The sequence below is a fragment of the Cornus florida genome, unplaced genomic scaffold (genome assembly GCF_030987335.1).
Source record: "Cornus florida cultivar Cherokee Brave unplaced genomic scaffold, ASM3098733v1 CherokeeBrave_3.0.0_Hap2_Chr03, whole genome shotgun sequence".
Taxonomy (NCBI): Eukaryota; Viridiplantae; Streptophyta; class Magnoliopsida; order Cornales; family Cornaceae; genus Cornus; species Cornus florida.
In genome coordinates this window covers 69,085,862-69,157,950 of record NW_026775573.1, presented here as the reverse complement: position 1 = coordinate 69,157,950, position 72,089 = coordinate 69,085,862, and the positions used below count along the sequence as shown (strand labels likewise).

Genomic DNA, 72,089 nt, shown 5'->3' with positions numbered 1-72,089 from the left:
TTTTTTTTTAAAAAGTTATATTATTATTTCCATTTCGTCAATCAAATCCTAGTATTTTCGATTTCCTTTTCTTCTTCTTTTTCCCTCTAAATAAAACTATCTTTGTCATGTTGAGTAATGTCAGCTTCTAAAATCTCACGTATAAATGTGATTTTATTTTTTCCGATTTTGGTTGACTAGTGGTTCTTCAAAACCAGGCCAGCCGTTGATCCCGTCCAGATAAGAACATTGCTCCATTCGCTTCCCATGCTTTATATACACATTCCACAGCTGTCTTGCTTTTCTAAGTTTCCAATGTGGAATCATAAAAAGCATTTCACAACCCTTGAGCTTCAAAAGAAGTGAACCAAAAACATCAAAGCCTCACTTGCTTCTCTCTCTCTATTGCTGCTGGCTATGGGTGAGAGACTATGAGTAGCAAAAGGTTAATTTAAAGTTCAATACTTTTCAGCCAAAATACTCCCAAACTTAACCCCCCTCTTTCTGGCGACTAGAACGACGAGATGCTATGATGAAGATTGAATAAGAGGATGAGAAAATAGTAGGACAAGAGCCGCTTTTTAGGCCACTAGATTGACAAATCCATTCATATAAATTCCCACAAGACTAAACGCTTTATCTCTCCATCTAATCAATAGGTATGTTTGATCTAATACAATTGGTAGTGAAAAATAACTTAACCAGCCGCCAAATCTCTTCGACATATTTTGTTATCAGAGATAAAGATTTTCCTCTGATAAGAATGATGACATTTCTTATCCAGGATAATGAATGACAACGTGGTTCAATATGGTGAGGATAACCTTGGCACAATTTGAGGAAGTCAAAGGAGTAAATCTTATCTCCGATAAATCTGGCAACAATCGATCTCCTCTGATCTCGCACAAGCCGATCTCCCGCGGGATTAATCTGATTCCAATCGATAGCCATAAATAGGGTACCAAGCCGTTAAAGAAGGTACGAGGAAAAAAACCCCTAAAGAGAATATACATAATTATTATGTGATACGATTACAAGAACTAACTTGATCATTGGAGGGTCCTCGGCTGGCACCACACCGGTGCCATTCAAAGTGACATCCCTTTGTTTTGCAGGTAAACGCCATCATTCTGAGTCGTGAGGATTTCCGCATCAACAGCTGGCGCCGTCTGTGGGAACGATTAGTTCTTTGAAGAAATAATAATCCTGACGCGACTTGGCTCGGACGGCAAGACGAAAGTTTCCTATCATGGAAACCATCCTAAAGTCATCAGTTGACAATGGGTTTCCATATAAGGACAGGTCTCTACATCATTATTACCCTTCCATCATACTGGGGGCAAAACAGTGGGTTACGTGATGCCACCCAGTGTACGATGATAATAATCAAAATTTGGCACATCGACCCAGTGTAATACCCCTAGTTTTCAAAAGGATAAAATGGGAATGGGAATTTAATTTTCAATTTTGATTTGTATTTCATTTTTTTTTATTTAATAATTGGACTTATTTGTTATTTGTTTAGCTTAATTGTTTTATTTGCTTAATTGGTAATTGTGTTTGTTTAAATTGATTGTAATTGTTTTAATTTAATTTTTGGTTAATTTAAATATTTTATTATTGTTTTAATTTAATTTTGGGTAGCTTATAAAATTATGTGTGTTGTATTTATAGTTTAGGGTTAGGGTTTTATTTCATATAGTAGCCGACATATCATTAGGCTGCATCTAGGATTAGGGCTTCATAGAAGGCTATATATATATAAAGTTATAAGCAGACTTAGGATTGGGGATGGCAATATATATATATATATTCTTATATGTCTGCAACCCTTTTCTCGTAATATCTTGAAAAGGGAAAAACAGAGGCTCTGGAATGTGAAGAGAGATACACAGTGAGAGTCTTGAGAGGTGAATTAAGGGGATTGTGTGTGGGTTGAACCAAGACATAACAAAGGTAGAGAACAGTGATGAGAGGAGGGAACAATCTTGGAGAATTTAGCAACGGCGTTGAAAGGTTTCGAACCGAAACCTAAAGGCAAGTTTCAGTCTATCTCTCTCCTATAAACTTGTGTTCTGTGCATCTTATATAGACTCCAGGAACTTAATTAAACTTTTAAAAATGGACTTTATGCGTGCTAGATTATTTCTGTAATCAGTTCTGCGTTTTTAAAAGTTTAAACTTATTGTTGCATAAACTGTTCTGTTGTGAGTTTAGTTTCTATCGATTGATTTACACTGGAGTATAAGGGGTTCTAGGACTGTAAGAAACTTAAATAGAATCCTAAAGATGCTACAAAGGTTTGGGGATACGATAGGAAGCTTCGCCGGAAGCACAGACATCAACCGTACGAGCAGAGGTGAAGCAGAAAAGTGGAGAAGGCTCAAAGTTGGGAAAGAGAAAGCTCCAGATTTATGGGAGCCGTCTCCCCCTTCAAAGAGCCGGCTCCAAGGGGATAGGGAGCCGGCTCTAAGTGGCAAAGAGCCTGCTCTTTGATTTTAGAGCAGGCTCCCTTGGTTGGGTTATGTTTGGACGTGGTTTGGACACTGTTTGGACACTTTTGGGCATTGTTTAGGATTTTAAAATGGTTTCAGGGACTGGAATGAGAATTCTAAAAGTAATTATAATGGATGTTAATCCCTTTAAATGTATAATTTGGTCCATAAGGTAATTGGAAGAAATAGGGTAAGAATAAGCAACTTTGTATGCTGCCAACGGATAGGACGGACTAAATTGCTAAATCTTCTTTTAAAAAAATAACGGATTGTAGCATGGAATTTAAATATGTTATTATGCTAGGTTAGAGCCACATTAAATAAATTAATGTCTTTCTGCTCATAGATTTAACCATAATAAAGTATACAGCGGTGCAAGCTGTTAACGGACGGAAGGAGTTTAAATGCCTAGTTTAATTTTAACAATTTAACGGAATATATATATTTGATTTCAAATCTTATTATGGTTGTATGCTAGGGTCAGTTATATATCATGTTTGATCTATGCGTACCTCGGATGGTAACTGTGAAAATACTAAATTCTTTTCTACAACACATGGATTTGGGCTTAGGTTTTAATTGCTGTAATATTACGCACTACCCTGAAATTATTGAATTTTGCTTTGGACTTAAATTGCTGAACTAAAACTTAAGTTCTGTCGATCTAATTGGATGTTGGCCTGGAATTAAATGCAGAATAAATTATATATTTTCTGTTGAATTATCCAGATGAATGCTGGACTTAAATTTGATGAACTATTAAACTTTGTCTCATTAGTTACATGGATGGATTCTGGATTTTTAGTTGATGACTTGTTTAAAATCTGTGTTTATCAACTATATGGATTATGTGGACTTTATTTGATGTACTGCTCATAATGTTGCATCATTCAAGGATCATTTGCATTATATGTACTGGTATGGGACGGTGACATATCAGGGATGGATTAGATCAAAAAGCTAAGTCCTACCCCTTCATACATGAGGAATGGATTAACTAAAACAGTTAAATCCTACATGGATGCATGTCCTGTCAACTAAAATAGTTGAACGACATAATGGATATTTGTTTTATCTTTCTGCACTAGGAAGGAATTTATATATATATTTATGGTACCGTGATACGAGCTTGAGTCTCCTGATCACGGTTAGGGTGCGTATATCGCAAAGGTTGAGTAGCTAGATATAGCAAATGTTCCCTGGTAGGTCTAGGTACTTGGCCGCTGAAAAGCGTGTTTTATAGGTCACCTTCTACTCAGGCTGAACTATGTTATAGGCTAGTGAGCATCCTATAGTGTGTATATATATATATGGACTATTGTAGATATTGTCGAGCTATCTAGGATGTATCTGCGTATCGGGTTTATGTACGGATTGTAGTAGATTGGAACTTGCATGTGGGCCTGACCCACTCCTATTTTTCAGGTGTTCGTGAGTACTAGGCTTAGGGTTTGATCGTGGTGATGCAGATACAGTCACTCACTCTTCCGACTACATAGGATATTCTTTTTTATTTTGGTTTTGGATTTTGATTCTGTAAATGTTTTACCAGTTGGAATTATTAGGGGTCCACTAGATGGATTCCCGAGTTGTACAGATTTGACGAATTTAAACGTTATTAATTTATTATTTAAGGTTCGAGCATTTTCATTTTAGTTTCTTTCAGCGCATTATTATTTTATTCTTAATTCAGTTTTATTCCTGCTTGTCTACATATTAATTGTCTAATATCCCTCGGATCTGTGCTCGGACTTGATCACCCGTGGCTCTAGAATCGAAGGGTATCTCACCCAGGCAGTCCAATGTGGTGTTTTCCATCTAATGATGCTTGGTCCCCTTACTACTGAGGTTTGGTCATCTAAGACCAAACTCTATCTCATATCTGGCAGCTGCCAACTACCAAGGCCTGATCGTTGAAGACTAAGGCCTGGTTTTTCTACGCCTACATAAATGAGTAGGTCTCCACCCATCAAGAAGATCACTACCAACAAAGGGGTTTCTACCTACTAGTAAAGCCTCCACCTACCAGATGACAGTCGTCACCTCTCTTCCTTTGTAGGAATTGCCTATCGACTTCAGATTATGCAGAATTTTGGATTGATAGTCCATGGCAAGTTAATTTTCAGTAATCATTTCTAACACAATCTAATTTTTTTACAACTGTAAATTGTTGTAGCACCCGGCACCCCGTCCGCTGTATAAACATTTATAGAATGGGTTATCACCCAAGATCCCACCATCGGGGGCAGAATAGTGGATCACACGATATCAATCGTCAATCTACATATGATGACAAGGTTTAGAAGATCGACGTACCAACCTTTGTACATCGAGCTAGTCGGGTTTTTAGCTTCTCTCCTTCAACGACCCCTCGGGGGAACTAATCATCCAAGACCAGTGCCCGGTCCTCTGAAACTATAACCTGGTAAGTCTCTACACACCGGGAAGGACTCTAAGTCCAGTAAAGTTTCTACAATCAATGAGTCCACCATATCCAAGGTGGTCCCATGAGGTTTTTAACCATCAAGCACCAGTAATGGTCTTTTCAACCTGGAACCAAGCTTAGTCATATGAACTTTAAATTTGACGGATCACTACTACCATAGTCACAAAGCAAGGCAAGCATAAAGGACAAGTCCACGAAAGTGAAAAAATTTGACACCCTTATTAAAGGGCAAGCATAAAAAGCTTGGGCAAAATATCCCCTTATTAAAGGGGCGAGCTGGGTAAGGCTCGTAAAAAATAACCCTTTTATTAAAGTTGCAATATCCCCGTATTACAAGGGATGATAATGAGTGTCCTGTATTATAAGGACCCGGGCCGAAAGAATCCCGTAATCAATATCCCCGTATTACAAGGGATGATAACAAGTATCCTGTATTATTATTTCCCTTATCAATAGGCCATGCTGAGTGAAGCTTGAACATATTACAAACTCCTTACCAAAGGAGTAACAAAAAAACCTAATTCCCTTACTAAAGGGACGAGTTGAGTGAAGCTCGTAAAACCTAATTCCCTTACTAAAGGGACGAGCTGAGTGAAGCTCGTAAAACATGATTCTTTTACTAAAGGGACGGGCTGAGTGAAGCTCGTAAAACCTATGTCCCTTATTAAAGGGACAGGCTGAGTAAAGCTCATAAAATTTAATTCCCTTATTAAAAAGTGACGAGCTGAGTGAAGCTCGTACAATTTATTCCCTTACCAAGGGAAGATTACCAAGGGGTACTAAAAATAGTACCCAAGGATAGAGCACCCAAGGGGAAGATTGCCCAAGGATACTAAAAATAGTACCCAGGGGCAGAGTACCCAAGGGTACCAAAAATAATACGCAGGGGTAGAGTACCCAAGGGAAGATTACCCAAGGGTACCAATAATAGTACCCAGGGGCAAAGTACCCAAGGGTACTTCAAATAGTACCTAGGGGCAAAGTACCCAAGGGTACCAAAAATAGTACCCCCGGGGACCATTACCCAAGGGAAGAGTACCCAGAAAAAAATAAAATAAAATAAAATAAAATAAAATTGACATTCCCAAAGTGTGATACCCCCGAATCCTAACCAACGAGTCTGAGAATCAAGCCCATCTCGTGATACCACAAAAATATATTTAAAATCCATTCATATCCATCCATAGGAACTCCAATAAATCGTTCAGCTTATTCAACTGCACAGACTTATATAAGAGATCCAATAAGTTGTTCAGCTTATTCAACTGCACAGACTTAAATATAAGGAGAATTATGTTTTTATAATTCGTACCCTTCATCCAAAATAGGTAGGACTGAGTATTTTGAATCAGTCTGTCCCTAGTATGTCACCATCCTATACCGGTGCATACAATCCACAAAATCCATATAATTGATTGAATAGGTAAAATTGCTCACCAATTAAAATCCATAAGGTAAGAATTAGCGTTTTGACCTAAACCATACCTAATATGTCACCATCCCATACCGATGCATACTATCCTCCATATTCATGTAAATTACAACATATAAATAATAAGCAAGTAATTTACAGTCCAAAACCAAATATCCAAATAATTGCAGAAAGAGGATTAACAATCTCGCAATTAAAATCCAGTATTAATCCATGTAATTACATCAAAGAATTTAATATTCTATCAATTAACATCCAAATCATGCATAGTTCCAATCTAAAACAAAAACCTTATCATGCATTTAAAACAAGTTTTATTAACATACTGGATCCCATTAAATTGCTAAAAATTTAATTAAGCAATTAATCCGTCTTCCATCCGTTAACAACATAGAAAATTTATCAATTTTATACTGTTTGTCCCATTGATTTAGAAATCAACTTTAATAAATTCAAGGATTTAATCACACCCAAAATTAACTATTTAATCCCTCTGTGAAGTCCAATTAAATTTCTAAAATTTAAACAAGCCACTCAGTTCCTTTCTTCTGTTAATAGCATGCACAGTTATATATTTTTACACTGCTTCATCCTTTATCATAGAGACTTAAACTATGCAATAATAAGTTTAATAATACTTAGAATTAACCATTTAGACCCTCTGTAAAACCCCAGAGTCAACAGAACAGTTCCCATGCTCCAACAGTAAACAAACTGTTCGTAAATTTTTTTTCAGAAAACACTATTGAGAAGAGCCTGCTCTAAATTCCAAGAGCAGGCTCTTTTTGAGCCTCGAGCCGGCTCTAAACATCTTAGAGCTGGCTCAATGAGTGTGGGAGCCGGCTCCCACATCCATGGAGCCGGCTCTCACCTCCTTTGAGAGCCTCTGTCCCCGTTCTACTCCATTTCAGTTCGTCTGCTCCATCTCTGATCAATTCCTACCACTCTGTTGGTTTCCAAAACAAATCTTAAGCATCTTATTAACACCCAAGAGCATCCCAAAAGTTTGATAACAACCATTAGAATCAATTACAGAGATGAAATTTGCTACAGAACTAACATGCGTTAGGAACAAATCTGAAACTATTTTGCAATAACAGTTCTATTCCAACCCCTCTGTTCCTCTTCACTACTGAACTTAGGAGTCTTATAACCCCCATTAACATCCCCAAGGTTTGTTACAGTAGATAAAAGCAAGTATGGTAACAAAACTTACAACATAATTTACATGCTTTAAGAAAAAATGAAACTGAAAACAGACATGCATATGTTGTACGGATTTGATTTCAACATAAATTGATGATCAGTATAGCATATATTACACATGTAAATTCCAGTTACTACTTAATTAAACCCTAGACACTATCTAGGTGCACAGAACACAAGCCAAAGGGAAGGAGAAAGAAAAGAACTTGCCTTTCAGTTTTGGTTTGAAACCTTGCAACGTCGTCTTCTTCCTAGACTTTCCGGTGATCGTGACCGCCATCACGGATTCCTCTTCTCCGGTTCTAACCCTCAAACCACGGCCAAAATCTTCTTTGAAGTTGCTCTATTTTTCCCTCACAACCTCTCTCTGTTTTCACTCTAAACTCTCTGTATTATACTGTGCCGTGAATAGGGTTTGTGCTTACAACCCTAAGCAGACCTATCACCATATATATATATAGGCATATGAAAACCTACATATTACTTATATTTAGAGATGGAATCCCAACTAAACCCTAGTGGCCCAAAAACACGATCCATAAACTAAATATCCTAATAATTTAACCTAATTAACTCCTTTAAACAATCTAAACTAATTTAATTAAATAAAATAAAATAAATCCAATTAACCAATTAATTAAAACCATACTTAAATACATAGAATAATTAACCAACAAAACAATTTAAAAACCCAAATAACAATTAAACCAAATAAAGACTAAACAAGTAACTCAAATAAAGAACAAAACAAATAATTTAAGTAATTAAACATAAACACATATCCACATAATCACATAAAACACTTAAAATAAATAGTAAAATCTCAATTATATCCTTTTTAATTTTAGGGGTATTACATTCTTCCCCCCTAACAAACGGAATTCCGTCCTCGGAATTCACGAAACCCTGAATTATCTTCATAAAATTCATTAACGTTCCATTGTGGACGCTGCCTTTGAGTAGGAGCTCCACTGAATTCCAAAACTTCCAAGAACAATTTATGGGTCTGATATAAAGGAAACACAAAAATTATTCAACATATAAGTTGGATTTAGCAACTACTCATTCTTATCCAAATTGGTTTATACAGGGTAAAGATCAACATACCTCCAAATTCCATAGCATAGATTTGCAAAACGTCTATGCATCCATCCTAGTGTTTTAATAACACTAGTTATAAAAAAAAACAATTAAATACATAACAACTGACCTTCCCCGACAACACACCTTGCTTCCCATACAAACCTCCTAGTGCCATCAAGATAAGAAAATGAAGTAAACACTTCCAACTTTCCATAAAACCTAGGATATCTATCCTAAGTATCTCCTCCATGATCAAATGTACATTCTCGATCCAATCCTCCGTCGAGAGATATGAAGCACAGCTATACCTCCGTTATTAGTGCAATTTAGAACTAATGCGAAGTCCAAAAGTAAATATTACGAGAATTTGGTCGAGCAACAAACTTGCTCAATCCACCACTCTTAATCTGTATAGACTTAAAATTCCAATAAATGTTGATAATCTCGACCAACCATCCACTTCTGACTAGTCTTACTCCCTTTTCCTAATAGGTGTTACTCGTATAGGCGTTTATATACACGTCTTTTCCCAAACCTGTTCACTAGAACTGAAATTTGATGTCTTGATGTTCCTTATAACCGTCCGAGTGCATCGAGAAAATTTCTACAAATTTTACATCTCAGTCACTCCGACAACATTCACCGAATCAACGAATCCTCCTCTAATACCGTATACTGTTTCTGAGTAAGGTAACACCGCCTTTAGGGTCAGCTCCGATATTTGAGGTTGACCCCCCTTAATTTCCTTAGTAAAAGCAAGTGTTATTAGTACATAAACTAAGACTTCAACAACTAACCGAAAACTCCTATCGGTTGTTGAGAGCATCCACCTCCACATTCCATTCCGCCAGACAAAACTTCAAGCGAAGCGTAAATCACCACTTTGATGCATCTAAGTTGTCATGTAATCCACTCTATCCATATGAACTGATGTCCTACCAGTTCAAAATAAACTAAAAATTGAGCTAATTTTATTAGAAATCAACCAGTATCCTATCCAGAATCCTAACCCTCTAATAAAGTTAGCAATCCCTCAACTAAACCCGTGAAAATGCTCTATCATTTCCACTTTTGTATAGAAAATGACTGCAAAGATCTAGCGATCTCTGCTGGTCCATCTCGACCATCTAATTTTTATTAGACTGGAAGAAAACCATTTTGTCCCTCCTCTTGACCCTTAAAAACTGCTCTAGACCGTGAGTGCATCATATTATCCGCCAGAATGAAGAAAGAACTAAGTGTTGTGACCCTCAGTCCCAGCATCCTCCTCCCAAATCTATCTACCAAAAGTACCATTAGTCTGGTACCACCAATTTCCATCTGCACCCAATACTTAATTTGGAGCATCGTCAAAAGCTAACCCCGCAACTGAATCGATGCAGTACCAATTAGTAATAAACTTACCGATCATAAATCAACCGGAGATTCCAGCCATCGAAAAATCAACTTAGTATGACTTTTGCACACACACCGTGCACCGCTTCCTTATATAGGTGTTCGGTCTCACCTTCCTGTCCTTAACACACCCTATTTCTCTATTATAGGTAAGTGTCAAGTTAACTCCTTGTCTCGCTTCTAAAACTTATGAAACTTTTTCCATCCTCCATATAGTCATCAATGTTCTAGTAACAACTAATTGTTGCAAATTATGACCCTAACAAAAAATTTTCCCACATTTTATATAGTGTAGAAATTTTGGTTCCTCCTCCAGGTGCAACACCAGCAACCCCTCCAAATGACACCCTCGTAAAATAATGTTTGAATTACGAATAGACTGATACAGCTTAAATCAGTCCACTATCCTCAGTCGGCATCATTCCAATAAGTACCTACCAGCCAGAAATCCTCCGTCCGAACCATAGTGGCATTACAATGACATTTACCTACCACAACCTCACAAATCCCCCAAGACATTAACAACCACCATTCTTATAGCATTGTAAAAATAAATCCCTACCTAGCATAGACCATATCCAACTAATCATTGTAAATTATTGGACTCGTATTGGTAGTTTAACTATCCCTTCCCAAGTAGCACACTATATTGATGCATATCCAGGTCCAATAGGTTGGCTAGAAGTTTGTATCTCTACCCAATCCTATGACCCTATATCCCCAAATCCTAGCGCATATAGCGCTATTACTCCATGTTATTACAATAATAGTTAGCTAACATACTTGTGCCCCAACTAAACCTTATTCCAAATCCTAAACCAATTAACAAAAATGAAACACGTAACAACAAAATGCAATATAAAATAACAAAAAAAACAAACACATAGATACACACAATACAATAAAACAACCAAAATATAATTTCTACTTAAAACATCCTCCATTCCAGAGAAGAAAACCTCCTTTGAACTCAAGTTCCCAAATTATGTCACAAAAGTTCATTTCGTAGTTTCGTTGGTAATCATCCAACCTTGAAACCTATCTGCAACCATAGCTTAAAAGCAACATTCTTTTACCTAAGCAAATACCAAAGGCTTACCCCTTATCCTCCTTATACGTGGAATGCAAACCGTCTATCGCGGCTTTGCAAAGCAACTTATAATGTCACAGCCTAATCCCCATACTCTCCTGAATGTGAGATAAAATCACATCCTTGTTCTGATAAGAACTCCATCTGATTCCCAAACTCCTAAAAAAAAAATACTTCTCAATTAACTCTTGAAGACATGATACGAAAATTCATCCATCTGTAGATTGGTGATAAGCGCCGAATAATGCATATTCAAGCGCCCTTATTTGCATTAGTTAAGTCCATTATTTGATTATTTTATATAGATTATCTTCATCGCATGGTTTTATATATTTTTAGGTTTATTTCCCAAAAAGGAATAAAATGATGTTTTGATGAGTTTTAGAATATCAAAGTCAGCAATGCTGAAGTTTACAGCTTGGCAGCAGTGGAGTTTGACTTTGCTCTTCAGTTTTGACCCAACAAACTTGAGAACTAGACTTCTATTAAAACATGGCATACTTAAAGCTTTGAATTAGATTTCCAAATCATTAAACGGTTCTTCATTTGGAGTTCAGAACAGAGAGTTATGGCCTTTGAACCAAAGGTGCGTAGAACTGCCTGGCAGCAGTGAAGTTCGACTTTGCTTTTCATTTTAGACCCACCAAACTTGAGCACTGGACTTCTATCAAAACATGATATACCTAGAGCTTTAAGTTAGCTTTCTAAATCATCAAACGGTTCATCATTTGGAGTTCGGATCAAGGAGTTATGGCCTTTTTACCAAAAGTACGAAGAGCTGAGGATGATCTGCGGGCACCCGCGAGAAACCCGCGGGCGACCGCCAAAAGGGCCAGTAGCTTCGTGCATCCGCGGGCGCCCGCCGTTCTGCGGACCAGCAAGTATACCCTCCATTTTCTTCACCAAATGTTATCCCCTTTTTTAGGGGATTGCTCTAATCTTGTCTAGCGCTTTTAGGACCACAAATTTGGAGTAGATAGAAGGCTAAGGTTGATATAATAGAGGGTGGTTACATTGTAAAAAGGATCTCACATTTTTGTAAAGTTTCTAGAGAGAGAAAGATTGTAAGCTTGGGTTTGGAGTCTTTGAGCCCTTAAGAACGAAAATGGAAGGGGAGATCTCTCCTTCTCCTTCATCCATTGCTCCTATGGGTAACTAACTCCCTTTTTAGGGAGGTGATGAAGCCCTACATTGTAAGCATGCTCTAGCTTTTGGTTTATTTTGGGGAAAATGATGTATATATGTGACTACTTCACAATCTAGAGGTTACATTTAATGTAATAAATCTAATTTCTTATAAATGATTATGATGAATGTATTATCTTGTCTTAGATCTTATTTTCTCATGTTTGTATGTCTTGCATTTTCATAGTGACATTGGAAATGAGATTGTGAAATGGGTTTCTTGGCATGTTGTATGAGAATCTTGATATTCTATAGCTTAGGACCTCCTTTGATGGACTATTCTTGACTCTTGACTTCATGTGGTCTTACCATGTGATTAAAGGCTTAATAATCTCTAGCTTAGCAAGCATGTTCAAGACTACACCCTAGTTTAGGTAGTTCAAGCATGTGTAACTTTGATAAGTTATTCTTGCCATTAATTTCATGAATTTCTTGAAGGAATGTAGCAATTTTGTGTTGTAGCATTTCATAGTCACATATTTGTGTTGTTTCCCCTAAGTTTACCTCAATTAGCATACTTATAGGGTAGGTAGTGGATTCACTTCCCTAATCTCCTCTACTTATATCTCTTTCGTCTAAGTTCTTGCAAATTATTGCTTTAAGCACATTTTAATTTCAAGTGACAAACCCAACAACACTCTATACTTCTTTCATCATTCTAAAAGTGATTTTAAAACATTGGTCGCCATAAACTAGCAATCCCAGTGGTTCTACTTACCCGACCAATAACCCTATTTTATAATGATTTGTGCTATTGCAAAAGGATTGATTTATAATTGAAATCGATCCGTCGATCAATTGGTTCACACCAACGCTACCAGTATCTTTCACTATACTGCGGGTGAATGAGAGCACCCTCGTGCGATCCTTCATCTTCAAGCTTCAATATCCCCTTTCTTGGAGACACTGATATCTCCTCCCTTAGATCCTCTTCAGAATCCTACTCTTCGCTTGTCTCTTTTTTTTTTAGATCATCTGAAGTTGTGTTGGTCCCGTTATGCGGTGACCTAACACCTACACCTTAATCCGTTCTTGGCGTATACTTCCTAAGTAATGCCAACCTCAAAACTACCTTCGATCCTAAGTTCTGCTTCTGGCAAAGAACTCGACAATGTACTCCTTTACACCATTGGGTCCGTATCGCTTTCGCCGTAAACCCCATCCTCCTCCTAGTGTCAACCATTTTGTTTCTACAGAATTCAATTGACATCAACTCCTCTTAACGAACCACAAATAAAGTACAACGAATCCTAATATGGCTCTAATTTTTTAAGAGACGCAACGCGGAAGTCTTATAACGAAAACACTCCTAAGGACACTAGAACCTAGAGTGCTCTGATACCAACTGTGATACTCCCGGATCTCCAGATGCGGGTTGGCCAGGCCCACGACTGATTACCCGAAGATATCAAACCAATTAGCAATAATCGAACACAGAATACAATTAAAACCAAAAGAGATAAATAAAATTTGCTGAAATGAAAACTAAAATGACAATCCAATAATAAAAACCTCATAATATTTATTTCCATTGATAAACAAAACTATTATGATATAACTGATCCTCCACAAACATAAATCCTTCTCCAAATTATACAACTCAGGAATCCATTTAGTGGACCCCTAAAATCCCAACTGAAAATTAAAACCCAAGGCTACTACATGAAATAAAATCCTAGTCATTGGTGGAGTGAATGACTGTATCTGCTCAGCACGATCCAGCTCTAAAACTGGAACAAACGAACACCTGTAAAAATAAGAGTGGGTCAGGCCCACATGCAAATTCTTTTCTAACTACAATCCAAACAGTGACCCGATACACAGATACACCCTAGATACCTCAACAATATCTATATAGTCTGTAATAGATAACTATATATCCACACTACATGACTCTCACTAAACTATGCTAAGGGTTTCAACCTGAATAGAAGGCAACATGCAATACGCACCTAAGTGGGCATGACTACCTAAGCCTAATAGGGTATACCTCAACTAACATAGCTAGCTACGCATCCTACTGCATATACGCACCCTAACCAACGAGTCTGAGACTCAAGCTCATCTCGTGGTACCATAAAAATATATTTAAAATCCATTCATATCCATCCATAGGAACTCCAATAAATCATTCAGCTTATTCAACCGCACACACTTATATAAGAGATCCAATAAGTCGTTCAGCTTATTTAACCACACAGACTTAAATATAAGGAGAATTATGTTTTTATAATTCGAACCCTTAATCCAAAACAGGTAGGACTGAGTATTTTGAATCAGTCTGTCCCTAGTATGCCACCGTCCCATACTGGTGCATACAATCCATAAAATCCATATAATTGATTGAACAGGTAAAACTGTTCACCAATTAAAATCCATAAGGTAGGAATTAGCGTTTTGAGCTAAACCATACCTAGTATGTCACCGTCCCATACCGGTGCATACAATCCTCCATATCCATGTAAATTACAACATAAAAATAATAAGCAAGTAATTTACAGTCCAAAACCAAATATCCAAATAATTACAGAAAAAGGATTAACAATCTCGCAATTAAAATCCAGTATTAATCCATGTAATTGCATCAAAGAATTTTGTATTCTATCAATTAACATCCAAAGCATGCATAGTTCCAATCTAAAATAAAAACCTTATTATGTATTTAAAACAAGTTTTATTAACATATTGGATCCCATTAAATTGCTAAAAATTTAATTAAGCAATTAATCCGTCTTCCATCCGTTAACAGCGTAGAAAATTTATCAATTTTATACTGTTTGTCCCATTGATTTAGAAATCAACTTTAATCAATTCAAGGTTTTAATCACACCCAAAATTAACTATTTAATCCCTCTGTGACATCCCATTAAATTTCTGAAATTTAAACAAGCCACTCAGTTCCTTTCTTCTGTTAATAGCATGTACAGTTGTATATTTTTACACTGCTTCATCCTTTATCATAGAGACTTAAACCATGCAATAATAAGTTTAATAACAGTTAGAATTAACCATTTAGACCATTTAGACCCTCTGTAAAACCCAAGAGTCAACAGAACAGTTCCCATGCTCCAACAGTAAACAAACTGTTCATAAAAAAAATTTCAAAAAACACTATTGAGAAGAGCCTGCTCTAAATTCCAAGAGCAGGCTCTAAACATCTTAGAGCCGGCTCAATGAGTGTGGGAACCGGCTCCTACATCCATGGAGCCGGCTCTTACCTCCTTTGAGAGCCTCTGTCCCCGTTCTGCTCCGTTTCAGTCCGTCTGCTCCCTCTCTGATCAATTCCTACCACTCTGTTGGTTTCTAAAACAAATCTTAAGCATCTTATTAACACCCAAGAGCATCCCAAAGGTTGATAACAACCATTAGAATCAATTACAGAGATTAAATTTGCTACCGAACTAACATGCGTTAGGAACAAATCTGAAACTATTTTGCAATAACAGTTCTATTCCAACCGTTCTGTTCCTCTTCACTACTGAACTTAGGAGTCTTATAACCCCCATTAACATCTCCAAGGTTTGTTATAGTAGATAAAAGCAAGTATAGTAACAAAACTTACAACATAATTTATATGCTTTAAGAAAAAAATGAAACTGAAAACAGACATGCACATGTTGTACAGATTTGATTTCAACACAAATTGATGATCAGTATAGCATATATTACACATGTAAATTCCAATTACTACTTAATTAAACCCTAGACACTATCTAGGTGCACAGAACACAAGCCAAAGCGAAGGAGAAAGAAAAGAACTTGCCTTTCGGTTTCGGTTTGAAACCTTGTAACGTCGTCTTCTTCTTAGACTTTTCGGCGATCGTGACCGCCATCACGGATTCCTCTTCTCTGGTTCTAACCCTCAAACCATGGCCAAAATCCTCTCTGAAGTTGCTCCATTTTTCCCTCACAACCTCTTTTTGTTTTCACTCTAAACTCTCTGTATTATACTGTGCCGTGAATAGGGTTTGTGCTTACAACCCTAAGCAGACCTATCACCATATATATATATAGGCATATGAAAACCTACGTATTACTTATATTTAGATATGGAATCCCAACTAAACCCTAGTGGCCTAAAAACACGATCCATAAACTAAATACCCTAATAATTTAACCTAATTAACTCCTTTAAACAATCCAAACTAATTTAATTAAATAAAATTAAAAAAATTAACCAATTAATTAAAACCATACTTAAATACATAGAATAATTAACCAACAAAATAATTTAAAAACCCAAATAACAATTAAACCAAATAAAGAGTAAACAAATAACTCAAACAAAGAACAAAACAAATAATTTAAGCAATTAAACATAAACACATATCCGCATAATCACATAAAACACTTAAAATAAATAGTAAAATCCCAATTATATCCTTTTTAATTTTAGGGGTATTACACAAAGTTAGACGAGCAAGCTTGGGAATGGGGGGCAACTAGTAAAGAAAAATAACCTACTTTGACCAGCTGCCAGACCTCTTCGACATATTTCATTATCAGAAATAAAAATTTTCCTCAGATAAGAATGATGACATTTCTTATCCAGGATAATGAATGACAACGTGGTTCAACAGGCTAAGGATAACCTTGGCACAATTTGAGGAAGTCAAAGGAGTAAATCTTATCCCCGACAAATCTAGCAACAATCGATCTCCTCTGATCTCGCACAAGCCGATCTCCCGCGGGATCAATCTGATTCCAATCGACAGCCATAAATAGGGCACCAAGTCGTTAAAGAAGGTACGAGATAAAACCCCTAAAGAGAATATACATAATTATTATGTGATACGATTACAAGTACTAACTTGATCGTCGAAGGGTCCTCAGCTGGCACCACACCGGTGCTATTCGAGGTGACGTCCCTTTGTTTTGCAGGTAAACACCGTCGTTCTAAGTCGTGAGGATTTCTGCATCAACAACAATGATTTTGAAGGAACAATCAGATTTGAAGAAGTTAGCCTAGCTTTCAATGTCCGAAAACTTAGTTCACTATGATATATTATTGCCTGACATAACCAAACATGCTTATGCTCCTTTTGATATTTTGGCACAAGAAATGCTACATTTAGGGAGGTGACTCAAAAGCATTGCCAAACCATGTGGGGATATATATATATATATATCTACTAGTAAAAGGTACGTGCGATGCACGTGGTGAATGTTTTGTAACTTATAAAATTTTTGTTTTCATATATTTTTTTCTAATTGTTGATTTGAAACTTATAACAATAAACCTTACAAAAAATTGCTCTTTTTATATTAATTAATAAACATTTTTTTTGTATTAATAAATAAATATAGAAATATTTTGAGTTTTGTAAAGTAATAAATTCTTTTAGTTTTTAAATTAATACTAAAATATTTTTACTTTATTTTTTTATTAATTAATAATTTTATCAAGTAATTTGAAATTTAGTATAATTTTAAATTTACAATAGAAATTCAATTATATTAATTTTTAATTTAAATTAAAAATAGAAATTCAATTATACTAATCATACTTTAGATTGAAATTGATATAAAAATTTATTAAATTGAGTTTGTGGTTTTTTTGGAAGACCCTATGTTATATTTTATTTTATTTAAATATATCCTTGTCTAATGTAATAGAATTTTATAGAAAATAAAATAGGTAATTTGTGGTATAATTTTATAGAAATTATTTTATTTTATTTAAATATATCCTTGTAAATTTATATTTTCTTTTATTAAAAAACTCATAATAAATAGATAAATACGTGATACAGTTCTCTTTTTATATTAATTAGTAAATATTTTTTATATTAAAAAATAAATACTAGAATGTTAAAATTATTTACACTTTTATATTTTATTTATATGTATTATTATATTATTATATATTTTCTTTAAATATATCATTGTCTAATGTGATAGAGTTTTAAAGAAAATAAAATAGGTAATTTGTGGTAGAGTTTTATAGAAATTATTTTATTTTCTTTAAATATATCCTTGTCTAATTAGATTTTTTTTTATTAATAAACTCTTAATTAATAGATAAATACAGATTATATATGATAGAATTTTAAATAAAATAAATGAGTTAGTTTGTGGTAGAGTTTAGGTAATTTGCGTTAGAGTTTTATAAAAATTCTTTAAATATATCCTTATCTAATGTGTTAGAGTTTCATTGAAAATAAAATAGGTAATTTGTGGTACAAATTTATGTAAATTATTTATTTTCTTTAAATATATATAATCCTTGTCTAATTAGATTTTCTTCTAATAAAAAACTCATAATAAAAGGTAATTTGTGGTAGAGTTTTCGAAAAATTATTGTATTTTTATATCAATTATTAAATATTTTTTATATTAATAATTCTTGTCTAGTTAAATTTTCTTTTATTAAAAAAACTCATAATAAATAGATAAATAGGTAATTCGTGTTAGAGTTTTATATAAACTATTAAATTTTTTTTTTCTTTACGTATATCGTTTTCTAAAAATATTCATAATAAATAGATAAATACATGTTATATGTGATAAAGTTTTATAGAAAATAAAATAGCTAATTTATGATAGATTTTAAAAAAAAAATTATTTTATTTTGTTTAAATATATTCTTATCTAATTAGATTTTATTTTATTAAAAAATTTATAATAAATATAGATAATGTGATAGAGTTTTACAAAGTGGTCTATTTTTAAAGTTTAGTTTTTACTTTGATCGAATTAGGCAAAATAATTACAAATGCATTAAATATTCATGTCCAACATGCCCTTCAAATTAAATAATTCATTAATAGGTTTGCTGGGACTTTATTTGGACTCAACTTTTCAAAGTCAATGACTATGCTGTTGCTGGGAACTTTACTTAATTATTAAGAAATTTTCATTGGCATTTTTATTTATCAATTGTGCTTGTCTTTCACTCTCAAGAAATTAATCCTCTATTGTGAAATAACAAATAAAAGTAATGTAAATAAAAAATATATTTACTAATTAATCTACCCTTTAAAACAATTATAGCATGAGCACAATTATCTGTGTCTATAGACTAAATCCTTCTATTGTCTTTTCCAGTGTTCTTCCTTTGCCGCCACAGTGTGAATGGGTGTACGAATTATATGGACCAGTGAAATTGAAGGCTGTTTAACCATGAAACAAGAATTGACTTCTGACATTATTTATAGCTAACTGTAACTGTACATCTGTTTCTTTTCTGGTCTATGATAATTAATAAATATTTTTATATATTAATAATTCTTTTCTAATTAAATTATCTTTTATTTAAAAAGCTCATAATAAAAGATAATTTGTAGTAGAATTTTATAAAAATTATTTTATTTTTTATATCAATAAAAAAAATTATATTAATTATTCTTGTCAAATTAGATTTTCTTTTATTAAAAAACTCATAATAAATAAATAAATAGATATTTTGTGTTAGAGTTTAATAGAAGCTCTTTTAAAAACCCTTTTTATATCAATTAATAAATCTTTTTTATATTAATAATTCTAGTCTAATTAGTTTTTTTTTTATTAAAAAACACATAATAAATAGATAAATAGGTAATTTGTGTTAGAGTTTAAACTCTATTAAAACCTCTCTTTATATCAATTAATAAATAATTTTTTATATTAATACTTGTCTAATTAAATTTCATTTTATTAAAAAACTTATAATAAATAAATAATAGATAAATAGGTAATTTGTGTTAGAGTTTTATAGAAACTCTTTAAATATATCCTTGCCTCATGTGATAGAGTTTTATTGAGAATAAAATAGGTAATTTGCGATAGGGTTCTATAAAAAATATTTCATTTTCTTTAAATATATAATTGTTTAATTAGATTTAATTTTATTAAGAAACTCATAATAAAAGCAAATTTGTGGTAGAGTTTTAGAAAAATTATTTTATTTTATATAAAAATTAATAAATAATTTTTATATTAATAATTCTTGTCTAATTAGATTTTCTTTTATTCAAAAATTCATAATAATAAATAGATAAATAGGTTAATTTGAATTTTATTAGGTAGATTTTAGAGCATTATATAGTTTTATTTTTTACTTATAAAACTATTTTTATATGAATTAATAAATATTTTTATATATTAATAATTCTTGTCTAATTAGATTACCTTTTATTAGAAAAGCTCGTGAAAAATGAAATTTGGGGTAGAGTTTTAAAAAAATTATTTTATTTTTTATATCATTAAAAAAATATTTTTTATATTAATAATTCTTATTTAATTAGATTTTCTTTTATTAAAAAATTCATAATAAATAAATAAATAGGTAATTTGGGTTAGAGTTTAATAGAAATCTTTTAAAAACTGTTTTTATATCAATTAATAAATATTTTTTATATTAATAATTCTTGTCTAATTAGATATCCTTTTTATTAAAAAAAACTCATAATGAATAGATAAATAGGTAATTCGTGTTATTATAGAAACTCTTTTAAATCCTCTTTTCATATCCATTAATAAATAATTTTTTATACTAATAATATTTGTCTAATTAGATATCTTTTTATTAAAAAAACTCATAATAAATAGATAAATAGGTAATTTGTGTTAGAGTTTTATAGAAACTCTTTAAATATATCTTTGTCTGATGTGATAGAGTTTTATTGAAAATAAAATAGGTAATTTGTGATAGAGTTTTGTAAAAATTATTTTATTTTCCTTAAATATATCATTGTCTAATTAGGTTTAATTTTATTAAGAAATTCATAATAAAAGCTAATTTGGGGTAGAGTTTTAGAAAAAATATTTTATTTTATATATCACTTAATAAATATTTTTATATTAATAATTCTTGTCTTATTAGATTTTCTTTTATTAGAAAATTCTTAATAACAAATACATAAATAGGTTAAATTGAATTTTATTAAGTAGATTTTAGAGTTTTATATAGTTTTTATTTTTATTTTTTTTATTTATATATATATAAAAACTCTTTTCATATCAATTAATAAAAAAAATTTATATAAATAAATAAATTCTAAAATATTGAAACTCTTTGCACATTTAATATAGATAAAAACTCTTTTTACATCAATTAATAAATATTTATTTATATATTTATAGATAAAAACTTTTTTTATATCAATTAATAAATATTTTTTTATATAAATAAAAAAATACTAAAACTCTTTCGCATAACTGTTGTATTTTACTCTAAAATTTTGAATTTTTAGAATTCTCAATTTTTGTACCCCTTCCTACTTCCTCTATGCCTCTATTTATAGGCTTCTTGATTTAATAGGATGATGACATGTGTGCCTCCCGATAATAACATAATCATAACTGGACCGGTCTGGTTAAATTGTGATAATTATTCATAAAAAATAACTATTCTTTTTATTTCAATTAATAAATATTTTATTATGATTTATTTTATTAGGTAATTATTAGAGTTTTATAGAAACTATTTTTATAAAAACTATTTTTATTTAAATTAATAAATATTTTTTTGCATAAATAATTCTTGTCTAATTAGATTTCATTTTATTAAAAAAAACTCATAATAAATAGATAAATAGGTAATTCATAATAAAAAGGTAATTTGTGGTAGAGTTTTAGAAAAATTATTTTATTTTTTATATCAATTAAAAAATATTTTTATATTAATAATTCTTGTCTAATAAGATTTTCTTTTATTAAAAAACTTATAATAAATAAATAAATATGTAATTTGTGTTAGAGTTTAATAGAAACTCTTTTAAAAACTCTTTTTATATTAATTAATAAATATTTTTTATATTAATAATTCTTGTCTAATTAGATTTCTTTTATTAAAAAACCTCATAATAAATAGATAAATAGGTAATTTGTGTTAGAGTTTTATAGAAACTCTTTTAATAAATAAGTTTTTATATTAATAATAGTTGTCCAATTAGATTTTCTTTTATTAAAAAAACTTAAAATAATAAATAGGTAAATGGGTAAGTTGTGTTAGAGTTTTATAGAAACTCTTAAAATATATATTTGGCTAGTGTGATAGAGTTTTATTGAAAATAAAATAGGTAATTTGTGATAGAATTTTGTAGAAATTCTTTTATTTTCTTTAAATATATTTTTATCTAATTAGATTTAATTTTATTAAGAAACTCATAATAAAAGCTAATTTGTGGTAGAGTTTTAGAAAAAAATATTTTATTTTATATATCAATTGATAAATAATTTTATGTTAATAATTCTTATCTAAATAGATTTTCTTTTATTTAAAAATTCATAATTACTAATAGATAAATAGGTTAATTTAAATTTTATTAGGTAGAGTTTAGAGTTTTATAAAACATTTTCATATCAATTAATAAATATATTTTTTAGATAAATAAATAAATATTTAAACTCTTTGCACATTTAATAATAGTATAGATAAAAACTCTTTTTATATCAATTAATAAATATTTTTTTATATAAATAAATAAATACTGAAAGTCTTCAATCGACTTTCAATATTAACTTATGTGAGAGAGCCAATGAATTAAGGAAATCTTTTTGGTAAAATATATTACCTTTTTCTAAAAATTTCTATACTATTATTAAAAGAGTTTGTGTAAAACTTTAACACAAAATATAAAAATATATATATTTATTAATTGATATAAAAAGAATTTCTATAAAACTCTAACACAAATTACATATTTATCTATTTGTTTCTAATTTTTTTTATTAATTGATATAAAAAGAGTTTAATTCAAATTATAAATTACCCAATAAAATTAAACTCAAACTCAATCAACACTTTCAAATTACCTAATAAAATTCAAATTACAAATTATCACAATATTCAAATTTAATAAAAAAAAAAATTCTAATTAAATTTAATCAATCAAAAGTCATCGACAATGATGGTTAATGTGATGTTTCCAATTTTTGCCATTTTTCAGGGCACGGCAATGTAGTGATGGACGATAATCCACCACCAGTGTAGACGGGTTGAAGGATTTGGATTCCTTAGTGTTTGGTGATTATTTTATTCCTTTTTGTTGTAAATGATATTAGAGGACATTTGGTATCTCCTACATGTTTAGAAATGGTTTTGAAACCATTCAGTTGTAATTTGTGGTCTCATTATGAATTTAACACCCTTGTAAGGCCTTAAGGCCATATTTACGATGTATGGCGGATTTGATTGATTTAAATGATGTACCGAACTCATGTATGGCTTTATTTGATTTTAGTACTACTTAGTTGTGTTAGTTTTGTCATCAAATGGATGAATTAGGATAGGTTTGGGCCTTGTGTTAGGTTACCAAGGGACCAAGGTTGAGCCAAGGGGCAAATAATCACAATTTTAGGCTGTTTGGGGCGAATTTCAGGTTCTGGGCATCTTGAACCGGTTCAGCCCCATTGAACCCGTTTAAGAGGGGTTCTTTGGTTCGAGAATGGGCATACTGCCCATCTTGAACCGGTTCAAGTCCCCCAGTGTGTTGTTTTGCCTTCTTCAGTTGACAGCTTGGAATACCTGACTTCGGATGGTCATAACTTCTTCGTTCGGAACCCAAATAGGGTCATTCTTGAGCTAATTTTCAAGGATTTTAAGTTAGCTTTCCAATGAGACCAACCTCATCCTCAAATTCCACTAATACAGAGAATTATGGTCATTTTAGTGAGATAGTGTTGGGAATTGCCTTGAACCGGGTAAGGGTACATTTGGGAATTCATAACTAATGGCCATAGAACTTTACCGAGTGTTATGAAATGATTAAGAATGACTATTTTAAATCTTACTTGATTATTTTAAGGATGGATTACCCACTCACATTGTAAAATGACTATTTTACCCCTGGTGTGTCCTCGGGTTTGGTTAAGGACCCGGTTAGCAATCCGGACCCCTGGTTTGGGTCGTTACAATTAAGCAAAAAGCTTGTTGGTTGTGATTATAAAACTATGAAAATGACAGTTAATGGCAACATGAGGGCAGATCCATTGGCAGTGCTTATTGATAGTAATGGTTGTGACTGGATGTCAATTAAATTTATGCGTTAATTACAACGACACCCCCTGAGGTTTGCCGTATTGACAGGCATATATAAATTTGCCCTTTTTTGGACAATGAGACCCCTTGTCAGTTTTGTAATCCAAACAAGGCCTTATTGGTTGCGAAAAGACAATATTTCCCCTGAATATTTAAATCACTTTTATCCTAAAATATTATGCATGGCAAAATGTCTAATATACCCCTCAGTTAATATCAGCCACACAAAATGGAGCCATTTGGTGCTAGCTACTACCCACCCACCTACCCCATTTATTTCACCTTTGTCTGTCTCGCTAAACTTCTCAATTTCTCTATCACGATCACAATCTCTCTCAGTACTGTCTGAAAGAAAACCAAAGGCTTTACCCTTTTTTCCTTTCATTTCTCTATCACGATCTCTCTCACTGTTTATCTGCTCCAAAAATGTAACATTTATTTCTGGAACGCTAAAGTCAGTTGCTTGGTGTGATCAATAGTTCGGATTCTTGGTGGTTTGTGTCGTGTTGTTCATTTTTCTATTCTTTACATTCGATGTAAGTGATCTAATCTTTCCTCTGCGGCATATATGATGACTTTGTGCTTCGTTGTTATATAACTTTAGATATTGAGGGATTTCTAATGATTTTTTTTATTTTTTATTTTTATATAAATTTCTTATTTCATGAACAATGAAGATGGTTGGTGGTGTATGTAATACCCTGATAATTTTAAAAGATTTATTAATTAGGATTAATTATTTTATTTTATTTTTCAATGATTTATTTTATTTTATTGAGTGCTAGATTAATTATCTTATTTTAATTAAGTTATATTTCGTGATTATGTATGATGATTGATTGTTTGTGTGGTTGATTATTGATTGAATTATTGGTGTGTTGATTTTATTGGTATTATATGATTTAGTTGTAAATTCTTGTTTGTTTATTTGCTTCATGTAATTAGTTATTTTAATTTCTGTATTTAATTAATTATCTTATTTATTTAAATTAATTGGATTGGGCTTAAGGAAAGTTGGACCAAAAGATGTGGTCTTGGGCTTGTATGAAACCTTATTGGGTTAATTAATGAAGGTCCGTGGTTATTTAATTATTTAAATGATCACTTTTGTATCAATTATATATATATATATATATAATTATATATAAATATAATTAATTAATAATTGTTATGGAAAGATATATATATAGATATATATTTATTGATATTTATAAGTATATATAATTTAATTAACTAATGAGTTAATTATGGAAGGAATATATATTTATATATATATATGTTTATAGATATAAATTATTTAAAGATTATTATTTTAATTCATAATACTAGTTGGAATAGGATTTGGAATTTAAGGTGTATAAAAATACACATAAGGCTTTAGGGTTAAAGGTTTTACACGTTAGAAAAATAAAACAGACAGAGAGAGAGGAAGAAGAAGGGCTGACAAGGAGGAGGTCGGATCTGAAAAGGAGGACGTCGGAATTGGAAGAGATAATTAAAGCTTAAAGCGTCGGTTTCGTTTCGAAACCTTCAGGCGAGTTTTCTCTAACTTTCCTCTTAGAACTCATAAGGATTTCACCTTGAGTATCAAGGCTTTAATTAAATTTATTTGTTTAAAAATTATGGTTAGATCGGAATAATTAAAAAGTATAAACTATTATATTTGATTTTTAGATTATTGGATTTTAATTGATATATATAGGTGTTATGTATATTTTAAAATCAATCTATAGGTGGATTTGTGACCCAAGAGAGTTAATTGTGGTTTCTTTATTTTCTAGAATTGTTCTGTAATTTTCTGGAATTTTTCTGATATTTTTAGGAATTTATTAGAATTTATTTTCCTATTATTTGTTAGGAAAATAATTATATATATATATATATATATATATATATATATATATATATATACTAGGTAACTGGCGCATGTGAATTGATCCAGTGCGGCGCGGTGTAGGATAATAGGGTGTATACGTCAATTAGGGCCATTTGATTAATTAAACTTATGTGAATTGATATGGTGCATCGCGGCGCATAAAACTTTGGTGCGCATGTGTATCTGGACCATAGAAGTGGTCTGGTCAACTATGGGATTATTTGGTGTATTGCAGACCATGAGAAGATGGTGCACTCGCTGATCTGGACCTTAGATCTATTATAGTTAATAGAAAATAATCTAGTGTGAGCGTGTTCATTTGCGCACTCATTTATGACCATTGGATGCGGCATAAAGGAAGTGATGGATTCAGTGTGGTGAGCTCACGGTAGCTGAAAGAGCTTAGCCAATACCAGCACACAAGGAGGCTTGAATCCAGCGCGTGCAAGTGCATAGTAAGCACGTGGGCGCGCGTGGGTAACTATGTAATTCGACACTAGAAATTAAAACGGTCATAACTTAGTCATTTTAAATCGAAATTGGGTCATTCTTGAGCTCAAATTCAAGGATTTTTCGTCTTCTTTCCAATGGTACCAATTTCATTATCAGATTCCCATCCTACTAGGAGATATTTATGTTTTAGTGAGAAAGTGTCGGAAAACTATTTAAACCAATATGGAGTATTTAAAGGAAACTATTTCTGACATATTTAGTTGCACTAATTTGTGTAAATATAATAAATTAATAATTTGTTATGGAAGGAAGTGTGTGTGTATATATATATATATAATTATTTATATATGTGTATATATAGTTTAATTTGTCTATGAGTTGTATGGAAGGATGAATATATATATATATATGTATGTATGTATGTATATTGATTTTAAATAATCAAGGATTATTAAAGAATGTGTTAAACACACATATACATTAAATAACATATGTGTAGGTATATATATATATAAATCATTTAAGATGATTAATATTATCATTCTTATTTGGCATATCTTAATAGGCTGGTTGTTAAATTAATGATATGCGTATAATATGCATGTGATGGCTATGTATGATTTAGCGTATTGTTAATTTTAAAGTTAATTCATGGTTAAAGTGTGGGCATGGATGAATTGTCAAATGATTAAATATATTACCTAAATATTTGTATGAATAGAATACATATATGGAAAGTATGGATGAATTGTTAATTAAATGTATGAATAAATATACCTGTGGAGGCATGGTTGAATTGCCAATGTATAAATATACATACATGGAGGCATGGTTGAATTGCCAATGTATAAATAAATATACTTATGGAGGCATGGTTGAATTGCCAATAGATAAATAAAAATATTTACAATGGCATGGTTGATTTGCCAAAGCATAATTACGTTGTTATGTGTTAGATGATTAAAATATCATCTATGGTTGTTGTATGTATGGATTGGATTAGGGTTAGATATTCTTAAATGAGAATAGTTTAGTACTTACTGGTTAGTGTATTATTTTACATTAATAAAATAATATTGGGGAAGACGTGGATGATTTGTCAAAACTTGGATTTTGGATATGTGATTTAAACAATTAAAATCATTATCGGGTTGGGATTAAATAGAGTATTTCTTTTATTATAATTTGTTGTTTAAATGATTAAACAACTGACTAGGATGGGATTAAGGTCAAAGGAGTTTTTATAAAATGAAATGGTAGATTGGTCTAGGTATGAATATTATTTTAATAATTATTTAATAGGTATGGAAATTTAATAAACCTATTAATGGATGTGATTAATATAGTATATAAAATTATATATAGACATGTATATCGTGCTTTATTAAAGTTAAAACTTTATTAGGTTTGGTTTTGATCAGAGATGATCTGCTTATTGGTTTTCAGAGGCCTGGTAGAGTGAACTTGCTCGTAGGGTTTAACCCACGATTTATTTTTCAGGTTATTAGAGGTTCCAGTCTCGAGGTTGAGGATCCGCAGCTGGGAGACTGTCATTCGTCTATTCATCTTGTGTACTTTTAAATAGTATTAGATTATTGGATAATGTTTTAAGGGGTCCTTGAGTTATGGGATTTCCGAATTGTAATTGTTGGAAAATCATTAAGTAATATTTATTTATTAGTTTTCTTCAGCGGTTTATTTATTCTTTATTATTCTTCTTTGTATTCTGTGCTTGTTAAATACTTAAACTGTTTTGATATCCCTTGATTTTGTGCGCGGACTTGATCAATCCGTGTTCCAAAATTAGGGGGTATCACAGTGTAATCAACTGTTTGGATTTTGGGGGGTTTGTGTTGTGATTTTTTTTTTTTTTTTTTTTTTTTCATGAACGCCAAGGTTGGTTGGTTGGTGTAATTAATTGTTCGAATTTTGGGGGGTTTGTGTTGTGATTGAGGGTTTTCTGATGGGTTTTTTTATTATTAATTTGTTGTTAATTCATGAAATTAGTTGCATATATGGTTTTTTTATAAGCATTTTTTTTTATATTATTAATTTATTATTTTTAAATTTTTTTTGGTTACATTTAGGGTTTTTGATTGAGAGTTTTATGTTCAATTTGTTATTAATTTATGTTTGAGGGTTTTATTATAAAATCGTTGTTATTATTTGGGGGTTATGCTGATATACTTGTACAAATTAATAAGATTATGTGGTATAAGTTTGCATGTTAGTGACTTCTGCAACACTAGTGATTGGTCTGTTTGTGTTAATTGTATAACCGACCATGGGTCCCGCTCTGGTTAACATGAACTGATTCAATCCTATCTTATGCATGTTGCATTACAATTTCTTTACCTATTTTGTATTAATGTTTTTTCTCAGTTGCAGATGGGTAATGGATCTCCTACTTAATTTTGATGGTCACATACATGTGTTGAATGGGATAAATCCAAATGGATATAGTTTCTTGGACTTGTATTCATCTGCTTATGCATTTATGCTTAGAAATGTTAATCAGACTGGTATGGCAGTGAATATATTTTACAAATTTCCTGGGAATTATGGTAGACTTCTATTAAATGGGGATGATGATATGATCATTATGTTTGAAATGAACTCAAATGTTAGAGAGATAGATATAATTGTTGAATTTGTTGACAAGGGTGTTCCAATTGATTTAGACAGTCAATGTCCACTATAAAATTCTGAGGGGGAAGATGAAGACGGTGAGGGGGAAGATGAAGAAAGTGATGATTCTTAGAAATCTAATTACAGTTTCTCAAACAGTGATGATGATTAGGATTGGAATGAGGGAAATGAGGCACATGATTGGGATAATATTGAATTAGAAAGTGAGAGTTCTGATAATAGTTGTGGAGATTTATCAGATTATAGTGATAATGCTGAATTTAATGGAGAAAGTGGTGATGAAAGGAAAGGTTCTGTGCATCAACACATCAAGGGGATAGTGTTCAAGTATGGTGCTAATGAAAAGATTAAATTTGTAAAGGATCATTTGTTTGATGACATGAATCACTTCAGGACCGTGTTGAAGGAGTATTCAGTTCAAAAGGGCTTCAAATTGGTGATGAAGAAGAATGAAAGAATTAGAGTGACTAGTCATTGTGGGAACCTAGGTTGTCATTGGAGAATCCATGCAACAGTATTGGAAAACCAAGTTACCTATAAGGTTAAGACAATTGGTCCAGAACACACTTGCATTAGAACCACTAAGAACAAGGTGGTCACTTCTACTTTTATAGCAAACAAACTTGTTAACAAATTTAGAAATCAACCTGACATCAATTTAGAGAAGTTGGAACAAGAAGTTAGAAATCACTTTAAGGTGGAAGTAAGTGAGGCATGTTTGAGGGGGGCTAGAAAGAAAGCTTTAGAAAAGAATGAAGGAACCCATGCTGATTCATTTTCCAAACTGTGGAAATATGCAACTGAGATTCAAAAAACCAATCCTGGGAGTTTGGTTTTTATAAAGCATTCACAAGAAGAGGAACCAAGGTTTATAAGAATGTTTTTATCATTTGCAGCAGTATTAAATGGCTTTAGGGATGGCTGTAGACCATTTATTGGTCTGGATGGTTGTTTTTTGAAAGGTCCATTTAGTACTATTTTAATTAGTGCAGTGGGGCTTGATGGGAATAATGGGTTATACCCATTTGCATTTGCAGTAGTGAAGTTTGAAAGCAAAGAAAGTTGGACGTGGTTTTTGGAACACCTACACAAAATCACTGGTGACATATGTGGGAATTTGGCTTGGGTAATAATGACTGATGGTCAAAAAGGAATACTTCCAGCTGTGGATAAGGTATATCCTCATGCTATTAATAGAAGGTGTTGCAGGCATATTTATGCTAACTTTAGAACATTATATCCTGGTGTTAAGTATAGAAAATTATTTTTGGTGGCAGCTAGGGCTCATAGAGAGTTGGAATTCAACAATGCTATGGCAAAGATATAAAATAATTGTCCAGAAGCATGGCAGTGGTTGATGGACCATCCACTTGAAACATGGGCAAGGCATAGGTTTGATGAGAGACAGAAGTGTGATTTTTTGACAAATAATGCAGTTGAGTCATTAAACTCATGGCTTAAGAAGGTGAGGGCAAAACCTATAACTGCTATTTTTTAGGGTATAAGAACTAAGCTTATGAGCAAATTCTCTAAAAGGTTTCAGAAATCTACTACTTGGGATAATTTTGCAGTCCGAAAAATTAGAAACAAGTTGAATTTAGTTATTGAAAAGGCAGGAACATGTCAATTGATTTGGCTAGGTGGTGACTTCTATGAGGTAACAGAGGAAAATACCTTCAAATGTATTGTCAATCTTCAAAGCAGAACTTACTGTTGCAGGGAATGGCAACTCACTGGTGTGCCATGTAAGCATGCAGCAATATGTATTACATGGAGAAGAGAGAATATTGAGGAGTATTGTCACGAATTCTTTAGTAGGTACGCTTATGTGAAAGCTTACAAAAATATTATATATCCCATGCACCATGAGACTTTATGGGATGAAGTACCTAAGAAGGATTTGTTTCCTTTAATTCTAAAAAGGCCTGCAGGAAGACCTAGAGTGCAAAGAAAGAGGGAAGCTGATGAACCACGGGCTAGTAAGAGGTCTACTATTATTCATTGTAGCATATGCATGGGTACTGGACACAACAAAAGGGGCTGTCAAAGGGCTCCAGTTCAAAGCAAAGGATCAAGGAAAAGAAAACAAGGGTCAGTATCAACTTCAACAACAACTTCAAGAAAAGGAAGGAGAGGAAAGAAAAGTGAAGGAGCAAGGACAAGGAGTCAAGCCGCAGCAGCAACAGCAGCACAGGTAATCCTTGCTTATTTTAAATTCGTTTTTCCTTTAAAAAAGTCAAATTTTTTAAAAATCAAATCCAATTTTTTTTTTTTTTTCCCAGGTAATCCTTTTTATTTTAAATTCATTTAATTTCCTTTAAAAAAAGTCAATTTTTTAAAAAATTAAATCCAATTTTTTTTTTTCCAGATAATCCTTGGTTATTTTAAATTCATTTAATTTCCTTTAAAAAGAGTCAAATTTTTTTTTTTAAAATCAAATCCAATTTTTTTTCCTTTTCAAAATTCTCTCATTTTTCTTTCCTTTTTAAATTTTTTGTTAACTATTTTTCTTTCTTAAATTACTCATTGGTTGACATATTATTTTGAGTAATTTCTCTTCTTTTGTCTCTTGTTTGATAGAATCTTTATTTATTGTCGTGATTATTAATTTGCATTTGTTTGATTTGCCATATTATTTTGAGTAATTTTTCTTCTTTTGCATTTGTTTGATATGCCATAGTTATTTTTTAATGTACACTTGCAATTGTAGATCAGTGGTTATGCACAACTCACTCAGTCTAGTAGAGTTGCAGGAACATCAGCACCACCACAAGCCAGCCAGTCTACCCAGTCCAATGTAAGCACTTATTTGATTTGCATTTGTTTTTCTCACTGTAAATATCTTACTTCAGTTCAGATGTTATTTCTAAATGGATGGATTTTTTTGTTCTATTTTTGTAGGTTACAAATTATGCACAACCCATACAGCCAAGCATATCAGCATTAACTACACCACCCACTCAGTCCAATAGAACCTCAACAAGTGATGGAGTATTTGGTCCATCCTGGTACTAGGATTTGGCAATCAACAACATGTTTTTTGGGAGTTAGGTAACGTTTATGTTTTTGTAAATGCCACAAATGACACATAGAAGAACATGAGTTGGGTTGCTTTTTTGTTAATTAGGTAACACTGGAAAGTTAGTTTTTGTTTGCACAATTGTTTTATTGCACATGCATTTGTTGCTAATTGCATAACATAGTTGCTAACTGCACCTCAAAGTTGGTTAATTTTTGGTGTCAAATGATGACTATGTAATGACTGTAATGCTACTTTATTCAAGTTAAGATTTTATTAATGTTAAATGATGGTTATGTGATGGGTTACTGAATTACTTGCAATTTTTTTTTTTTTCCTGGTGCAAAACTTTTGTTGTTACAATGTTATAAAGGACAATAGAAGTACTTTCCAATTTTATTTTATTTTATTTTTTGTTGCAAAGCTTAAATTCCATTGTAATTGCAAAGCTTCAATTTTATTTTGGTGCAATGCTTCAGTTCCATGTAATTTTTTTTTTTTGGTGCAAAACTTCGTACTTAAAATGAAACAAATCTTCCACTTGCCATTTTCTGTATTATTTCTCTTTTATTTCACTTTTTTGTTTTGACATGTATATATATATGGCAAGATTCATTACAAGTACCATTAATATTAAATATAGGTTATATATAGCAAGTTACATTATATATAGCAAAATCCGTTGTAATTAACCTTGTCAATATGGTGGTTATGCTTGTGAGAATTTTTGGCACCAAATCAGCAGTTTTGGCAGTTATGCACTTTTTTTTTTCCCATTAAATGGTAATAAGGGTAGTTTGGTCCAATTAATTCAAATGGAAAGTAATAAAGGTCCACAAACAAGTCAAATGGCAAATTGGTCCATTTTTCGTCTGTTAGGCGTGCTAGATGGTGTCAGGGGTGTTTTGTCAACTTTTTCAAATTTTAAGGGGTCTCATTGTTCAAAAAAGGGCAAACTTATATATGTCTATTAATACGGCAAACCTCAGGGGGTGTTGTTGTAATTAACCCTAAATTTATTATATTGAGAGAACAATAACAATAACAATATTCAAATTTAATTCAAAAAAAAATTATAATTACAACCCATATATATATATATATATATATATATATATATATATATATATATATATTATAATAAATTAATGAATTACTCTACAATAGGGAGTGGGGATGACACGTACCGTGCAAAAAAAGGCTTCGATCTTGGCAAAATTTGGACTAAAAAGAAGAAGAGAGAAACAATTGATTAGGTTTTTTTTTTTTTTTTTTTTTGTATACATTAAAATATATATATATATATATATATATATATATATATATAAAACAATGCATGATCAAAACATAAGATTAATAATAAAACAATGCATGAGACATGTACCTTGGAAAAAACAGAAAATTGATGTGATTAGATCAAGGCAAAAAAAAGACATATATATATAGAAAGAGTATAGATTTCAAAACCTAATAATTAAAATTCACGGAAGGGCTAAACACAAAATATAAAATATAAAAACAATTCATTACCTAATTAAATTCAAAACCTAATAATTAAAAGTCACGATTAATAAAAACAGTCCTCCTCATAATTAAATTTATTATATTGAGAGAACAATTACAATATTGAAATTTAATTAATTTTTTTTATATTAATTAATAAATACAATCCTCCTCATAATTAAATTTATTATATTGAGAGAACAATAACAATATTGAAATATAATAAAAAAAAAATTATAATGCAAAAATAATGAATTACTTTAACCAATAGGGGTGGGGGTGACACGTACCTTGGAAAAAAAGGTTTCGATCTTGGCAAAACTTGGATTAATAAGAAGAAGAGAAAGACAATTGATTAGGTTTTTTATTTTTATTTTTTTACACATTAAATGTAGCAATATATATAATAAAACAATGCATAATCAAAATATAAGATTAATAATAAGAAGAAAAGAAAGACAATTGATTAGGTTTTTTTATTTTTGTATACATTAAATGTAGCAATATATATAATAAAACAATGCATGATCAAAACATAAGGTTAATAATAAAACAATGCATGATAAAGACATAGGTAATAAGTTACTCTATCAATAGGGGTGGGGATGACACGTACCTTGAGAAAAACTGAAAATTGATATGATTAGATGAAGGCAAAAAAATGACTTATATAGATAGAAAGAGTATAGACTTAATTAACAAATTTATTAATTTATTTTTTGTGTTAGCGGCCTTATTCAACTCCAAAATGGACTCTTGCATGAGTTTTTATATTTTGTGTCTTGCTGCAATCGTGAATTCTTCCGTGAATTTTAATTATTAGGTTTTGAATTTTATTAGGTAATGGACTGTTTTTATATTTTGTGTACAATCGTGAATTCTTTCGTGAATTTTAATGATTAGATTTTGATTTTTATTAGGTTTTAAATTTTATTAGGTAATGGACTCTTTTATGAGGAGGATTGTTTTTATATTTTGTGTCTAACTTCCTATTGCAATCGTGATTATTAGATTTTGAATTTTGTTAGTTTTTGAATTTTAAACTCTTTTTATATTTTGTTAATTTGAATTTTTATTTGATAATTTTAAATTTTATAGAATTTATATTAATTAATAAATAAATATTAAAATACTAAAATATTGAAATACTTTACACATTTAATAATAGTATATATATATATATATATATATATATATATATATTACCTAGTTCTTATTCTAAGCATGGTGTACTGCTGCAAGAATTTATGCCCGATCAGTTTAATAGTAAGGTTAATTACAACGACATTTTCTGAAGTTTACTTTATTTATAGCCAAAAATAAGTTGACGCATTTTTAAACAATAACACTTTCAGGTTTAATAAAATAAACAACGACACCCCTAATAGTTACTACACATGGTGAATTGACATTGCTACCCTTGACCTATATTAATTATTTTTTAATCTTTAAAATTTATTTTTCTTGGACCAAACTGCCCTTTTAAATAGGTCAAATTATCCTCCTCCTTGCACTACTGCCTCATCCGCGCCGCCACATTACCAAGACCAGAGATCAAACAGACACAACAGAACCTTTCATCTTGATTCTCTTTGGCAACATGAGACCCATATAGAGAACCAAGTCAGCCAAAGCTGTTATTGAAGATCAATCGGACTAGCTGTAGTCTCAATTGTCGCCGGAAAGAAGCCTGATCGGACTCATGATTGATCGGAGCTGAAGTTTCCATTGTTACAGGACTGAAGATCCATTCAATTCAATGAGAGCACAGAGCTACACTGACCTCAACCATGGGTTCCAAAAAACCCAATAACTTTAGCGATTGTCCACATAGCCCGGTGAGAGCTTTAGAACACATCTGGGTTCAGTGAAGACAAATCCAATTGGTGACAACAGCAACATAGATTTGAGAGTTGCTGCTAAATTGATATATATATATATATATATATATATATATAACTGTGAGAGACCAGAAAGCTCATCAATGTGTCGCCGGTGTGAGCCCAGAAACTTCAACAATCTATTAACTAGTGAGAACAGTTTCGGCAAGACCCAACAACTACCATTGAATCCAGTGAAAGATTCAAATAATAATTAGAAAATTATGAGGCATACACAGTGTTACACTTGGAACCGATGATGGATCAGTACTCGTCAACGGTTAAGAGGTTGTAGATGGTGATGGCAGCGGCAGGCGGCGAACTGGGCAACTGGGAGTGCTGTTGGTTGCGGCGGTCTCACCAATTAATCACGTGGTCATGATAAGAGAATTTTTTCCTAGATATTGTGGTGGTGATAAGAGGTGAAGTAATCCGACAAGATGGTGGCCATGGGTTGGGTGAGAGAGATGGTGGCCGTGATTATGGTTGAAGACAGATGGTGGCGACAGAGAGAGTGGAAGAGAATGGGTGGACGACTGGGTTTGAAAACTCTAATAAGTGTGGACAATGTTGTCATTTTTCAAGTTGAGATATTTTTATTTATTTTATTATTAAAATGAATTATATGTTAAAGGGTAATATCGTATTTTTCAACCTTTTAAGGATTTGTTTGGTTGAAAATTTTGACAAAGAGGTGTCATTGTTAAAAAAAATACTAATTTGTCTATGATTGTTATTAGACAAACTTCAAAAGGTGTTATCGTAATTATTAGCTGCTTAAAACTAGCACATGTGATTTCCTTAATGTCAGCCATCCTACCACAACCAACTTGGTGATGGTGAACCAAAAGCAAATAATTGTGCCTTATCCAATTTGTCTTTTTTACTAATTTTTTTATTTATTTTTATTTTTATTTTAGTGGTTTGTATAAACTGACAGCTAATTTGTGCAGACCCATTGTTTTCATTTCAAAACAGAAAATCAATACCAGCATCCAAAGGTCCCATGTGACCTAACCAGCACATGGCTTTGCAATAAATAACTCCCAACCAAATAAAAGCTACAACTGAAATACTGTCTCCAACCTTGATTATATATATATATATCTAACCACTTCCGTTTGAATTCCAATCACCACAGCAATAGCAGCCTCTCAGTTTTTCAAGCTCTATAAATCCATTTTCTCACTTGAAAATTCCCCCCGAGGAAAGAATGATCAATCCGAGGAAACTCATCATCAAGATGGCAAGGAAGTGGCAGAAGTTAGCTGCAGTTAGGAGGAAGACAATTTCATTTCCAAGAGCCAATAGTGATGTGGATACGGAGAGTTGTAGTACATCAATGGTGGCTGGTAAGGGACATTTTATTGTCTCCACAAGTGATCAAAAGCGTTAGCAAGGAGATCTTCAGAGAGCTCCAAAATATGTCTGAAGAGGAATTTGGAATGCCAGGTGATGAACCCATCAGAGTACCATGCGATGCATTGTTCATGGAGTATATCATCTCATTGATCCAGAGAGGATTGGTTAAGGATATAGAGAAGGATTTGCTCATGTCAGTTGCCACGATTCGCTGCTCATCATTATCTTCTTTTCACCAAGGACAGACAATTCAGCAATTACTTGGGTACTGATTTAAAACAAAATTTGACTTTGTATATGATCGACAAATTTTGGCATAATACATGTCATGAAACTTCCCAGACTTTATTTTTATAGATAAGTATTTGTTCTCGTGATATTGTGTTGAGAGCTCTATATTGTCGAGGGCATGCCGTTTGAATTCTAATGAAACCTCAAGTGGCTTAGTTGTACATTCAAATTTGACAATGAAATTTGGTGATAAATGAAACTTTAGTGTTTCACCAAATTGATATTTGTCGCTCTCCATTGGAAATGGATCAAAATTCAGTTTGTATTATGATCCTTGGTTCAATGGCAACTCTCTTCAGCAAGCTTTTGGAATGAGAAGACTCCTCTCAGCTGGTTTTCATCACATTGATTCCATCTGTGTCTTATATGCGCCAAATGGATGGAGAGTTCCAGATAGTTGGCCTCCGGAAATTGGTCATTTTCTGCTCTTCAAATGGAAGCATGGAGCCTTTTCTTTCAAGGCTGTGTGGAAAGGATGTAGAGATCACAAAGATCCAGTTAACTGGTACCAGCTTGTTTGGAATAACTCCAGGCCTAGAATTTCTGTCCATTCAGCTCTTATTTCCCACAATGCTTTTCCTTCTTACTTTAATTTCAGAATGAGGGGCTTCACAGGAGAGAGAGATAATCTTTTTGGGGCTTGCTCCTATATACTAGAAGTGTATAAATTTAATCTATAAATTGGACGGGGGCCGCGCGGACGCAGGCCCCCACTACCACAAATTATGACGTAGGCTCCACCACTTGGGTAGACCTTAGGCGGGCACCCCTCCTGAGTGCAATGGAGGTCACCAACCTAGACCATGGGCCTTCTTGATCACCCATTGATCCCGTCCAGGTAAGTATGTTGCTCCATTAGCTTCCCATGCTTTATATACACATTCCACTGCTGTCTCACTTTTCTAAGTTTCCGATGTGGGATCATAAAAAGCATTTCACAACCCTCACTTGCTTCTCTCTCTGTATGCTATGGGTAAAAAGACTATGAGTAGCAAACGGTTTAAAGTTCAAAAGTTTTCAGCTGAATACTCCCATACTTAGTCCCCTCTTTCTGTGATTATAACCACAAGATGCTATAATGGAGATTGAATAGGAAGATGAGAAAATAATTAGACAAGAGCAACTTAGGACAATGGATTGATAATTCCTTCAAACAAATTCCCACAAGACTATACGCTTTATCTCTCCATCTAATCAATAGGTATGGTGACTGATCTTGAAGAAAGAGACCGAGCTGCTGCTGTGAGGTACTGCACGTCCAAAGAAAGGCGGAGACAAAGAAGCCAGCCAAGTATGGATGGTAATGGCTTCTAAGAAAGCAGCTCTTGCAGCTACTAGAGATTTGGCTCTGGTGGTGTGATCGCTGTGAGGAGTATGGATGGTCATGGCTTCTAAGAATGGTTTTGGTGTCACAAAAACATTGCCAAACCATGTGATCTAGTCACTGTATTTGTGTTGGTTTGTTTTGATACTCTTGTTAATTAGGTGAGCTCATAATTTACGTTGTAGCCACTTCTTTTGGAATCTAGCTGAATCTTATTTGATAATAAGAATTTGATTACCATATTTTTTAATTAACAATATAAACATGTTCAGATTGATATTTATATGCTAGCATAAAAGTCCTTATTTCTATGTTATCCATACACTTCCCTGATGTGTTGATTTCAGAACAGACCAGACCACCAGAGTACCAGACAAAACCATGACTGGCACTAAAAGGTCCCATGTGACCAAACCAGCACATGCTATGTAATACATGAATCCCAACCAAATACATGCTAGAATTGAAAGGCTTTCTCCAGCCTTGTTTATATATATATATATATATATATAACCACTTCCATTTTTATTCCAATCATCACAGCAATAGCTTCCACTGCTTCAAAAATGTGATCAAACACGCTTTGAAGTTCCCTTGGCATACCTTAGCAATGTGATCTTCCGAGAGCTCCAAAAGACGTCTGAAGAAGAATTTGGACTGCCATGTGATGGGCCTATCAGAATACCATGCGATGCATTGTTCATGGAGTATATTATGTCATTCATCCAGAGAGGAGTAGCTAAAGTTTTACAGCTAGCTTTGCTTATGTCAGTCCCTACTATTCGCTGCTCAACATTGTATTCTTTCCACCAAGTACAGAACAATCAACAATTACATGTATATTGATTTATAAAAACTTTGGCTTTGTATATGATTGACACAATTTTGGCATAATACATCTTAGGAAAATTCCAAGACATTTTCTTCGTATGTACCTGATTTTGTTTTCATGGAAAAATGGTATTTGTTGCCCTGAAATTGACAAAATTTTGGCTTACTACTATTCGCTGCTCATCATTTTCTTCTTTTTCATTTTTGTAAATTATTATTTTATTAAAAGAAACAACTACAAATATTTAGAAGGTGCACCCTCAAGAATAAAAGTACCCTCTCAAGGATATTTTATTGAATACTTCTAAAATAAATAGAAGGTACACCCTCAACTACAAATAAAGGTTTGGAATTTACTCAATTTTGAAATTTTCTTCTTAAATCAGATTTGAAGCAGTTAGCCATTCAACTATTGCGAAACTTGGTCCACAATATATTTCTTGTTAATTAGGTGAGCTCATAATTTTGAAATTTACTTCTTAAATCAGGTTTGGAATTTACTCAAATTTGAATTCATGTGCATTTATAGGGAATGAATTCATGTGCATTTATGGAAAATTCAGATGTTCTTGGGAAACTGAATGGTCCCATGCACATGTGATGATGTACATTTCTTTGAGGAGTTGTTTCCAAGCCACATATACTTTGCACCATGTTAGGCAGTTCAGGAACATGTTGAGCCAAATATACATTTTTTTTTTTTTTTTTTTTTTTTTCAGTACCTGCATTGTACCACCAAGCTTTTCATTCTCACAACCAAGTTAAACATTGGTATATATATATATATCAGCAATACAGATTCTTGTGACTTGATCGGTCTATCTTTAATTTTTTTTTTTTTTTGGTTCAAAAAGTCAATTGTGATTATAAGCCACCCATTTTGGACCCAATGCCTCATGAGACCGCAGCCAGAATGAAACAATTTCTCATGCTATGTTCCAACTTGATGCATTGATTGCCAAACATAATCAAATATGCTCACCAACCAATTTAGCCCTTCACATGCTTATGCTCGTTGTGAGATTTTGGCACAAGAAATGCTACATTTAAGGCAGTGACTCTGCCATGTGAATGTATAAAAGCAAATAATTGTGCCTTAACCAATTTGTTTTTTTTTTTTTAATTATTTTTTTTTATTTTTTTTAGTGGTTTGTATAAACTGACAGCTAAAGTGTTCCCAAACCACTTAGCAGATTGGAAGAGATGAACCCTCCTTATTAATTTCGCTACCCTGATGCTTTGATTTCAAAACAGAGAATCAATACCAGCATACAAAGGTCCCATGCGACCTAATCAGGCACATGGCTTTGCAATACATAAGTCCCAACCAAATAAAAGCTACAACTCAAAGACTGTCTCCAACCTTGATTATATATATAACTACTTCCATTTCAATTCCAATCACCACACCAATACATCCATTTCCCTCATTCACATTCTTCTGTCTTGAAATCTCCCCCTTAGGAAAGAATGATCAATCCGAGGAAACTCATCAAGATGGCAAGGAAGTGGCAGAAGTTAGCTGCCATTAGGAGGAAGACAATTTCATTTCCGAGAGCCAATAGTGATGTGGATACGCAGAGATGTTGTACATCAATGGTGGCTGGTAAGGGACATTTTATTGTCTCCACGATTGATCAAAAGCGCTTTGAAGTTCCCTTGGCATACCTTAGCAAGGAGATCTTCAGAGAGCTCCTAAAGATGTCTGAAGAGGACTTTGGACTGCCTTGTGGTGGTCCTATCAGAGTACCATGTGATGCATTGTTCATGGAGTATATTATCTCATTGATCCAGAGAGGACTGGCTAACGATCTAGAGAAAGCTTTGCTCATGTCAGTTGCCACGATTCGCTGCTCTTTATCTTCTTTCCACAGCAAACAGACAAATCAACAATTACTTGTTTACTGATTTAAAGAGACTTTAGCTTTGTATATAATCAACATAATTTTGGCATAATAGATTTATTTATTTATTTTTTAAGTCCCTGGAAATTTGTATACACTGTAACCCTTGTTCCGGTGGTGTCTTGAAATCTGGAGCCAGGAGGCCTTGTAAATTAATATTTTATTAAAAGTGTTATGAAATAAGGATCAAATAGGAATTTATGAGAACAAAAGAAAAATAAATGACAAGAAAAATAAAATAGGCACACACACAAATGAGATTAGGATTTACGTGGTTCGATTATACCTACGTCCACGGGAAAAAGACAGAACAATATTTCACTATGGAAATAAAGAGATACAATGCTTAAGTGGCTCACACCTAAAATCCAATTACATTCAAAATCTCTCACTCCCAACCGATATTTGAAACACCTAACTGATGGTTTGGATGCCATAAACTAGGTGAACTAAAGGCTATTTATAGCCAAAAATGGGTCACCTAAATACTTGGTCATCAAGTATATACAAAAACTGCAGCTGCTTGGAGACTACAAAAAAACGACTTTATGATCACGAATTAGGCTTGCTGGGCACTCAAACTTGAAGCCCAAGTTGCTGATGCAAGATGCTGATGGAGAGGATGACCTCAGTTTGAGCCACATATTCAACAAATCTCCACCTTGGCAAAAAAATCCAAATGAACCACTGCATCTTTGTTAAACCAAACTGTCTTCTCCACAAAACAAATTAATTAAGAATTTTAGTTAAGTTTGAGTCATCCTCAAACTTAACCCTCAGGCTCTCATTCTTCAACCCATGCAAGTCTTGTGCAGCCATAAGCTTACCTCCAGTATTTCCGTCAAATTCTAAATGCTTACCAAAAGCAACCTCAGAAATTCCAAGTTTAACATCTCCTTCAGCAACCTTTTCCAACCGCCCACAAGCCACCGGCTAGTAATGAAAAGTCATCTTCTCACTCTTGTGGAGAATAGGACGTTCTTGACTTTTCCTCGCATCTCTGTTGTGACCAACTACTTGCCTCCCACGCATCTTAATGGCACTCGAATGGACTATCTCTGTAACGACCTTAGCTGATGCCAAAATTTTAAAAAAATTCGGCATAACCTCCCAAAAAAATGGGCCTTCAACAACCTGTCCCAATACACAAAACACATAAAACATCCAGCATCCCATTCATCCGTTCATTATACCTCAACATTGTTCCTCTCATGGTGGAACATCCACACACCAATTAATCTAAATTATCAAAATTACAGTCCCAAAATACAAGATTAATATTTAAAGTCCCTGTCTTACAACGTTACATGATACAATTGCATGGAAACATATACCATAATTCCATTAGTTTCATTTACATCAAACAAAAGATAAGTTCGTTCTTAAGTTACAAAGCCATGAATACTAACTTAGTTACATTTCCACAACTACGAATATACATAGAACGGTCAAAATACAAAATAGCAAACAATCTTCTAACAACTTTCAAGCTTGAGGTGGATTGTCGTCCGCCAGTTCATTTCCAAGACCTGAAAAAAATAATATAAATAGTAGGGTGAGCATAAAGTTCAGCAGGTGACACTTAAGACACACATCTTGTGTCCTTGTGAATCCAAACAAAGCATAGGCCAATGGGAAATGGGGATCATACAATGTCAGGAGATAATACAACATAACGATTCAATCTCAAGTATATCCAATGCAATGGTATGAGATGCAATGCATGCTAGTGTCGCTCCCCATTTTCATAATCCAAAACATCGTTTCCAAACTGTTAATACAGCCCGCCCTTTGGTAGCCCCGCCGCGACACGAGAGGAGGATTGGCTAGTGTCCCTGACCCTTGGTAACCCCGCGGCGTCATTATGGGGCCCAGCTAGTTCAACTACGCTAGGGTGACTCCCTAGTCCCCTCTAGGCTATATTAATCTCCGGCCCGTTGGTAATCCCGCAGCGACCGGGTTTATCAAAATTATTTGACAAAACTCTTCTCCCAAAATTTCCCCCATTTTCATTTCAAGACAAATTCTCCCATTTCATGCATCCCAATGACATGTGCATGGATGTATATATGTTCCATACATTCAATGTCATGACATTTAAAATTCTACACCATAAAATTAAACATTCAACATGTTCAACATCTCCTAAGTAATTATTAACACATTAAGATACAACAAAATACATTTAAGCATGCTTTACACATAAAACAACTCACATTCATACACATGAATTTCTCTAGACAACATTTAAAATAATCATTGATACAATTAACTTCTAATTAAGCATGCTTGGCACAACAAATGATTATAACTCACAATGGAACAAGAAGGTAGTGGATTAAGGTGTCCCTACCTCAAAATGAGCAAAATCCCTAGAAATGGATTCTTAAATTCGAGCTCCCAAAGAGGACCAAAAGCTGGAATTTCTGGTTCTAGCACGTAGAGTTTGTCGTGCTCGTCGTTTTGCCTCAAACGGCACCTAAATCCGCCAAGAATTGAGAGAGAAATCAAGGATTGAAGTTGAAAAAGAAAAAAGAAAAGAAAAAGACAGAAGCAACGAGAGAGAGAGACTTAAGCTGTTCGAGAGAGAAAGCAAATTGGAAACTAAATGGGTCTGTAATGACCCTTATATCATAGGTGGGCCCCACAGTTGAAAAGGTCATTATACTAATTATATATATAGATAAAGTCAAAAACTTTACAATCTCATTGCCACCAAGATTATTGCAAGTCAATATCACACCTGTCCTCATGGGTCCGCCTCCCTATAAGGACGGCTACAATTTCGGTTGCCGTCTGAAAATGGATTTCGTTCTCCCACCACGTTGTGTAGTCCCCTCACAACCCTTTTGAGAACTAGGATCGTAACTCCTCTTTCTAATTCTTCTTTTGCCAAGACTCGAACGCAGATTTCTGCTAACTGTAGAAGACCTTTCTCTACCTGTTACTGTATTCCCTTGGAGAAGATACAAATTTTTGTATTCCCTTAGAGAAGATACAAATTTTTCACCTTGGTGCCCTGTAACACCACAGGAGAATCTATCACGACCATCATCATTACTCCATCCTTTGTTACAACCTTATAATCTTTGGAGTCTAGCACACCTACTGAAATAAGATTCACCTTCAAATCTGGTACATGTAAGTATATATCCTTGCTCAAAGGAGAGAGAAAACAAAGGAATTAAAAAAAAAAAAAAAATTGAAATAAAAGCCTAGAAAGCCCATAAAATGACTTTCACTTTAAAATCATATAACAAGAAATTTAAACTATGTAGATTGGGCAGGGGCCGCGCGAGCACAGGCCTACCACAAATTATGACGTAGGCTCTACCACTTGGATAGACCTTAGGCGGGCACCCCTCCTGAGTGCAATGGAGATCACCAACCTAGACCATAGGCCTTTTTGATCACCCATTGATCCCGTCCAGGTAAGTATGTTGCTATATTTGCCTCCCATGCTTTATATGGACACTCCACAACTGTCTCACTTTTGTACGCTTTCGATGTGGGATCATAAAATGCATTTCACAACCCCTTCAAAAGAACTGAACCAACCTAGACCATGGGCCTCATTTGCTCCTCTCTCTACAATTTTTATTTTTTTATTTATTTTTTATTTTTTCATAAATACTCCTCTCTCTACATTACTATGAGTAACAAATGGTTTAAAGTTCAAAACTTTTCAGCTGAATACTCCATTACTTACTCCTCCCTCTTTGTGGTGATTATAATGAAGATTTATTAGAAGATGAGCAAATAGTTAGACAAGAGCCTCTTAGGCCAATGGATTGATAAATTCTTCCTACAAATTCCCACAAGACTAAACGGTTTATCTCTCCATCTAATCAATAGGTATGTTTGATATAATAGAATGATTTTGAAAGAACAATCATATTTGAAGAAGTTAGCCGTTCAATGTCTGAAAACTTAGTTCACTATGATATATTATTGATTATTTCTAAAAGTTCTTCAACAATGTAATTTCATAGAAGAAATGAACCAAATTTTAAGGACCTATTGGTCAATTTGATTTGTAAGATGTTTTTTTGAGGAGTAGTTTCTGAACCACAGATATTTTGGACCAGGTCAGGCAGCTCAGGAACATATTGAGCCAAATATGCTTTGTTTCCTCTGGCATTCATGTGCCTGCTGCGTTGTACCACCAAGCTTTTCATTCTCACAACAAAGATAATACAGATTCTTGTGACTTGATCGGTCTATCTTTATTTTTTTTACGGTTCAAAAATGTTAGGAATTATGTCTCAAATTCCCATTATTATTAGTTTCTATTTTAGAGTGTAATTTTATGGTAATTTCTTATAAAGACGTGAATTGGGCTCTAAGAAACTGTAATCCTTGTCCACAAAGGAATTGGGTATATGACTCTATAAATAGACACTTAAGCTATTGTTAATAGTTATGAGTTGAGAGAGATGTAGCCTCATGAGGGAGTACGTTGATGGTAGGGGTGAGTTACGGGTTTGGTAGAGTGAACACTGATGGTGAGAGGGAGTCTCGTGGCGTACACAGAAAACTCTGTCAAGAGTTTGTGTGCATGGTCCAGTGTTGAAATTCTCTACTATTGTAATATCTCTACATATATAATAAATCTCTTCTCATCCGTGGATGTAACCCTGATTTTGGGTGAACCATGTATATATCTTGTGTTGTGGTTTGAATTGTTGTTTTCTTTCTTTCTTTTGCTTCCGCTGTGGCCCAACAACTGGTATCAGAGCCAAAAGTGAAGGAGATCCAGAAAACACAAGAAGTCTCAACATGTGCTACAACGGGCTTCAGTTGTAGGTGGAGTCAATCAGCTTGATTACATAGCATGGAGCTTGAGTAGTCAAGGCGGAGCCTTGGGGTTTAACTGATTGAGCAACGTATAGTGAAGGGATAATCCGAGTTCTGCAATAAGATCGCGAAGATTGAAGTTGCAGAGAATTGTTCAGTTTCAATTGCCATAAGAAGCGATGATTGACGTAATGAAATTTGAACCAAGGTGGAGATTGTTAGGAATTATGTCTCAAATTCTCATTATTATTAGTTTCTATTTTAGAGTATAATTTTATGGTAATTTCTTACAGAGACGTGAATTGGGTTCTAAGAAATTGTAATCCTTGTCCACAAAGGAATTGGGTATGTGACTCTATAAATAGACACTTAAGCTATTGTTGAGAGTTATGAGTTGAGAGAGATGTAGCCTCATAAAGAAGTACGTTGATGGTAGGGGTGAGTTACGGGTTTGGTAGAGTGAACACTGATGGTGAGAGGGAGTCTCGTGGCGTACACGGAAAACTCGGTCAAGAGTTTATGTGTATGGTCCAGTGTTGAAATTCTCTACTATTGTAATATCTCTACATATATAATAAATCTCTTCTCATCCGTGGATGTAACCCTGATTTTGGGTGAATCACGTATATATCTTATGTTGTGGTTTGAATTGTTGTTTTCTTTCTTTCTTTTCCTTCCGCTGTGCCCCAACAAAAAAGTCACTTGTGATTATAAGCCACCCTGGACCCAATGCCTCATCAGACCACAGCCAGAATGAAACAATTTCTCATGCTATGTTCCAAGTTATTGATTGCCAAACATAATCAAACAATTACTTGTGAGATTTTGGCACAAGAAATGCTACATTTAAGGCAGTGACTCTGCCGTGTGAATGTATAAAAGCAAATAATTGTGCCTTAACCAATTTGTGTTTTAATTTTATTTTATTTTAGTGGTTTGTATAAACTGACAGCTAAAGTGTTCCCAAACCACTTAGCAGATTGGAAGAGATAAACCCTCCATATTAATATCTCAACCCTGATGTTTCAAAACAGAAAACCAATACCAGCATACAAAGGTCCCATGTGACCTAACCAGGCATATGGCTTTGCAATACATTAGTCCCAACCAAATAAAAGCTACAACTGAAAGACTGTCTCCAACCTTGATTATATATATAACTACTTCCATTTGAATTCCAATCACAACACCAATACATCCATTTCCCTCATTCGCATTCACCTCTCTTGAAATTTCCCCCTTAGGAAAGAATGATCAATCCGAGGAAACTCATCAAGATGGCAAGGAAGTGGCAGAAGTTAGCTGCCATTAGGAGGAAGACAATTTCATTTCCAAGAGCCAATAGTGATGTGGATACGGAGAGATGTTGTACATCAATGGTGGCTGGTAAGGGATATTTTATTGTCTCCACGATTGATCAAAAGCGCTTTGAAGTTCCCTTGGCATACCTTAGCAAGGAGATCTTCAGAGAGCTCCTAAAGATGTCTGAAGAGGAATTTGGACTGCCGTGTGATGGTCCTATCAGAGTACCATGTGATGCATTGTTCATGGAGTATATTATCTCATTGATCCAGAGAGGACTGGCTAAGGATCTAGAGAAAGCTTTGCTCATGTCAGTTGCCACGATTCGCTGCTCTTTATCTTCCTTCCACTGCAAACAAACATATCAACAATTACTTGTTTACTGATTTAAACAGACTTTGGCTTTGTATATAATCAACAGAATTTTGGCATAATAGATTTTGTAAAAATTCCTTGAATTTTGTATACACTGTAACCCTTGTTCTGATGGTGTCTTGAAATCTGGAACCAGGAGGCCTTGTCATTTCTAGAGCAGAACTTATAGATCCAACTTTTTTGGTTGCCCTTTTGGGTTATATTGTGAATATTTCTGTAGTGACAAGATCTGCTTAAGCACAAGGGGTCAATTGATAAAATGATTTTGAACACACTATGGTTGGATCAAGTTACCTGTTAAAAATTGGAAAACTTAGATGAGTTGGACCACAATGTTATATCATTAACTGTTAAATATTTGAAAACTTAGATGTGTTGGACCACAATTTACTTCAACGTAAAATTTGATAATCGCACATTGGAAATATTCAAACTTGATTGATTGGGTTACATGAATAGGGAATGAATTCCTTTAATGTTAGATGCATTCAAATTTCTTTGGAGACTAAATGGTTTCATGAACATGGTTTCTTTGAATTTTTAGACTTAGTATAAATTCACAAAATAATAATAATAAATATAATAATAATAGAAAACAAAAAACACCAAATAAATCTAATGTTAGTTCTCTAATATATAGATTTTGAAAGTCTATAAAGCCCCTACAAAAAATTCAAAATATAGATTGGATAAGGTCTTGCGAACGCAAGCCCCAACTACCAGAAATTATGACATAGACAACCACTTAGTAAACCTTAGACAAACACCCCTCCTGAGTGCAATAGAAGTCACGAACCTAGAACACGGGCCTCTTTGATCACCCATTGATCTCATCCAGGTAAGTATGTTGCTCTATTAACTTCCCATTCATTATATAGACACTCCACGGCTGTCTCACTTTTCTAAGTTTCCGATGTGGGATCATAAAAGGCATTCCACAACCCTTGAGATCTTCAGGGAGCTCCTAAAGATGTCTGAAGAGGAATTTGGACTGCCATGTGGTGGGCCTATCAGAGTACCATGCGATGCATTGTTCACGGAGTACATTATCTCATTGATCCGGAGAGGACTGGCTGAGGATATAGAGAAGGCTTTGCTCATATCAGTTGCCATGATTCGCTGCTCATCATTGTCTTCTTTCCACTGGGGACACACAAATCAGCAATTACTCGTTTACTGATTTAAACCAACTTTGGCATTGTATAGAATCAACAGAATTTTGGCATAATACATTTTATGAACATTTCAAGAATTTTTTTTCACTTATACCTTAATTTATTTCTATAGAAAAAAGTTATCTGCTGCCGTGAAATTGTGTTGTTCTATATTGTCTTGTCCAGGTATGCTGTCTGAATTAAATTCTTATCTGCTATAATGAATCTTCTTCTTCCTTTGGTTTTTTGTATATTGTCTTGTCCAGGCCTTTGATCGATTGAAACAAAACAGCAATCAAAGGGCTCAAAAACTAATATACTATTATCTTCTGCCATTAAAATAGTTAGTGGCAGAAAGGAACTTCCTAGATCTGAGGCTTGAAGATACTTGTTAGATCCAATAAATATGTTTGATCTAATAGAAGGTTTTGGAAGGAACAATCAGAACTGAAGAAGTTAGCCCTTCAATATTGAAAACTTAGTCCACTATGATATTTTATATTAAAAGTTCGTCAACGATATAATTCTGTAGAAGAAATTAAGCAAATATGAGGTTAAAAAAAAAAAAAACATCCATTTATGATGCTACCGGATATGGGAAGACAATTTTGCTTTATGAACAAAAGAACAGAGAACAATAAGTCAGCACTCAGCAGAGACATAGCTGCCGATGGGAACTGCCCAAAACATCCTATCCAACAGTTATAACAGCAACAGCTAAAGACAGAACCATGTGTGCATACAAAAAGGCCAGAGGGCATAACTGCTGTAGTTGAAATATTTAAACATGAATTTATGTAATTTTAGATGCATTCAGACGTTCTTTGGAAACTAAATTGTTTCATGAACATATGATGTTGTATGCCTTTTTAGTTGTAGGTATTTGAACCCCAAATATCTCCCACCTTGTTAGGCAGTTCACCAACATGTTGAGCCAAACAAGGTTTTGTTTTCCTCCAGCAAATAGGTACCTGAATTGGACCACAAAGAGTTTTTCACTCTCACAAAACTACCAACAGAGTTTTCAGCTATTTTGATGCAACATTGGTAGATAGATCAGCAAATTCACATTCTTTTGACTTGATCAGGGTTTTGTTCTTGTGGTTCACAAATGCAGTTTGATTAAAAAACCATTGTCTAATGTCTCCGGAATTTACTGGCTAAATGGAACAGAATGCATCTGCACTATGCTCCATTGTCAAATGTGTTGATTTCCAAATAGCCCTTCTCATCCAACTATCGCATGGTTTTGCTTCCCATGCAATTCCTACCAAACAAATGCCACAATTAAGGCAGTGTCTCTGCCTTCGATAATATATAAATCTGCTCACTTACCCTGCTTTCTACCAAGAACGCAAATAATAACTTGGTGTTCTAAGAACTAAATTCCCTTTACTCTGTTATAGCAAAATCTTTATTTCCTCATCCGCAAAGAAACGGCATGATTGGTCCTAAGAAGATAATCAAAATGGCAAGGAATTGGCAGAAGCAGGCTGTATTCAGTCAGAAAAGAATCACATTCTTAAAAACTAGTGAGGCTGCGGATGGAAAAAGTTGCAAAGCATCAACAGTCAACAAGGGTCACTTTGTTGTGTACACTGCTGAAAGCAGTAGAACCTCAGTTTTCTAAGCTCAATACATCATTTTTCCTCATTCACATTCTTCTTTCTTTAATTTTTTCCATTAAGAGAAAATGATCAATCCCGGGAAACTTGTCAAGATGGAAAGGAAGTTGCATAAGTTAGCTGTTGCGAGGAGGAAGAGAATTTTGTATACAAGTACCAACAAAGATGTGGATACAAATGGTGGCTGATAGGGGGCATTTCATTGTCTACAAAACTGATCAGAGGGGCTTCGAAGTTCCGTTGGCATACCTTGGCGAGGAGATTTTTAGAAAGCTCCTTGAGATGTCTGAAGAGGAATTTGGGTTGCCAAGTGAAGGGCCTATCAGAGTACCATGCAATGCATTATTCATGGAGTATATTATGTAAAAGGAAAGTGTTTAAAATCAAACAAATTGAATGAAGATTTGTAGGAAGATGCTACAGCTTCATTCTTGGATGCTACAGCCTGATCATCAACTCACAATCCCAAAACTTTCTGCATTGATTTAGTTAGGACAATTGTAACATGATTCTTGCCTTTTTTCTTGTGATTCTTTCCTTGTATGTATTCTGTAAAATGATAAACACTCAGTTTGTATAATGAATATAGACACAAAATTTTTGCCCTAAATCCACCATCTCTACGCGGTATCAGAGCTATTAGCTTAACCACAACACACGACACCTCCTCCTCTTCCATCTATCCTTTCTACCTGTCATGGCATCATCCGCAACAAATGCTTTTCCTATTACAAACATCTCCAACTTTGTCTGTGATGTCTGTGCAAGTATACGTGTATTGTGTGATGTATATTGAGTAAAAGAAAAAAGAAAACAAATTAAAATTTTGGTGGGACCCACCACCACACCCAAAAAGGGTTTGAGACCACAATTGGTCTCCATTTTTCTTCTCTCCCGCTGGCCCTTCCTTCTGTCTCTATTTCTTGTTTTTTCTTTTTCTTTTTGAACTCAAACTTCATTCTTAGATTACTCCTCCACCTTTTGTCGGATTGAGATGCCGTTTGAGGCAAAACGAAGCTCGTGTCAAGCTCTACACATCCATACAAGCAATTTTAGATTTTGTGCCCCTTTGGATTTCGAATCTTGAGACCCATTTTCTAGGGTTTTGGTACAATCTTGAGGTAGGGGCCCTTAATTCATGAAATCTTGTACCTTAGTGAGTTAATTGCCTCTAATTGTTGTTTAATTTGATTAGTTGTTTAAAATCTAGAGAATTGTTGATATGTATGCATATATGTTAGTTGTGTGACTATATTTGTTGATTGTTCTATGTGAAGCATGTTTAGGACTTGATTATATATGTTCATTGTGCTAGAACTTGTTATGTATAAGCATGTTATGACTTTCTTGATTATTCTTGCGAATTATGCCATGTTGCTTAAATTGGATAAAGTATGGAATGATGAACTTGTGTATGCCATTGAGGTATTCATGCATTAACATTGGGCAGGAAAAGGGAAAGAATTGATTTACTTCAAAAAGGAGAAATTTCGGGAAAGTGTTTTTGATGAAATGATTTTATGGGAAACCCGGTCGCTGCGGGGTTACCAATGGGCCGGAGGTTAATATAGCCTAGAGGGGACTAGGGAGTCGCCCTAGTGTGGTTAAGCTAACTGGGCCCCATAATGACGTCGCGGGGTTACTAAGGATCAGGGACACTAGCCAATTCTTCTCTCGTGTCGCGGCGGGGTTACCAAAGGGCGGCTGTATTAACGTTTGAAAGTGATGGTTTTGAGAATGAAAATGGGGAGTGTCATTGACATGCATTGCATTTCATTGCATTGCATTGCATTGTTTATAATTGGAATTGAATTGTATGTTGTATTTGATCCCCTACGTTGTATGATCCCTATCTCCCATTGGCCTATGCTTTGCTTGAATTCACAAGGACACAAGATTTGTGTCTTAAGTGTCACCTACTGAGCATATAACTCACCCTACTATTTAAACATTTTTTTCAGGTCTTGGAAAAGAACCGGTGGACGACAACCCAACTCAAGCTTGAGCGATACTAGAAGCTCACTTTTGTGTCTTTTGTATATCTCCCATTTTTTTTTGCAAAGCACTAAAAGTGTGAAGGTGTATATGTATATTTTGCAAAAACTTTGTCATGTAATGTAATTAAGGTATTTGATGATATTTTGGATGTGAATTTGATAACATGTAAACCTTATTGATGAATGGGGAGAGTAATACTAGTTTGAAGTATTATTGAGGTCATTTGATTGTGTATCATCATCTACTATTGCCGTGAATTCGGAATTTGAGCCATGATAGGTTAAAAATGAATTTAAACAGGGTATGGTAGGCCTATTTTTAGGGGAGGTCAGGCTAATTTTTTTTTTTTTTTTTTTTTTTTTTTTTTTTTTTTTGTGTTTAAAAGGTATTAGTTTTGGGATCGTTACATTGTCTCTATCAAATTAGATCGGTCCAACTACCTCTTGTGGAAAGACCAACCAGAGACCATTCGTATTAGCACCAATCTTATTGGCTATGTTGATGGATCCATTCCAGTACCTCCCAAAACTATTTCTTCTTCATCAAATTCTTCCATTCCAACTCCCAATCCTGAATATTCTACATGGAGAAAAATGGTCCCTACTCAAAGTTTAAACTGTATCACTGTCCTCCCATCTCTTAGGATTAACGACTGCGAAAGAACCTTGGGAAACGTTGGAGTTGTTGTTCCAACAACAGTCCATGGCCAGAAAATCCCATCTCAAACGGGACTTACAAGGTATCAACAAAGGAAGGGACTCAATCAATAACTACTTGCAAAAGATCAAGATTCTTGCAGACTCATTAGCTGCCATAAATGAACGAGTCTCTTGACTCTAATTTGGTCACATATAAGTCAGCACTCAGCAGAGACATAGCTGCTTTTGGGAACTGCCCAAAACATCCTATGCAACAGTAACAGCTAAAGACAGAACCATGTGAGCATACAAAAAAGCCAGAGGGCATAAGTGCTGTAGTTGAAATATTTAAACATGAATAGGGAATGAATTTATATGTAATTTTAGATGCATTCAGACTAAATTGTTTCATGACCATGTGATGTATGCCACAGATATCTCCCACCTTGTTAGGCAGTTCACCAACATGTTTTCCTCCAGCATTTTCACTCTCGCAAAACTACCAACAAAGTTTCTATCATAGATCAGCAACTTCACATTCTTTTGACTTGATTAGGCTTTTGTTCTTCTGGTTCACGAACTCAGCTTGATTAAAAAAATCCATCCATTTTGGAGCCAATGGAACAAAATGCTTCACAGTATGCTCTAATGTCTGAAGTGTAGGTTGCCAAATGTAGTGAAACATGCCCTCATCCAAGTAGCCCTTCTCATCCAACTGTCACATGGTTTTGCTTCCCATGGAATTCCTACCAAACAAATGCTATATTAAAGGCACTGTCTCTGCTTTCGAAAATATATAAATCAGCTCACTTCCTCTTCTTTCTACGAGCATAAAAATTAATAACTTTGTGTTATATAAACAAAATCCCAGCCTTTTCTCTCTTTTTCTTAGTTGGTACTCACATGCATGCCTCCACTGAGGCTTGAACCCTTGACACCCCTTTAGAAAGTAAGGGTCTGATACCGCTAGGCCATAGGCCCGTTGGTAATCCCGGCCTTTTCTCTATCATAATAAAATATTTACTTTCTCATCCTTGCAGAAACAAAATGATCAGTCCTAAAAATATCATCAAAATGGCAAGGAAGTGGCAGAAGCAGGCTGCATTCAATCGGAAAAGAATCACATTCTTAAGAACTAGGGGAGCTGAGGATGGAAAAAGTTGCAAAGCATCGACAGTCAACAAGGGTCAAGAATGGGAAGCTAAGTCAAAGCATCGTATCGAGGACTCAAAGAAGCCGGGTTCCACTCTTGACTCCTTCATCAAACATCACCGAGTCCCCATGAATGGAACAATTGCTGATAAGTATTAAAGGCTCTCAGCCCATTTTTCTCTATCTATGATGGGCGTCTACCTCAACAAATGAAGCATACATTCCTGCTACTAAAGAAAATGAACAAAGTAGCAAAAATCATCTAAACATCAACATTTCCATCAGTTGTTCTTGGTGGATGACATTCCATCCAATCCAAAAGAAGATAGGGCTCTGCTAGCTCTAACGCTCTGGTCACCCCGTATGGCTAAGTCTGAAGGCGTTTTCATGGCAGTGAATAATGGCAAGAAAAACCAAATGAAAGTGTAATTAACAAACGCCTAATTAACAAGACCATGATATTTCTTTCAATTTGGTAACGAAAACTCTACATTCATCAGTTAGCTTTAATCTGATTATATCTGATTATTTGGAATGCCATATTTATAATAATGGCACGGGTGACAAGTATTTATTTATTTGAAATTCACTTTGTACTGAATAGAATCCATTTAAAATAGCCATAACACATAGGAGTCAGCAGACTTTGTTCATAAAGTATATTATCTCATTGATCCGGAGAGGACTGGCTAAGGATCTTGAGAATGCTTCGCTAATGTCAGTTGCCATGATTCGCTGCTCATCATTGTCTTCTTTCCACTGGGAACAAACAAATCAGTAAATACTTGTGTACTGATTCAAACAAACTTTGGCTTTGTATAGAATCAACAGAATTTTGGCATAATAAATTTTATGAAAATTTCAAGAATTTTTTCTTGTCCAGGGTATGTTGTCTGAATTGAATTCTAATGAAACGTCAAGTAGTTGTACACCATTATCTGCTATTATGAATCTGTATTTAAGAATCATGGTAATTTGGAAGGCCATGAGTTGTCAACTGTGATGTTTCTGTTTTTCGTCATTTTTCTTTCTAGAATTTTCTGATTTTTTTTTCGAGGGCATTTTCGCCTTTTTTTCGTTTTCCGTACCTGAAACCGTGGGGTGTGTCGGATATATCCAAGAGTTGGGTGGGACATTTTCTTGAGTTTGGGACTCTTGAAAATGCATCAGTTGCTATTTCGACATTTTTTCATTTTTCGGGTCGGACGGTTCCACGTGGAACCCGCTACCAGAATTGTTGCGTACGGGATTTATGTCATGAGTCCATTGCATTTCATGTATAATTATTTATGCATAAGTTGATTGTTTAAAGGCTAAAATTTGTGGTTATATTGTAAACGGTGCATGTGTGTAAGTTTTGTGGAGGAAAATTAAAGTTAAAAGATTTTTTTTTAGGAGGGACCCGCCACTCACTTTCTTTTAATGGTCATAAGGCCATTTAGGCCCTAAATCTCTCTCCCTTCCATCAGATCACTCTCCCCCTCTCTTTTCTCATTTTTCTTTTTTCTTTTCTTCAAGTTTTGGGCCATGATTTCTGTTCCATCTTTTGGAATTTGATAGAACTACTTGAAGCAAAATCGGAGAGCTTGTCGAGGCCGTCATTTTTATAGAAGCAATTCAGTATTTGGCCAACCCTTGATTTTTGAAAATTTGGGCAATTTTTGGGGCTTTTCATCTAACTTTGAGGTAGGAGTTTCTAAGGCCCAATCTCTTTGATTCTTTGTGAATTATTTCTTAACACTTGATATATAGCATGCTTAATTAGTGACAATTTCTTGATAACATGATTTCTATGTTTGTATTAAAATGTATAAAGCTTTGTATTACTTGTATGTTGTGTAAAAGATGTGACTATATGTTACTTGGTATGTGATAATGAAACATGTTATTTGATGTTAATTTCATGCTATTGTGATTTTATTGTTAAAGTATGTGATCTAGAAAGCATGAGGTTTATTTCATAATTGGTGCAAAACATGTATATTGTTGACTTGAAGAATATGAATTTATCTATTTACATGGCATCACAATATATGAGACATTCATGCATGACATTGAGCATAAAAAAGGGAAATTTGATTTGAAATGGAAAAAAATGGGTTTTGAGGAAAAGTTTTGATAAATGGTTTTACGAAAACCCGGGCGCCTAGGAATTGCCTAGGGTCCGTGGCGTTAATGTGACCTAGAGGGAACTGGGAGACTTCCCTGGCGTAGTTGAGTTACCCGGGCCCTAAATGATGCCCTGGAGTTGCCATGGGTCAGGGACAGTTAACGAATCCTTCTCTCGTTCCGCCATGGAGTTGCCATGGGACGGGTTGCATTAACAGTTGGAAATGATGATGGATAAAGGTTTTGAAATGGGGAGTGACATTGCATACCATTGCATTCCATAGATGACATGGCTTGATGAGGATTTTTGACGCATTATTGTCAAAATTGTTGCTATGTTTTCCCTTCCGATTAAGCATGACCCCTCTCTCCTTTACCTATGTTTTGTATGGATTCACGGGGTCACAAAAGGTGTGTCTTAGGAACCACCTACTGAGCAATTTGATCACCCCTTTATTTTAACATTTTTCAGGTTTGGAGCTCTATCATGTGGCGGACAACGACGTTCTACCGCAAACTTAGAATGTAGTAGAGAGACATTTCACTACCTTTTATATATGGAGCTCTATCATTCTGTAGAACCTTAATGTGATTGGTGTTGTGTTGTATCAACTAAAACTTGTAAAAATCCGATGTTGTTTCATGGTCTGTAAGCTATAAAATCTTTAGTTCTTTTGTAGATGATTATGAGGAATCATGTATGATTAAATTGTGATCTATCTTAATGATGTTGTGGTGTTGGATTCAATGTTCTTACATATAGTAAATCAGATTTTTTTCTTAGTTTAAAGTCCCATAGCAAGCCATTATTAGTTTTTATACTCACAACAATCCAGTAGCAGAACCCCAGTTCACAGAGTCATTTCAGTCTACCGAAATGACTGCTTCGGCCAATCGGTTACTGTTCCAACCTAATTCCAGTAGCCTCGCAGGATTTTTGGCCACAACCGGTCGACCGATTGGTCCATTTCAGCCAACCGAAGTGCTATTTTGGGACCGAAATGCATGGCCTTCATTGTTTTTGTTCCACCATCTTTAGAGCTATTCTTTTACCTTGTAGTAGTCCTTTGGCTCCATAGAAGGTGTTTTGACATGTAGTTTGATGATGGTGCCCTTAGGTGACCTCGGGTTCGGGTAAGGACCCGATTAACGGTTCGGACCCACGGATTCGGGTCATTACAAAATTGGTATCAGAGCTTTAGGTTTAAAAACCTAAGGACGACGGGTAGGGTTGACCTAAGCGAGACTTGAGTTGATTTGGAAGTATTGCATGTTAAAGTGTTTATTGTTTTGATAAACATGTTTACTTGTTACTTGCTTATATGTTTACAAATTTGAAGGCATGCCTATTTGCTATGTGCTTTTGTTTTTAAACTGCCGATATATGTAAATGAAATGTGAAAGTATTTGAAAGCATGTTATATGTGATAAGATGACAAGCTGTGAGTATGGGTTATTGAAAGTATTTTAGGACCTTTATCTATCTTACTTTCTTGTTTTAGACTAATTTCGTGTTAGTGTCCTTTTTAGGTGCTTATCCCAAAAATAAGCTAATTCAGCCAAATAAGAGATTGAAAGAAGCTAACTCAAGCTGGATGGAAGAAAATGAGCAAAGTGGAAGTAGAATGAAACAAAATGTGGAAATCAACATGTTCGATTAATCTCAAGAATACTTCGATCGATCGAAAGTTCATCGATCTAGACTCTCCAAGATGGATCCAAGCTCTTTTGTCCTTATCCAAAGATCCCACAAAGTTCGATCGATCCAACATTTCTCAGATCAATCGAAAAGATTCCATCTTATCCTATTGTACCACCCTACCTACCACTTTTGTCTCTTTCCCCAAAATATCTCAGATCTGTCCTTATCTAAAAAGGTGCCACCATGGGAGGATCGATCCAGCCAAAGTTTGATAGATTTCAGCCAAGTTCGATCGATCTCAGCATAGGTTCGATCGATCGAACCCTCTTAAGTGCAAATTAAATTAATTTCCAGCTCATTAAAAGTTGTCTTATTGTGCAATCATTGGAGGAGCCCTTGTGTACGAGCCTAAACCATTGGGTGTGACATTTGAGCTACCTATATAAGGATTATAAGCCACTTTTACATATATGCTTTTAGGAGTTGATAGATACAATTTTTGAGTATTCTTAGAGAGAAAGAAAAGAGAAGAGGAGGCTAGAGACACATTCTTGGAAGGTTTTTCATCTACTTCAAGAAGAAGAGCATTTCTACCATAGAGATAGCCCTTGAGGGTTGGAAGACACCATTCATAAGTGGCTAGACATCCTCTTGGGGCTAGAGTTAGCCCTAAGCATGCTTTCTTTACCTTAATTTATGTATTTTTGAGGGAATTTGTGTTGTAATACATGTTTTGACATATTTATATACATAGATCTTGTTTATTCAATGATTTGTGTGGTTTAATTCTTCCAATTGATCATTTCATTCTATCCATATGTCTAAGTATGCTAGAATAGATGTTCATATGTTTATCTCTATCTCTTGTGTTGTTGATGCATGTCTATGTGTGTTGATGCTATAGATCTAGAGATTGTCAAGCCATAGTGCTTACTAGAATGCTATTGTGGTTAGTTTGATGGTTCATACTCATTTCTTGATATATTGCGCCTCTCCCTTAGTTTAATTAGTTTAATTTCCATGTCATTAGCTTAGATGTAGTGTAGTTACCTTAGTTGTTAAATGGGAAGACAATCCATGCTTGTTGTTTGATATTCCATACTTGTAAATGCAAGTAGTATATTTCTCTAATTATATGATGTGTTTAGATTGTGAGCTTAAAGAAGGATTATTGGCTTAGTTTGATATATTGTGTTATTCATTGTGTTGTTTAGACAATATACACTTAATTGGTCATCCATGCTTGTTGAAACAACCACGCATACTCACTATTGTTGCAATATATGTTTTTCACCTCATTAATTATGAATTGAGTATATAGAAAAGTGATGCGTCGTGGTGATCTCTAAGTCCCAAGACCTCTCTCTCTTGTTTTCTCTATCCTTTAATTACTTGTCTTATAATGAGCTTGCTTAATCTTAATTGTAGTTTAATTAACCAAACAATCTACCTTTGATCACTCGACCTACTAACCCTAAGCATTGTTTCCATTGCAATGGTACCCACAATCCCTTGGGATTATCCCTACTCACCCTAGCTATATTTTTAGTTAGAGGTAGTGGTGGCTTTTATAAATTTAAAACTTGGCCACATTGCATACTCACACTCTTAGTTCATATTATTTTGCAAACTTTTGGTGCATAGGTACGACGAACACCAACATGTAAGTGGTGCATGATGATGAGGATGGGCGGGATATTTAATTTCACATAATAATTAAATGGTCTCATTGTTTAAACTTATGTGATAGGACACGATCGTGTCAAGGTTTATGTTTCTGTTATTATGTATACATCTATATTCTTATGTGTTTATACGGTTTAGCATTGCGATGGTAGTTGGTACAGTGGAGTACTTGTCACAACATTGAGGGTTGTGTAAGTTTTGACCTGAGTGGGTGAGGAGCTTCATTACTCCAGGGTTGTTGGGCACTAGTTCTTATCGAATGAATGACATGGGTTTCTAGCTCGTGGATGGAGCTATTTGGTGTGTAGTCATTTTGATTTTTCTTGCTGCATTTTATGCGGTGATTAAAGCATGACTTTAGAGTAGGTTCTTATTTCATAGCATGGTGTCCTTGTTGTGTGTGTGGGTTTCATGCATTGGTGTATGGGTTTCTAGCTCGTGGATGGAGCTATTTGGTGTGTAGTCATTTTGATTTTTCTTGCTGCATTTTGTGCGGTGATTAAAGCATGACTTTAGAGTAGGTTCTTATTTCATAGCATGGTGTCCTTGTTGTGTGTGTGGGTTTCATGCATTGGTGTATGGGTTATTGAAACTATGAGGGTTAGGTGTGTGAGTGAGAGTTTCATGGAGGGGGGGGGGGGGGAGGTATGACCTTAAGAGGTTAGTGTTGAGACTTGGGTCATGGTTGGGTGCGAAGGTTCTTTTTAAACCCGTCATGGTAGGTGTGACAGAAGTTGTTTAAGTCACGAACGTAGTCTATGGGTTGTAAATGTGTATTTTGGGTTTTCTGGTACGATCTAAGGAAGTGTGTTGGTTCTGACTGTTGTGGGGACTTGTTGGACTCTGTAGGTCTAGGATGATATAGGCATTAACTGGAGTCATGCCAGCTTTGGGTGATTGACTGGTTTGTCGAGGGGTGATCCCCATTTCGGAGAGTTGCATGAGTGTGCTAAGGGTAATTGTGTAACAACCCGAGCCCGTGGGTCCGAACCGTTAACAGGGTCCTTACCTGAACCCGAGGTCACCTAAGGGCACCATCGTTAAGCTACATGTCACAACACCTTCTATGCACATCAACAACTCATCATGGGAGCCAAAGAACTGCTACAAAGTAAAAGAATAGCTCAAAAGATGGTGAGACAAGAACAATGAAAGCCATACATTTCGATCGGCCGAAATGGCACTTCGGTCGGCCGAAGTACCCATTCTGGTTGGCCGAAATGGACCAACCGGTCAACCGATTGTGGCCAAAAATTCTTGCGAGGCTACTGGAACTTTCGATTGACCGAAACAGCCATTTCGGTCGGCTGAAATGACTCTGAGAACTGAGAACCTGCTACTGAAATGCTATGAATGTGGAAATGTGTAATGGCCTATGAAAGAGTTTTACAATCTGCTCATAACCTGTTCTAATGCACTGCAAATGGCATACTACGTTCCATGGTTTTATACATCAATGATTACTCAAAATATAACATCTTTTCCCATTATTCAACATAAAGGTATCTGCATATTCTCAAATTTTCTTCAAAACTACAGTCAAATGTCATAATTATAGTACATGGCCATAGTTTACAACACGAATACATTTTCCAAATGAGGCTTTATAAAAGAATGGGTTCAAGTGCACAAAAGGTAGCAAAATGAACTTCAAATCTTCGAACTAAGTTTGTGGTGGACCGTCATCCTCCACTTCCTTCCTGAGCCCTGAAAAATGTTAATGATAAATGGGTGAGCACAATGGCTCAGTAAGAGGTGCCTAAGATACACATCTTGTGACCCCGTGAATCCAAACAATGAATAGAAATAAGAAGAACAGGATCATGCTATGCCGGGGGAAAAATAACCACAATATCACCTCAATAATCTAAGTCATGAATGAATTATGCCGTGTAATGGAATGAAATGTCGTGCAATGTCACTTCCCATTTCCAAAACTTTTTCCATCATTATTTCCAAACTGTTAGTGAAACCCATCCCATGGCAACTCCATGGCAGCACGAGAGGAGGATTGGCTAACTATCCCTGACCCATGGCAACTCCACGGCATCATTTGGGGCCCAGGTAACTCAACCACGCTAGGGCAATCTCCCTAGTCCCCTCTAGGTTGCACTAACACCACGACCCTAGGCAACTCCTAAGCGACCGGGTTTTCGGAAAACCTCATTTGAAAACCTTTTCCCAAAAATCATTTTCTTGCCTTTTTAAATCACATTTCCCATTTTAGCCCAATGTCATGCAAGAATGTACCATGCTCTCAATGCCATGCCAATATTTATCATCATATATTTAATTCAAGCTTAAATCACTTAGCGTGCTTTGCAAGAAATTCCAAAAAAATAACATACTTTCATTTAACAATAATCTAGCATGGTAAACATATAAAGCATGAAATTATTTCATAAAAAGCATGCTTAATCACAACATTATCAACGAACACATAGTTACACATTTCATATCCAACATCCAAGCAATTTTTCAAGAATTTGTACAAGCTAAGCATGCTAGACAACAAATTAGGAGGAATTAATTCACAAAAGCACAAGAAAATATATATTAGAGACCCCTACCTCAAAGAATGCAAAAGCCCCAAAATAATCCCTAAAATTCAAAATTCCAATGGTTGGCTATGTGGTGAATTGCTTCTATCAAAATGACGGCCTTGATGAGCGCTGAAAAGTGCGTATTTAAACCCCTTAAGCTTAGGCATTCTAGTACCTTTATCTATCTTACTCTACCGTTTTAGATTAATTTCGAATTATTTCCATTTTCAGGCACTTATCTTGAAAATAAGCTAACTCAGCCAAATAAGAGCTTAATTGAAGCAATTCTGGGATTAAACAAAGAAAGGAGTAAAGTGGAGAAAGAAGGAAGAAGGCCTCGACGAGCTCTCCGATTTACTGCAAACGGCACCAACAAACTCCCAACCGTTAGAGAGAAATCAAAGCTTGAAGCTGTGTAGAAAAAGAAAAGAAAAAAAGAAAAGAAAAGAGGGAGAGAGATTTACACAGAGAGAGAGAAACTGATGGTTACATATGGCCATTAGGCCTTTTGAGATGGTTTAATGAAATGGTGGGGCCTACTTACTTTTTAAATATCTTTTATCATTTATTTTCCACCACAAAAGTCATATACATGCACTACTTGTATTATAACCACAATTTAGCATTTAACCAATTAACTTATGCATAAAATAATTATGTATGGTATGCAATGGACCAGTGACACAACTCCCGTACACAACAATTTCGGTAACGGGTCCCACCAGGGACCTTCCGTTTCAAAAAACGGAAAAATACCGAAATGGCAACCATTGCATTTCCAAGAGTCCTGAACTCAATGGAATGCCCCGACTAACTCTCAGACACACCCGGCACATCCCACGGTGTCCAACACGTAAAACGAGAAAAGATAAAAATGCCCTCAAAAAATAGAAAATTTTCAGAAAATAAAAAATGGCGAAAAATAGAAACTTCACAAATTGACTCTCGGTGAGTCGATTGCATGGCTTGGTCGATGAGCGGGGTTCTGGGTTGGCATAGCTGTTTAGAAAGTCTTAAGGTGGTGTATAATGGTTAGTTTTAGTTGTGTAGAGCAGGATTGCACTATAAGGCAGGTAGTATGAGGCCATTGAAGTGCTCGGTTGTTTACGGATGAGGTTACTGATGGTAAGTCTTATGTTACCAAGTAAGCTATGTTTTGGAAGTTGAAGTTGTGGGCTAGAGTTGTGTTTCAAATTGTGTCTGACATATCAGGAGATAGTGCTTGGTGTTTGAGGATTCGAAAAGGTAGACTGATGATAAGAATGATTAGGACGAGGTTGATCTTTTAAGTTTAGTTGGTAGCCCTATTTGACTTTTGTCGGGGCCAAGGGTGTTTCGAGAAACGAGAATGATGAGAAGTAATGATGTTAAACTTAGGGTATGAAGTTTTCTTGTTTAGATGCTTAGATTGCTTGGAAAGAGTGGTTTGAGTAGCTTGTTAAGTATTAATGATTGATTACAACGCCGATAATTTTAAGGAGACAATTGGGTGTTAAGCATTCTGAGATTTGTGCTTATTTTGTTTTGAGAATTTGTCGATGTAACATTACCGTATGGAGGTTCTTTTCTAGTGGTAAATAGTGGTTCCTGTGGGGAGTATCGAAAGTAATGGTTATTTTCTTGTTATGATTGTGTTGTCTGAAGAATGTTTGAGGAAAAATCGCTTAGTGGTGACTTAATGGTTTAGTGAGACGAGAGGTTCAAGTTGTCCTTAGGGAAGAATGGTAATAGAGGTGTTATGGTGTGATTTTTAGTGCTGGTGAGCAGAGCAGTTTAAGGCATGACCCGAATGTGGTTTGGAGATTATGAGTTGTCTGTTGTGTGCTGACAGGTAGGTGATGGGACTGTGTGCAAGTTGAGGTGATCGTGGATGATTTAGTCATTCGAGCCAATGGGGACAATGTTGCCAGTTAGGCCCTTTTTTTCTTTTAACGAGTCATGGGTTGATGTGACTGACGTCACGAGTCTTGTGCATGGTGTCGAGGTAGTGTCACCTTGAAAGGTGAAAGTGGAATGGGTGATTTAATGGCATTGTTTAGTATGGAGGTTGTCATTTGGAAGTGACGGGCTTTTGATGGAATGGGATGTGGTGTTCAACGTATTGTAATCGTTTTTTGTGTTTGTGCACTATGAGCAATTGGTGTTCTTATCTAACCGGTTTTGGCTAGCATGGGTATTGCAGTGTTTCGTGTGCGAGGTTTATGTGTTGATAATGTGGGACGGTCTGTTAGTGGCGAGGTCGCCTAGAATTGAGGCCGAGGTCCCGTATGTGTTTCCAGTTGATTCTTCTCCTTGTATGTAAGGAGTTCATTTCATCTCAGGTGAGACTGGGTGTCCACGGTTAGATGATTGGTGTGTAGTGTGTGACAAGGTATTGGGTTCATTCAGGTGCGAGTTGTCAGTCTCTTGTGAGAGTGGGGTTCATTATCATTTCCGTTTGTTCTCGTCCTAACAATGACGTCGTTTGCGTGAGTTTTGTTCTCTGTTTAGGAGTTGTGCGCGCCAATGGGTGGACGGACCTGTGTGTGGTTTGTTATGTTGTCGGAGTTCATCAGTAAAGGTTTGATTCATTTAGTCAACTCACTCCCATGGAGGGAGATAAAGTCTTTGGTTCTTAGTAGTGCTTGTTTTGAGAGTGGTTTTGACGGCACGAGCTGCTTAATAGGGGTTGTGTTTCCGCTATCTGGTACTATCGGTGCTGGCTAGGGGTGTGTCGTGAATTGTAAGCTTGAGGATGGTTAGGTGATGTGATGTGAGTCATGTACTTGGGTGTTTTTATTGATGTCAGATTTGAGCAGTGTCTTGAGGACCAGTGTTGGTATTATTTGAATGTTAAGCAGCTAAAGAGTAATTATGGGATTCCGTTAAAGAATAATAGGTATGATTGACTTTGGTTTTGAGGTTTCAAGCATGAGACGGTCGTATTGTGTGTTTTAAAAAGGTGAGAATTGAATCAAGTAATGTTATAAGTTGTTTACCTAGTATGGGTGTCATGAGGAAATTAGAGAGTTTTTTTATGCTGGTTGATGATTCTGACGTTTAGTGCCGTGTTATTTTTAGTTTGTTACGAGTTGTATGATTGAGGAATTATTGAGATTCTTAAAGCTAGTATATGATTGTATAGCAGTTGTGGTTACGTAGAGCGGTGGATTGATTGTGAGTGGATTTCATGATTGTTTTTGTGGACTGTGTGAGACTGTGTTTGAGGTTTGGACCTGAGGGCAAAAATAATGTCTATGTTGAGACCGGATCATGGATCAGAATAGCCTGGCCAACCATTTCTTCTGAATCAGTCCCTATTTAGCACGATGTCGGGTCAAAGGTCAATAATTGCTTCGATTTTGTTAAGGATAATGAGAGTATGGTATTAGGCGTTATGTCAGTGTGGTGGTGTGGATTCAGGGAGTTGTTTCGGGTGACGAGGTGTATTAGGTAGGATTTAGTGTCCAATCTGTTTGATTATTAAAGATCTCATTTTGAGGATTTGTGTCCTGGTTACAGGATAGTGCACTTTAATGATATGGTGACTAATGTTTATTTAGTCATTGGGAGATTCATTGTTTAGTCATCTTGAGGTTGTTAAATGTAATGATTGTCGTATAATGCGATTGGTAGTCGTTGGTGTAGTTATGTGATGGTATAGCTACGTGTCAGATAGCAAGTACTTGGACTGACGGAGATGTATAGAATTGAGATTTTGTATGTCCTTTGAAGGATGAGTTGAGGTTTGATGTTGTCTTTTTAGGTGGTTTGGTGACTATTCTTTTCTCAGGCTTTGGAGCTTTTCGTGGCTGTGTAGAGTAGGCCAATGTCCGTTTTGAGTCAGGCGTAAGGTTTAATTGGTCTTGTGTTGTGATGAGGAGAGAGATGAGTATCCGCATTAGGTTTTAATGGCAGTGGTGTGTGATTGCCTGGTGACGTCTGGTATCAAAAATAATAATATTGGTGATTTCATGGTCTTGGGATTTTGTGAGGTTTTCTCAGGAAGCTATATGGCTGTGAGTCTCCTTCTTTAAGGAGGGTAGATTTCGAGAACGAAATCTTTTAAGGAGTGTAGATTGTGATGTTTCTGTTTTTCGCCATTTTTCATTTTCTGATTTTTTTTAGGGCATTTTCGTCTTTTCTCATTTTGCGTACTGGACACCGTGGGGTGTGCCGGGATTGTCCAAGAGTTGGATGGGACATTTCTTTGAGTTCAGGACTCTTAGAAATACGCCTGTTGCCATTTCGGCATTTTTTTGTTTTTTGGGCCGAACGGTCCCACGTGGGACCCACTACCGAAATTGTTGTGTACGGGAGTTGTGTTATGGGCCCATTGCATTTCATGTATAATTATTTTGTGCATAAGTTGATTGTTTAAAGGTTAAAATTTCTGGTTATAATGTAATTGGTGCATGTGTGTAAGTTTTATGGAGGAAAATTAAAGTTAAAAGATTTTTTTTTTAGGAGAGACTCACCACTCACTTTCTTTTAATAGTTATAAAGCCATTTAGGCCCTAAATCTCTCTCCCTCCTGTCAGATCACTCTCCCCCCTCTTTTTTCTCAATTTTTTTTTTTCTTTTCTTCAAGTTTTGGGCCATGATTTCTCTTCAATCTTTTAAACTTTAATAGAACCACTTAAAGCAAAATCGGAGAGCTCGTCGAGGCCGTTATTTTGATAGAAGCAATTCACCATTTGGCCAACCCTTGATTTTCAAAATTTTGGGCTATATTTGGGCTTTTTCATCTAGCTTTGAGATAGGGGTTTCTAAGGCCCAATCTCTTTGATTCTTTGTGAATTATTTCTTAATACTTGATATATAGCGTGCTTAATTAGTGACAATTTCTTGATAACATGATTTCTATGTTTGTATGAACATGTGTAAAGCTTTGTGTTACTTGTATGTTCTGTAAAAGATGCAACTATATGTTACTTGGTATGTGATAATGAAGTGATCGGTTGATCAACTAAACATCAACCTTCGCAATAGCACGAATCATTGTAAAATAGGGCTATTGGTCGGGTAAGTCGAACCACTGGGACTGCGCTAGTCTATGGCAACCTAAGTGTCTAGAATTGTTCTTAGAATGATAAGGGGTTTATAGAGGGTTTTGGTTGTTTGTCACTTAAACTTAGAACTTAGAATGCATAAAATAGAACTTGCAAGAATTTAAAAGAGATAAAATGTCGGTAAAAGAGACTAGGGAAGTAACTTCACCACCTACAATATAAACATGCTAGAATATGATTCATTCGGGGAAAAACAACATAAATATGTGGCTATGATAAGTAGTTACTCATGGTTACTACATTACCTTCAAAGGATTCATGGAATCAATAGGCAAGAACAATTTATCAAAGATTTTACATGCTCAATTACCTAAACTAAAGTGTAATTTAAGACATGTTCACTAAGCTAGAAATTGTCAAACCATCAATCACATGATAAGAGCACATGAAGCTAAGAATTAAGAATAAGCCATCAAGGGAAGAACCTAAGCTATGGCCTATCAAATCTCTCAACAACATGCCATTAAAACCATTCCAGAAATCTCATCTTCATTGTCACCATGAAAATGTAAACCATACAACCATGAAAACATATATTCTAAGACAAGAAAGTAGGTCCAACATGATCATTAAATCAAAATCAATTCATTACATCAAGTAAGAGTTCTAGATTATGGAATCACCACAAAAATACATTATTTTTCCCAAACTAGAATCAAAAGTAAAGCATGCTTACAATGAGGGGTTCCATTACCTCCCTAGAGGAGGAGTTAGTTACACATGGGAGCCTTAGAATGAAGAAGAACCATGGATCCTCCTTCCATTTTCGAGCTCCCCTTTCTTGCTCCAAGAACTCTCCTTCCTTTGCTCTCTTCTCTCTCCTCTAATCTTGTAGAATGAAGCTCTCTTATATTGTGTGGCTCATATCCCTCTTATCTACCACCAAAAGGCCACCAACCAACATCTCCAACCACTTCATTAAAGAGGAAAGCAAAATGAAGAAACCAAGGTGCAACTGGGCTGAAATGAGCCATTTCCGAAGAGCATTCTGCCCAAAATTCGAGCACTCTAAGCAAGGCCTCGAGCACTCGAATTTAGTGTAAAAAGCTCCATGCTTCACTTGCTCCGCCCAGACCTACTTTGGTTAAACGGCCATAACTCTCTGCTCCGAGCTCTGAATGACGAACCGTTTGAAGATTTAGAAAGCTAATTCAGAGCTCTAAACATTTCATGTTTTGGTGGAGATCCAATTCTCAAGGATGGTTGGTCGAAAATGAAGATCAAGGCAGAATTTCATTGCTGCCAGGCAGTTCTGCGCGCCTCTGGTAACAAGGCCATAACTCTCTGCTCCGAGCTCCGAATGACGAACCGTTTGAAGATTTAGAAAGCTAATTCAGAGCTCTAAACATTTTATGTTTTGGGGGAAGTCCAGTTCTCGAGTTTGGAAGGTCAAAATGGCAAGCAAAGTCCAGGTTCTACTGCTGCCAGAATTCAGCATTGGCACCTTTTGTTGCTCAAGATTCCACAAGGCCTTATTCTTGTTCCATTTTGGCCAATGAACCTGAAAATGCATAAAAACATAGAAATGAAGATAATCTACATAAATTAACATACAACGAACTTTACTAATGCAATTTAGGGCGCTTGAATATACAATATTCGGCGCTTATCACACCCCCAAACTTACATTTTGCTAGTCTCTTATCAAAACTACAATGAAAAACTTAATGAAAAGACAACCATGGGCTTGCTACTACAAAAATATCATCCATGGTAAAATAAGATATATACATTGCTCAAAAATAACTTGAAATAGAAAAAGAGCTGGAGATGTGGTCATTGGGAAGACTACCTTGCATATATGAAGCATTGATACAAAAATTGGCTAAATACATTTCCACATACATGCATCAACATCAAAGTCTATATAAATAACTCAATTATCATCTCTTGAATGGAAATCAACTCCAGCTTCAGTGAAAGTGAATTGGATTCTCAACATGCGGCTTTTACTTTCTTTTCCAATTCCAAAGCACAAGTTTTCAAATCATTGAATTCCCCTTTAAATGAGGTCCCTAAGGCATGATTTTATTTACAAGACAACTTTTGTTGCTTGTTGACAATTTATTGTAACTCATAAGCGAAACATAGAATGGTTGTGCAATGCTGAAGTCCCTTAAGCTTTCTAACCAACCTATGTAGCAAGCGTTAGGCCAACAACTCCCAAACCAGATGGCTTTAGGGTGTTAAGTGTAGAGACACTCCATAGGGCTTAATAGCTCAAGTTGGAAAGGCTACGAACTCCAACGAACCATGTTTATTTCCAGTTTATTTTTTGAATGACCGTGCAATGTTTAAGTCCCTTAAGCTTTCTAACCAACCCCTATAGCAAGCGTTAGGCCAACAACTCCCAAACCAGACGGTTTTAGGGTGCTAAGTGTAGAGACACTCCTAGGGCTTAACAACTCGAGTTGGAAAGGCTACGAACGTCAACTGATCATTTTTTTTTTTTTTTTTTTTAGATTCATGCCAAAAGTATTCATCCATTAGGTTCATCAAATTAGATTAACTAGGGCAAGGTCAAGGTCAATCAAGTTGCATGCCTCACAGTTAAGTTTCCAATGTGCATCTGTGCATTGTGAAGCTTAAAAGAGTGTCAAATCCAGCGAGAATTTAATTGAGACATTTATACAGACTAATTTGAATCTACATGATCATTTCAACTCAAATTTTTCTTTATTTTCAAAAATGTCAATTGCTTCTATAAATAAGGTATTAAACATATACTTCATCTCCGACAAGTTCCAAGTTACATTATCATTGCTTAGCAAAAATGTAAAACCAAAAATACATAAATGCACCCCCAAACTTGAATGTCACATTGTCCTCAATGTGAGAAGACAAGCAAATGAAAATAAGAACAGAGAGGGTTAAAGAACAATAATACCAAGCGGAGTGAGGAAGGCAAAGGTTTCCATCTATGTGAATATGCAAGTGCTTGCCCCAAACTTGGACATGAAGACCTAGCAAAACACAACTAATATACACATGTAAAAGCATAGGCTCTTAAGAAAAATTAAAACAAAATTAAAAACACTAACCTGAATTGTAGTGCAAGATAAAAATCCAAACAAAATACAAATGCAGACATTAGCCACAAGTGTAAAATGGATAGCAAAAGAATGCCAAAAGTGTGCCAAATTTTTTTTTTTTTTTTTTGAATGGCATGCATGAGGGTGTTGTGGAGGAATTGAGGATGGGGTTGATTGAGTGTGAAGGGTGGTGGGTGGTTAGGGAGTGAAGGTGCCGAGAGAGAGAAGGCTGGTGTGAGGGTTGGTTGGTGAATGAGAGAAGGGTGAAGGTTGGGGTGGTGGTCGGTTTGGTTGGTGTGTGCATAGTGTTGATGTGAATGGTTGGGATTGTGTTGAGAGGGTGGCCGTGGAAGACATGCATGGTTGAGGATGATGAGGGGTTGCCGAGAGGTTAGTTTGTGGGTTGAGGTGGTGGAAGTTGAGGGAAATGAGGTGTGGGTTGCTTGGGTTGCCTAAGGATTGCATGGTGGAGAGGGAAGTTGGTGCGAGCACTCGGCATGGTGGTTTGGAGGTGGAAAGTGATGCCGAGGGGTTTGTTTGTGGGTTGGTGCATGGATAGAAGTGAGGTTGGGTTGATGATTTGCCGAGAAGGGTGGTGTGGTATGTTGCTGAGAGAGAGGGAGTTTGGTGGTGAGGTTGAGCAATCTCGAGCACTCCAAATAAGAGCTTGGGTGCTCGAAATTTTGGCAGAGGGCTCGGCTGTTGAGTGAGAGAGCTTGGGTGAGGTTGAGAGGGGGTTCGAGCACTCGAAGTTGGACTTCGAGTGCTCGAAAAACTGGCAGTGGCTGCGGAATGAGAGGGAGATGCCGAGAGTTGGGTTGTGGGGATGGTGGCATGATTGCATGCATAGGGAAAGGTTTGTGGGTTGGAGTTGAGGTGGTTGTGTGGTTTCTGGGTTGATGGTGGTTGGGTTTGCATGGTAGTTGAGTGTTGCAGAGAGATGGTGTTGGATGGTGGGAGATGAGGGAAGATGGAGGTGCATGCATGCATGAGGCTTGCATGCATGCATGCAGGTCGTGGGGATGGGATCATGCAAGGGGAGTAAGGTGGTTGTTGGGATGGTGCAGCAGGTTGGTTGAGGTGAGGGAGTGAGGCTTTGGTGGGTTGGTTTTGTTTCGAGATAGAGAGATGAAGAATGAGGGATAGAGGAAGGTGGTTGCTGCTGGGGTTGTTTTTCGAGCACTCTAAGCATTGAAGTAGAGTGCTCGAAGATAGGACAGTAGGCTCGAGGTTGAGTGAGGAGAGAGTGGGGTGTAATTCGAGCACTCGACATGGGAGGAAGATTGCTCGAAATCATAGCAGTAGCCTCAGGATATTTGGTTTCGAGCACTCAACTGGACATCTTCATTGTGGGTTAACAATGGGCACTATTGCATGCATTGGATGCATTTTCATGCATGGTGTGCTAGCAGTATTCTTATGCATTGCATGAATGCATGCTATGGAATCATTAAACTGGACTGCAACATCGCATGGCATTAGAAAGTGGCAACTTCATTCCCATTAAGGTATGCATTTTGAAAATGTGGCAACATTTTTCCATGAATGCAACCTTCCCATGCATGGAAAAAATTTTGAAAATTTTTGCATGTCATTCCATGTAATGCATGGGGAAAGTTT

General features: G+C 35.0%; 3 protein-coding genes, 1 long non-coding RNA gene, 2 other non-coding genes and 2 pseudogenes across 6 annotated transcripts; 5 read left to right on the top strand and 3 right to left on the bottom strand.

Moving 5' to 3' along the window:
- Window positions 1-36,687: 36,687 nt before the first annotated feature.
- LOC132300722 (auxin-responsive protein SAUR64-like) lies at window positions 36,688-37,574 on the top strand (annotated as a pseudogene).
- A 417-nt stretch (window positions 37,575-37,991) lies between these two features.
- On the bottom strand, window positions 37,992-38,152 carry LOC132302123 (U1 spliceosomal RNA). Its single transcript, XR_009480754.1, has one exon. It is a non-coding gene; the product is annotated as a U1 spliceosomal RNA (small nuclear RNA).
- A 2,700-nt stretch (window positions 38,153-40,852) lies between these two features.
- On the top strand, window positions 40,853-41,521 carry LOC132298822 (auxin-responsive protein SAUR66-like). Its single transcript, XM_059795171.1, has one exon. It carries the CDS (start codon window positions 40,932-40,934, stop codon window positions 41,367-41,369), a length of 438 nt encoding a protein of 145 aa, XP_059651154.1. The 5' UTR covers window positions 40,853-40,931; the 3' UTR covers window positions 41,370-41,521.
- A 3,132-nt stretch (window positions 41,522-44,653) lies between these two features.
- LOC132302125 (U1 spliceosomal RNA) lies at window positions 44,654-44,804 on the bottom strand (annotated as a pseudogene).
- Window positions 44,805-47,304: 2,500 nt separating this feature from the next.
- Window positions 47,305-48,048, top strand: LOC132300721 (auxin-responsive protein SAUR64-like). The gene has a single exon (XM_059797930.1). The coding sequence runs from the start codon at window positions 47,413-47,415 to the stop codon at window positions 47,848-47,850; it is 438 nt and encodes a 145-aa protein (XP_059653913.1). The 5' UTR covers window positions 47,305-47,412; the 3' UTR covers window positions 47,851-48,048.
- A 481-nt stretch (window positions 48,049-48,529) lies between these two features.
- On the bottom strand, window positions 48,530-48,685 carry LOC132301805 (U1 spliceosomal RNA). The gene has a single exon (XR_009480649.1). It is a non-coding gene; the product is annotated as a U1 spliceosomal RNA (small nuclear RNA).
- Window positions 48,686-50,434: 1,749 nt separating this feature from the next.
- LOC132301717 (auxin-responsive protein SAUR64-like) lies at window positions 50,435-50,984 on the top strand. Its single transcript, XM_059798945.1, has 2 exons — window positions 50,435-50,614; window positions 50,739-50,984. Exons 1-2 carry the CDS (start codon window positions 50,435-50,437, stop codon window positions 50,982-50,984), a joined length of 426 nt encoding a protein of 141 aa, XP_059654928.1.
- Window positions 50,985-51,438: 454 nt separating this feature from the next.
- On the top strand, window positions 51,439-52,838 carry LOC132300720 (uncharacterized). The gene is made up of 2 exons (XR_009480547.1): window positions 51,439-51,739; window positions 52,580-52,838. It is a non-coding gene; the product is annotated as an uncharacterized LOC132300720 (long non-coding RNA).
- Window positions 52,839-72,089: the final 19,251 nt, after the last annotated feature.

Coding starts and splice junctions, on each gene's coding strand:
- LOC132301717 (XM_059798945.1), top strand. CDS start 50,435: ATGATTGGTCCTAAGAAGATAATCAAAATGGCAAGGAATTGGCAGAAG. Junction 50,615..50,738: donor CTGAAAGCAGTAGAACCTCA/GTTTTCTAAGCT, acceptor TGCATAAGTTAG/CTGTTGCGAGGAGGAAGAGA.
- LOC132300721 (XM_059797930.1), top strand. CDS start 47,413: ATGATCAATCCGAGGAAACTCATCAAGATGGCAAGGAAGTGGCAGAAG.
- LOC132298822 (XM_059795171.1), top strand. CDS start 40,932: ATGATCAATCCGAGGAAACTCATCAAGATGGCAAGGAAGTGGCAGAAG.